Source organism: Coregonus lavaretus (genome assembly GCF_964263955.1).
Source record: "Coregonus lavaretus genome assembly, chromosome: 11".
NCBI lineage: Eukaryota > Metazoa > Chordata > Actinopteri > Salmoniformes > Salmonidae > Coregonus > Coregonus lavaretus.
This window is the reverse complement of record NC_139998.1, coordinates 8387818-8459906: the sequence shown is the minus strand read 5'-3', so window position 1 is coordinate 8459906 and position 72089 is coordinate 8387818. Positions and strand designations below refer to the sequence as shown.

General features: G+C 41.7%; 2 protein-coding genes across 3 annotated transcripts; one reads left to right on the top strand and one right to left on the bottom strand.

Moving 5' to 3' along the window:
- Positions 1-18583: 18583 nt before the first annotated feature.
- On the top strand, positions 18584-19876 carry LOC311137089 (carbohydrate sulfotransferase 1-like; the record flags this gene model as incomplete). Its single annotated transcript, XM_084171422.1, has 1 exon — positions 18584-19876. The coding sequence occupies one exon, from the start codon at positions 18584-18586 to the stop codon at positions 19874-19876; it is 1293 nt and encodes a 430-aa protein (XP_084027548.1).
- Positions 19877-26972: 7096 nt separating this feature from the next.
- Positions 26973-71137, bottom strand: LOC311137453 (transmembrane protein 263-B-like). Of its 2 annotated transcripts, XM_084171965.1 has the most exons (4): positions 70416-70555; positions 70129-70186; positions 69789-69900; positions 26973-30649 (listed from the first exon to the last, which is right to left on the bottom strand). In XM_084171965.1, the coding sequence occupies exons 2-4, from the start codon at positions 70147-70149 to the stop codon at positions 30369-30371; spliced, it is 414 nt and encodes a 137-aa protein (XP_084028091.1). In that variant the 5' UTR covers positions 70150-70186; positions 70416-70555; the 3' UTR covers positions 26973-30368. The 2 variants fall into 2 exon arrangements, with proteins under 2 accessions (XP_084028091.1, XP_084028092.1); XM_084171966.1 differs by lacking the exons at positions 70129-70186; positions 70416-70555 and adding an exon at positions 70945-71137.
- Between the last annotated feature and the right edge of the window lie 952 nt (positions 71138-72089).

The window sequence follows — 72089 nt, the reverse complement described above, 5'->3', positions numbered from 1 at the left end:
ACAGGGGGAAATTGCAAGCTGAAGACCACCATCCCAACCGTGAAGCACGGGGGTGGCAGCATCATGCTGTGGGGGTGCTTTGCTGCAGGATAGATGGCATCATGAGGAAGGAAAATTATGTGGATATATTGAAGCAACATCTCAAGACATCAGTCAGGAAGTTAAAGCTTGGTCGCAAATGTGTCTTCCAAATGGACAATGACCCCAAGCATACTTCCAAGGTTGTGGCAAAATGGCTTAAGGACAACAAAGTCAAGGTATTGGAGTGGCCATCACAAATCCCTGACCTCAATCCTATAGAACATTTGTGGGCAGAACTGAAAAAGCGTGTGCGAGCAAGGAGGCCTACAAACCTGACTCAGTTACACCAGCTCTGTCAGGAGGAATGGGCCAAAATTCACCCAAGCTTGTGGAAGGCTACCCGAAACGTTTGACCCAAGTTAAACAATTTAAAGGCAATGCTAACAAATACTAATTGAGTGTATGTAAACTTCTGACCCACTGGGAATGTGATGAAAGAAATAAAAGCTGAAAGAAATAATTATCTCTAGTATTATTCTGACATTTCACATTCTCAAAATAAAGTGGTGATCCTAACTGACCTAATACAGGGAACTTTTACTAGGATTAAAAGTCAGGAATTGTGAAAAACTGAGTTTAAATGTATTTGGCTAAGGTGTATGTAAACTTCAGACTTCAACTGTAGATCATTTGTAGTCAGAAATGAGTGAGTGATTGCTTTCTACAAGAGCACAAAACGTATACATTTTTAGAAAATAAAAAAGTATTTGATCCCCTGCTGATTTTGTACGTTTGCCCACTGACAAATAAATTATCAGTCTATAATTTTAATGGTAGGTTTATTTGAACAGTGAGAGACAGAATAACAACAAAAAAATCCAGAAAAACGCATGTTAAAAATGTTATAAATTGATTAAAGGGAGTGCTCCTAATCTCAGCTTGTTACCTGTATATACGACACCTGTCCACAGAAGCAATCAATCAATCAGATTCCAAACCCTCCACCATGGCCAAGACCAAAGAGCTCTCCAAGGATGTCAGGGACAAGATTGTAGACCTACACAAGGCTGGAATGGGCTACAAGACCATTGCCAAGGAGCTTGGTGAGAAGGTGACAACAGTTGAGCGATTATTCGCAAATGGAAGAAACACAAAATAACTGTCAATCTCCCTCGGCCTGGGGCTCCATGCAAGATCTCACCTCATGGAGTTGCAATGATCATGAGAACGGTGAGGAATCAGCCCAGAACTACACGGGAGGATCTTGTCAATGATCTCAAGGCAGCTGGGACCATAGTCACCAAGAAAACAATTGGTAACACACTATGCCGTGAAGGACTGAAATCCTGCAGCGCCCGCAAGGTCCCCCTGCTCAAGAAAGCACATATACATGCCCGTCTGAAGTTTGCCAATGAACATCTGAATGATTCAGAGGAGAACTGGGTGAAAGTGTTGTGGTCAGATGAGACCAAAATCGAGCTCTTTGGCATCAACTCAATTCGCCGTGTTTGGAGGAGGAGGAATGCTGCCTATGACCCCAAGAACACCATCTGCACCGTCAAACATGGAGGTGGAAACATTATGCCTTGGGGGTGTTTTTCTGCTAAGCGGACAGGACAACTTCATCGCATCAAAGGGACGATGGACCGGGCCATGTACCGTCAAATCTTGGGTGAGAACCTCCTTCCTCAGCCAGGGCATTGAAAATGGGTCGTGGATGGGTATTCCAGCATGACAATGACCCAAAAAACACGGCCAAGGCAACAAAGGAGTGGCTCAAGAAGAAGCACATTAAGGTCCTGGAGTGGCCTAGCCAGTCTCCAGACCTTAATCCCATAGAAAATCTGTGGAGGGAGCTGAAGGTTCGAGTTGCCAAACGTCAGCCTCGAAACCTTAATGACTTGGAGAAGATCTGCAAAGAGGAGTGGGACAAAATCCCTCCTGAGATGTGTGCAAATCTGGTGGCCAACTACAAGAAACGTCAGACCTCTGTGATTTGCCAACAAGGGTTTTGCCACCAAGTACTAAGTCATGTTTTGCAGAGGGGTCAAATACTTATTTCCCTCATTAAAATGCAAATCAATTTATAACATTTTTGACATGCATTTTTCTGGATTTTTTTGTTGTTATTCTGTCTCTCACTGTTCAAATTAACACATCATTAAAATAATAGACTGATCATTTCTTTGTCAGTGTGCAAACGTACAAAATCAGCAGGGGATCAAATACCTTTTTCCCTCACTGTAGATAATAGACAGTAGCAGCAGCGTATGTGATGAGTGTGGAAGTCTGTAAGTGTGTGTGTGGCGAATGTGTGCCTGTGAGTACATGTTATGTGTGAATGAGTGTGTGTGTATTTGTTGGAGTGTCAGTGTAAGTATGTGTGAGTGTGTGGGTAGAGTCCAGTGTGTGTGCATACAGTCAAAAAGAGTTAGTGCAAAAAGAGTCATTGCAGATAGTCTGGGTATCTATTTGGTTAACTATTTAGTCTTATGGCTTGGGGGTAGACACCTTTTGGTCCCAGACTTAGTGCTCCGGTACCGTTTGCCGTGCGGTAGCAGATATAACAGTTTATGACTTGGGTGGCTGGAGTCTTTGACAATTTTTAGGGGCCGTCATCTGACACCGCCTGGTATAGAGGTCCTGGATGGCAGGGAGCTCGGCCCCAGTGGTGTACTGGGCTGTACACACTACCCTCTGTAGCGCCTTGCGGTCAGATGCCAAGCAGTTGCCATACCAGGTGGTGATGCAGCCAGTCAAGATGCTCTCAGTGGTGCAGCTGTAGAACTTTTGGGGATCTGAGGGCCCATTCCAAATCTTTTCAGCCTCTTGAGGGGGAAGAGGCATTGTAGTGCCCTCTTCACAACTGTGTTAATGTTTGGACCATGATAGGTCCTTAGCGATGTGGACACAGAGGAACTTGAAGCTCTCGACCCGCTCCACTACAGCCCCGTCGATGTGAATGGGGGCGTGTTCGGCCCTCCGTTTCCTGTAGTCCACGATAAGCTCCTTTATCTTGTCCACGTTGAGGGAGATGTTGTTGTCCTGGCACCACACTGCCAGGTCTCTGACCTCCTCCCTATAGGCTTTCTCATCGTCGTTGGTGATCAGGTATGTTGGTATACTGTATGTTGGTATACTGTATGTTGAGCGCAGCTCATACAGTAGCAGCAGGTCTGTCAGGGTTTAGGCTACATTGGGGAATTTCTGTCATCCATCATTAGTTTAACTAAGCAGCTGTTCATGGTAGTGTACCTGGGTATGTGAAACACTTTGGGTGAAGAGTACTGTGTGAACAGATCTGGGATAACAAGAGATGTCCCCGTCTATTCAGTTTAGGTGATTAGAGACAAGAGTTAGGCTAGGCCTCAGCCATATACTGTTCATCTGTTGGAAAACTTTTAAAATGATGTGCGTTCTTTAATACTTCAGAAAACGTTTAAAAGGCATATTTTCCTTTCTAGAGAGACTGTAGACTTATTGTCCAGCTTGACTGATCTACAATATTCATATTCAAACTGTCTGCTCATTACATTTTTTACATAACATTTTGGTAATTATTATCCAGACCAACTTACAGTCAAGCCTCATGTTACAATAGGCCTTAGTGCATGCACCAAAAACATATCCTAGTTCCACTCAACATAAAAGACGCCATAAAGATGAAGGTCTATTATGTTCATTGGTCTATTATTTGAGGCAATAACAATGATGTAATATTTCTAAAGGCCCCCCTTTCAATTAGAAAAAGCACTACAGCAGTGAACTATGAAGGCATTTAGCTCTCACTAGAAAGAGATTTGAGCAGCATACATCACTGTTAGTGGCCATTAAAAGCCCTCCCTCAGACATCACTAGCCCTGGTCACGTTTGGGTTTAAATAATATTTCCCTCTGTAATTTACAGTGAGGAGTGAGTGGCTCAGTGGTTCGGCAAGGTTAATTAGCAACAGGAATGAATTCTCATTTGAATTCCACCGAGATTATAATTGTACTTCTCCACAAAGCGCTAATGTCAATGTAATCTCCTTACAATATATTTTTATTGTTTTATTTCCCCACACAAGTTGAGGTGTTACTGCTTGTGTATCAAGTAATCATCCTCCTCCAACCAACCCTCATATAAAGTGTGAGAAATTCTTAAATCTTAAATCTACTGTGTATAAAGGAGAGATTAATTATACGGAATCCAATTATTAATTCACACCTCTACTACATATTAGATGGGTGCTGCATGTAAGTTTAATCAAAGACTGGGGAAGTATCAGTTATTTATAAAGAGCAATATACTTCATACTACAAATTGGATTCATACAGCTTTCCTTCATACAGCAGAACAATTATAATAATCCATCTCTAAATGTCAAACAGAAAGTATATTACTGTGTAATAACAACACAAAATGGGTCCCCACACAAAATATATTACTAAGGTATAATTACTATGGTCAAGGTGTTTATAATGTATAGAACAGTTAAAAAAGTCAAGTAAAATCCTTATAAATTCATAGCTAGTGAAAACATGAGTACATGTTGGACAAAAAATTGGAGTCAGTGGTCTCTTTGCAAGGGCCTCTGCACTGTCAAAAAAAAGAAGACGATTCAACGTACAATTGTAAGGCAACCAGCTGCAATAGGATTGTGAGTTTGCTCAACAACAATTTTATTGAGCAAACTCACAACAAAAAGTTTGTGTGTGAACATTTTGTTGAGTATGTTTAATCAACATCTTCTTTTTTTGTGTGTTTGTTTAAGACTTTCACAGATCACAAGAAAAGCCATACAATTGTAGGCAATGGGCCTCTATCTATAGTTTAACCGCAACGAAAAGAAGGTAACAGAATTTGCCAAAAAGCATATAGTACATGTCATAGCTGTACTGTGCACAAATATATGTTACATTTCCACACTGCATAGCAAAATGTAGCCTTACTCTCTGACTCTAGAGCGTTTTGATTAACCTACTATGGAGTGCCACGACACTATCAGTAAAACTCTGAGCTGTTCCCTGAAACTAAAAGCTGGTGCCATAAAGCTAATTCCCTCCCTAGCTAATCTAATAGAGGTGGCCTCTGTCAACATACAGCTTCTCTGAATAATGGAAAACACACAGACTGAGTCCCAAATGATACTCTAATCCCTATATAGTGCGGTACTTTTGACCAGAGGCCTACGTGCCCTGGTCAAAAGTAGTGCACTAGGGAATAGGATGCCATTTGAGACGTAACCCCAGACTGCCGTGCCCTGTGCATGTCTTAATTAGAGTTGAACCTGACAGCAGACGGTTTTCCAAGCACTTCTCTCTTCTCTACCAAATAATTTCAATTATTCCAAATCAAGTCAGCTGTCCCATCTGGAGGGAGGGACCCAGAAACGGACTGGCCATAGGGCAGTTAGGGCAAATGCCAGATGGGCTGGTCCATCTTTAGCCCAGCAGGCCTGTCTAAATGTGGGTGTTTGTACAGAATGATAATTTCTTTGGCTAATAATGGGAGCCTTAAGAAAAAAATGGGCCAATGTGGGGGCCTTGAGAAGAATAAATAGCCAGTGTGTTAAAAATGCCCAGGCTAATTTCTGGTCCCAGTTCGTCCCTGGAAGCATCCGCAGACGGCGGGGGAACAACCTTGACCAACTGTGGCATGTTCTTGGCTCCTGTTTCATTCAAATGATCAGCTATGGAAGGCACACACACACACACAGTACACACACAAGGTGGGCTATTCATGTCTCACTTATTCATATCTCACTCTCACAATGTCTGTGGGAGGTGTGGAGCCGTAGAGGTGTAAGCTATTTGCAAGGTTGATTATTACAGCATATCACAGTAATTCACAGTAATTTCCCCCTTAATCTTATTCCAACGGTATACTTTCTCTAGCCTGTGCGACTTAACGACTATGCAAACACAGATGTTGATGTTTTTCCCTCCATATTGTAGCTAGAGATTGTGTTTAGATCAAATTATAAATAGATACAGGGAATGTGCTCAGGGACACTGCTTACTGCTTAGGCCTCCGTTTAACGATTCAGTTCTTAATTGGCGTGCTAGCACAGATGGGAAATGTTTATTCTTATAGTTAATGTCATATCTCGGGCTATCAGCGAGTCTCCCCTCTCAACCTGGCTGGAGTTATTATGGACCTTTAGCCTTGGGATGCGTCCCAAATGGCACCCTATTCCCTATATAGCACACTACTATGGGCCCTGGTCAAAAGTGGTGCACACTATAGGGAATAGGGTGCCATTTGGGATGCACCCTTTGTGTTTTTGTATGTGTCTTTTCTTAATGATTAGTAGTCTTTGCATGCACTACACCAAGGCACTACTCAGGTTCTAAGACTTAGCTAGTCATTTTCATAAATAGTTATTTGTGGAGTCGCTCTGCTTTACTGAATATAAAGAGTGGTGTAGCATGGAGCAGACTGGCAGGCCTGTATGTGAGCCTGCTTGACGCATATGGAAAGCCTATTACAAACGCTCACCAAGGTGGAGCACAGGCCCATCTCCGCTCCACCACACACCTCTCACCCTGCTGTGCCACACCGCGCTGCGCCACACTGAGCCTGCCCAATATGCAGGCAGACATTTTCCAATGCCTGAGCACACATGCTGATTGAAATTGAAGTTGTGTTGAACACACAAAGATAAAAGTGATTTAGCTAAAGCCAACCATAATCTCACTTTTGGCAGTCTGGGGGTTAGGTTGAAATTGCTTGGAGGGGGTGGGTGAGAGAAAATCCTATTTCAAATGCAGAAGGCTGGCTTCAAGCAATGGAGCAGGAGGAGAGGAAAAACAGAAGCGTTGAGGCCGGGGACTGCAGATGAGAGGTGGATGAGGGGAGAGGAGAGAGAAGAGGGGGATAAGAGGAGAGAAGAGAGGGGCGAGGGGGAGGAGAGATGAGAGGGGGATGAGAGGAGAGAGGAGGGAGTGGAGAGGTAGAGGTAGAGAGGCCATGAGAGACCATGTGTGAAGGTTCTCTCTCTTTGTTTTCAGACGTAATGCTTAAAAGTCAGAAGAATAGGAAGCTACTAGAAAATGTACATTTTCTAAAGAAAATATGTGTGCTTGCTTCAGCTATTAGTCGTCTTAGATCTACAGCCAAGTTAGATGTGCAGTTAGTATTGGTCTAGATCTACAATCTAGTTGGTCTTGATCTATAGTCTTATAGTTGGTCACAATCTTAAGTGTCGATCTATAGTCCTGTATGTAAAGGCCATGTTGGGCACGTATGTGGCTCCAAAGCAGAGCTCTTTATTATGGCAAGACCTTGACCTGCTAGATACCTTGTCTTCAGCAAGCAACCAAATAATTAGTATGTTGGATTACAGTGGTGTTCCTGCTTTCAGCAAGCACACTTATTAGCTATTGGCACCATTAAATGCTATTCATGTTCTCTCCAACAACCGACTTTGTGTTCTGCACTGTCTGTCTGTCTGTCTGTTTTGGCCTGCAGCCATCACATCTCCAGCTGCACTAAGGGACTGGGTCTGCATCCCAAATGGCACCCTATTCCCTATGTAGTGCACTACTTTTGACCAGGGTCAATAAGACTCTGGTCAAAATTAGTGCACTATATAGGGAATAGGATGCCATTTGGGACGTCGTTGAGCTCTGAGATCAGATCCAACCTGAAGTGTTGGGACAAATTTAGACTTTTCTCCTTTTTTTAAATGCAGCTAGACTGACGGAGTGGTGCTGAGAATATCTCTTCTCATTCAAGCTGCATTAGCTCAATGATGTTGCCAGCCAAACCATGCTAGTCTTACTCAATACTTACTTATTAAGTCTTTTATTTGTGACTCTCTGGAGATTTGATATGATTTAATACATTTTCAGTTTAAAACTTTTTGGGGCAGTTTTCCACAGAGCAACCGCACCTATAAAACAACTTCTCATTTTAAAAATGTGGCATTGATTTGAGTCAGAAACATTTATTATACTGTCAAAATGTACTAAAAAGTGTAAATAGGGTAATTTTGGTCATAAAGTCTAGACTTGTAGTCGTGACTGCATCACAATGTAAATGAAGGTTGAGTTTGTTTCAATCCTGCCCACATGCCCACAGCTGGCAGCACACAAGTAATCTTCGTCCAGCTGCATGCAACCCAATCGTAATGCCCGTGGTAAATTTGGGTTGACTTTGGATATCGCTATGGGGCTAGTTAGGGACCATTTATTTAACTTGTATTTATTCAAGGGAGCCCAATTGAGACCAGGGTCTCATTCACAATGGTGCCCTGAGTACAAACATGTTCACAATCAAGAAAATTAACATTCCGAATAAAGAAATAAGAATAAAAAACACTACAAGGTACAATTACAACACTACAATTTCAACAAATAACCATTACAATCAATTAAAACAACTGCAATCCTCAATGAATTATTTGAACACCAGAGTCCTAAACTGCGGTAGTGGCACCAGGGAATCATGATGCAAGGAATTTTGCAGGTTATTTCAACAAACTAAAGGGGGATTTCCCTAAATTGGTCGAGAGCAGAGGGACCTCCAGAGTTAACCAACCCTGCGGGTTTGGTAGCTCATTCTTTTATACTTTAGCAAAGAAGTTAGGTAAGTTGGAAGTGTGTGTAGTAAAACAAAAAGGGAATAATGAAGTGATCTACATTACTTGAATGAGGACCAGCCAACCATTTGTTACAGGATGCAGTGGTGAGTATTAAAACTGTCACCTGTGATAAAGCGAAGGGTGCTATTTTAGACGGTATCCAAAAGTTTAAGAGTAGTGGCTGCTGCAATCTGGTAAATGATGTCACCATAGTCAAGAACTGGCAGGAAAGTTGACTGTACAATCTGCTTCCTGCTATTTAGGGAGAGGAAAGATCTATTTCTAAAAACGAAGCCCAGTTTAAATTGTAGCTATTTTAACTAGCTAATCCGTATGTTTTTTAAACATTACATCTTTGTCAATCCAAATAGTTATAGGCGTGAACCCGATCGATGGGAAAACCATCAAATGTATAAATATGTAGTTCATCTGAAACATTTTTGTGCGAATTAGAGAACAACATGTTTTAAACCAACCAAGGCATTCTGTAAGGCAAAAGGTCAGATTGCAGCTCTAACATGGCCAGCTCTAACATGGCTAACATAAAGTTTCTCAATACTTTGTTATATACCCTTTGTTGGCAATGACACAGGTCAAACGTTTTCTGTAAGTCTTCACAAGGTTTTCACACACTGTTGCTGGTATTTTGGCCCATTCCTCCATGCAGATCTCCTCTAGAGCAGTGATGTTTTGGGGCTGTCGCTGGGCAACACGGACTTTCAACTCCCTCCAAAGATTTTCTATGGGGTTGAGATCTGGAGACTGGCTAGGCCACTCCAGGACCTTGAAATGCTTCTTACGAAGCCACTCCTTCGTTGCCCGGGCGGTGTGTTTGGGATCATTGTCATGCTGAAAGACCCAGCCACATTTCATCTTCAATGCCCTTGCTGATGGAAGGAGGTTTTCACTCAAAATCTCGCGATACATGGCCCCATTCATTCTTTCCTTTACACGGATCAGTCGTCCTGGTCCCTTTGCAGAAAAACAGCCCCAAAGCATGATGTTTCCACCCCCATGCTTCACAGTAGGTATGGTGTTCTTTGGATGCAACTCAGCATTCTTTGTCCTCCAAACACGACGAGTTGAGTTTTTACCAAAAAGTTCTATTTTGGTTTCATCTGACCATATGACATTCTCCCAATCCTCTTCTGGATCATCCAAATGCACTCTAGCAAACTTCAGACGGGCCTGGACATGTACTGGCTTAAGCAGGGGGACACGTCTGGCACTGCAGGATTTGAGTCCCTGGCGGCGTAGTGTGTTACTGATGGTAGGCTTTGTTACTTTGGTCCCAGCTCTCTGCAGGTCATTCACTAGGTCCCCCCGTGTGGTTCTGGGATTTTTGCTCACCGTTCTTGTGATCATTTTGACCCCACGGGGTGAGATCTTGCGTGGAGCCCCAGATCGAGGGAGATTATCAGTGGTCTTGTATGTCTTCCATTTCCTAATAATTGCTCCCACAGTTGATTTCTTCAAACCAAGCTGCTTACCTATTGCAGATTCAGTATTCCCAGCCTGGTGCAGGTCTACAATTTTGTTTCTGGTGTCCTTTGACAGCTCTTTGGTCTTGGCCATAGTGGAGTTTGGAGTGTGACTGTTTGAGGTTGTGGACAGGTGTCTTTTATACTGATAACAAGTTCAAACAGGTGCCATTAATACAGGTAACGAGTGGAGGACAGAGGAGCCTCTTAAAGAAGAAGTTACAGGTCTGCGAGAGCCAGGAATCTTGCTTGTTTGTAGGTGACCAAATACTTATTTTCCACCATAATTTGCAAAGAAATTCATTAAAAATCCTACAATGTGATTTTCTGGAAAAAAAATTCTCAATTTGTCTGTCATAGTTGACGTGTACCTATGATGAAAATTACAGGCCTCTCTCATCTTTTTAAGTGGGAGAACTTGCACAATTGGTGGCTGACTAAATACTTTTTTCCCCCACTGTACATAAGAGTATCGTCTGCATACAGATTAATATTACAAGTTTTAACAGATATAACAATATTATTTATATAAATAGTAAAGAGGACAGGTCCCAATACCAACCCCTGCGGTACACCTTTTGTAATATCCCGGAAACTAGACTTAACACCATCAGAAATCACATATTGTCACGTTCGTTGAAGGACGGGTCAGACCAAGGCGCAGCGTAATATGCGTACATGTTTATTGAACTTAATAAACAACACAACAAAACAACAAACGAAACGTGAAGTCCAAGGTAGTACAGAACAACAAACCTTACACGGAACAAGATCCCACAACTAGACTGTGCCAATAGGCTGCTTAAGTATGGTCCCCAATCAGAGACAACGAGCGACAGCTGCCTCTGATTGGGAACCACACCGGCCAACATAGATCCACACATGCTAGATATACAACATAGAATATATACAAACAAAGAATACATACACCCTGACTCAACATATAAGAGTCTCCTGAGTCAGGGCGTGACACATATTGTGTCCTGTCTGACGAATAATTCTCAAACCACTTGCAAGAAGCCTGATCCAGGCCTATTTCAGTCAACCTTTGAATGAGAATGTGATGGTCAACAGTGTCAAAGGCCTTTGAAAGGTCTATAATTAAGGCAGCACAATGATTTTATGAACTAAGCAATCTAACACATTATCTAAAACAGGGCTGCCCAACCCTCTTCCTGGAGATCTACCGTCCTGTGGGTTTTCAGTCCAACCCTAATTTAACACACCTGATTCTAGTTATTAGCTGCTCAACAAGACCTTAACTAGCTGAATCAGATATGCTAAATTAGGGTTGGACTGAAAACCTACAGGACAGTAGATCTCCAGGAAGAGGGTTGGGCAGCCCTGATATAAAACAAGCATAGCAGCTGAAATGGTGCTATGTCCAGGTCTAAAACTGGATTGGTGCACATTAAGAATGGAGTGAGAAGTTAAAAAAAGAGCCAGTTTGCACTGTTCTGTGAAGGGAGTAGTACACAGCGTTGTACGGGATCTTCAGTTTCTTGGCAATTTCTCGCATGGAATAGCCTTCATTTCTCAGAACAAGAATAGACTGACGAGTTTCAGAAGAAAGTTATTTGTTTCTGGCCATTTTGAGCCTGTAATCGAACCCACAATTGCTGATGCTCCAGATACTCAACTAGTCTCAAGAAGGCCAGTTTTATTGCTTCTTTAATCAGCACAACAATTTTCAGCTGTGCTAACATAATTGCAAAAGGGTTTGCTAATGATCAATTAGCCTTTTAAAATGATAAACTTGGATTAGCAAACACAACGTGCCATTGGAACACAGGACTGATGGTTGCTGATGATGGGCCTCTGTACGCCTATGTAGATATTCCATTAAAAATCAGCCGTTTCCAGCAACAATAGCCATTTACAACATTAACAATGTCTACACTGTATTTCTGATCAATTTGATGTTATTTTAATGGACAAACTAATTTATTTTTCTTTCGAAAACAAGGACATTTCTAAGTGACCCCAAACTTTTGAACGGTAGTGTATACATAACTTTTTTTTCCAAATATATTTTCTTTATTACTTTCTAACCCTACCACCCCTCCCCTAATTGGAGTAAACTAGGGAACAACAACGCTTAGGCCTCTACTTCCAGCATATATATTTTATGGACACAGTCTATTTTACAATAGTTCTATGTTGTTTGTGTTTACTCCTGTCCTTCCTCTACCCTCAACCTCTCCCTTCTATTTCTCATTTCTATTTGCCATATCTTTCAAACTGTGCTCTTTCACAACAGTTCTTAACCTATCACCTATTTACGTTTTACGGACACAGTATGTTTTACATTATTTATCTTGTTGTTATTAGTTGTTGTTAGTGCCAACCTTCAGCTCCATTCAACCCCTCCCATCTATATCTTAACACCATCCATATTGGATTTCTATTTGCATTATATGTTTCAACTTTGCTGTGATGTTTCACAAAAGTTCTGAACCTTTCTATTCTCATGGTTTCTACAGATTGTAAATTGAAAATAAATGTTTTTGCTAAAAGTATTATTATATTATTGATCAATTGACTATGACTTTTTAGATCACCCAGTAATGCTATCTGCAGGGTTAGTTCCAGGTAAATATTTCAATTCTTCAGCCATTCCTGGACCTGTGACCAAAAACAAGCAGTACCAAAACAAATGATCTAACGATTCTGTCTCTTCACAGCAAAATCTGCAGAGCTGGGAAGGTTGTATCCCCCATATAAATAACATTACATTGGTTGCAAGAATTTTGTATAATAATTGTAATCGAAAAATTTGATTCGTTTTGCGTATCAGTTCATAAACCATGTGCCATGGAATCGGTACGTCAAAAATCTCTTCCCAACTATTTTGTAATCTATATGGCACGGCTGTCAATTTTTTGGTCCTTAAATGAAACTGGTATACTTTTTTATTTATCGCAATTTTCTTTAACCAATTATGGTCTTTAATGCAGGGCCAACAGACAAGTTCCTTACTTTTTCCCCCTTCCACTTTCCTCTTCCATTTTTGCGGTAATGCTGCAATTAGTTGGTTGTAATTTTGGGAAGAGCAGATATTTCCATATGTTTTTGTTAGCTGCATGTGCGACATAACTCCACCAGTCCTACCTATGATATCACTTACGAAGATTATACCTTTTTAAAACATTTTTTCAAAAAATAACATTTTTTTAATCAATTAGTATATTTGAGTTTAACCACAATATTTGCTGTATTATTTGTTCTGTCTTTTCTGGTGGATGAAATTGAAATTGCAACCAACTTTCTATGGCTTGTTTTAGAAATAGTGATATTTGGGAGATTATTTCCTTTTAAAATAACTGAAAGTGAGAGGTTGTAATCTGAATAAAGGGAAAAAGGCCATTCTTGAACATAGGGTGAGACATTCTTACTGATTTGCTAGAGAACCAGTTCGGATTTATGTATAACTTTTGTATGACTGAAGCCTGTAGTGAGAGGTCTAATGCTTTAATATTAAATAATTTCTGCCCTCCGAATTCATATTCATTATATAAATAGGTCTGTTTAATTTTGTCTGGCTTGCCTTTCCAAATAAAATTGAATCTTTTTTTCTCATATAATTTAAAAAACTGTAGGCAAGATGTAGGCAAGACCATAAACAAATAGGTAAACTGGGATATTACTAAAGAGTTAATCAGGGTGATTTTTCCACAAGTAGACAGGTATTTACCTTTCCATGGTAGCATGCAAACTTTCTATTAAAATGTATTGGAGTGAGATCATTTCTTTCTTTCGGGATATGTATACCGAGTATATCCACATCACCATCAGACCATTTAATTGGTAAACTACACGGTAATGTAAAAGTTGTATTTTTTAGTGATCCAATATGTAATACAGTACACTTATCATAATTTTGCTGTAATCCAGAGAGGTTAGAAAATGTATCTAGATCCTCTGAGGCTGTGGAGGGATCCAAGTTGTGGATTTAAGAGAAAACATAAATAATCAGCGTACAATGACACCTTTGTTTTTAAGCCCTGGATTTTTAATCCCTTGATATTATTGTTGGATCTGATTTTAATAGCTAACATTTCGATGGCCATGATAAATAGATACGCCGATAGTGGACAACCTTGTTTTTCTCCTCTTGACAATTTAAAACTTTCTGAGAAATAGCCATTATTTACTATTTTACACCTAGGGTTACTGTGTTGTTGGCTAGCTTCTCTGAACAACAGTGTCCTGACGAGTGCGTACATTCTCCATGCCAGGTGAAATCGCACCTTATTAGCTCATTGTTATGGATGTATCCAAATTAATGTCACTAGAAAACAGCTTAAACAAATATAAATCCATCTACTTTGCTGTTATTCTGGCTGCATTTTTTGACGTGACTGTAAGTTAGCCGTGGTTGGCTAGATAGCAAGCAAGGGATAAGAATGTTGCCAGCCAGTATGGCAATGAAACATATAGAACGTATCTGTCCATAGATACAGAACAAAAAGACTGAACGACTGGGTCGCGTCTCTGGCAAACGAACCAATAGATGAAATAGTTGTATTCTAAAATTGATTACAATTAGTTTTTTCCATCAATCTACACACAATACCCCATAATGACAAAGCGAAAACATGTTTTTAGAAGAAATGTTTGCAAATGCATTAAACATAAGAACAGAAATACCTTATTTACATAATTATTCAGACTCTTTGCTATGAGACTCGAAATGGAGCTCAGGTGCATCCTGTTTCCATTGATCATCCTTGAGAGGTTTCTACAACTTGATTGGAGTCCACCTGTGGTAAATTCAATTTGATTGGACATGATTTGGAAAGGCACACACCTGCCTATATAAGGTCCCACAGCTGACAGTGCTTGTCAGAGCAAAAACCAAGCCATGAGCTCGAAGGAATTGTCAGTAGAGCTCCGAGACAGGATTGTGTCGAGGCACAGATCTGGGGAAGGATACCAAAAAATGTCTGCAGCACTGAAGGGCCACAAGAACACAGTGGCCTCCATCATTCTTAAATGGAAGAAGTTTGGAACCACCAAGAATCTTCTTAGAGCTGGCCACCCGGCGAAACTGAGCAATCGGGGGAGAAGGGCCTTGGTCAGGGAGGTGACCAAGAATCCGATGGTTACTCTGAGAGAGCTCCAGAGTTCCTCTGTGGAGATTGGAGAACCTTCCAGAAGGACAACCATCTCTGCAGCACTCCACCAATCAGGCTTTTATGGTAGAGTGGTCAGACGGAAGCCACTTTTCAGTAAAAGGCACATGACAGCCTACTTGGAGTTTGCTAAAAGGCACCTAATGGACTCTCGGACCATGAGAAACAAGATTCTCTTATCTGATGAAACCAAGATTGAACTCTTTGGCCTGAATGCCAAGCGTCATGTCTGAAGGAAACCTGGCACCATCCCTACGGTGTAGCATGGTGGTGGCAGCATCATGCTGTGGGGATGTTTTTCAGCGGCAGGGCCTGGGAGACTAGTCAGGATCGAGGGAAAGATGAATGGAGCAAAGTACAGAGAGATCCTTGATGAAAACCTGTTCCAGAGCGCTCAGGACCTCAGACTGGGGCGAAGGTTCACCTTCCAACAGGACAACGACCCAAAGTACACAGCCAAGACAATGCAGGAGTGGCTTCGGAACAAGTCTCTGAATGTCCTTGAGTGGCCCAGCCAGAGCCCGGACTTGAACCCGATCGAACATCTCTGGAGAGACCTGAAAATAGCTGTGCAGCGACCCTCCCCATCCAACCTGACAGAGCTTGAGAGGATCTGCAGAGAAGAATGGGAGAATCTCCCCAAATACAGGTGTGCCAAGCTTGTAGCGTCATACCCAAGAAGACACGAGGCTGTAATCGCTGCCAAAGGTGCTTCAACAAAGTACTGAGTGAAGGGTCTGAATACTTATGTAAATGTTATATTTCAGTTTTGTTTTATTATACATTTGCTAAAATTTATTAAAAGCTGTTGTTGCTTTGTCATAATAGGGTAGTGTGTAGATTGATGAAGGAGAAAAAATAATTTAATCAATTTTAGAATAAGGCTGTAACATAACAAAATGTGGAAAAAATCTAGGTGTCTGAATACTTTCTGAATGCACTGTATACCTTGAGATTGTCATTTAGTTGCACTGAAGCAAAGGCCATTGTTTGCAGAGCTAATATCAGAGCAGCATGCTACATAATCAGATGTTCATATTTTGTAAAACACCACGGCAACTAGAATAACAGAATATTCATTAAAATCCAGCTTACTTGCGATTTAGACGGAAATTGGATTCTTCTTCTGTCCCTTTCATACTGCTGCGTCATCCCCAGAATCCCCAGAGTGACAATGGACATTGAAAATGTAATATTCAGTCCCTGCTATATAAGACTTCATTTAATTTCTCTCTTTCTCTCTCTCTCTCTCTCTCTCTCTCTTTCTCTCTCACGCGTTCTCCCTCTCTCTCTTTTATACTAGACCCAATCGATGCCTTGCATATGCTCTGTCTTCATACTGATTGTAAATCTCAGTTTTTAACAAATAAATTAGAAAATAGTTTCAAATAGCCTAGTATTTATAGGACATTATTTAAAAAGAACTTTAAAATACTTCAAATAGAAGTATTTGAAAATAGTAATCAAATGAATAGAAAATAAGTATTTAAAATACAAATATGTATGCATTTGAAGCCAGATCTGCTGACCTCCAACTCCTCCATGTGTATGTGTCTAAATCATAATTTAGGCTATATTCTGTCTTGTTTTAAAATATTATTCCTGACCACGTCGTGTGCTTTGCCAGGGGCTGTGGGTGGGAGGGGGAATGTAGGGGAGATTTGGGGTGGTCCATAACGGGCTCTGGTTGGCACACCTCACACAAAGCCACACCACCAACCCACAGCCTAGGTTACAACACGCGCATTTGTCAAGGCAATCTGGAATATACCGGGGCTGGTTTTGCGAAGACTGCGGTTGCAGCATCCTTCTCTGATCTGTTCTACCCTGTTGGAGTTTCATTTTCTTATTCTGCCTGGCGCTTCGACTTATTTCTCTTATTATGATATTTTCCTTATATAACACGGACTGGTTGTGATTATTCTATGTGTGAGAACAGTTCCTCTCGATTTGCTATTCAGATGCACGGGGAAAGAAGACAGGGCAGCTGCCCTTCAAGAATGTTTAGTCCTAAAATACCCGATTTTTGTGACGACATTTGAAACGGTTGCGTTGCTTTTCTATGGTGTTTTTCACGAGCACCTGCCTTTTACCCACTATGAATTTATGAGGTAAGAAAGTAGCTTATTGGATGCTTTGAGGTTGATCTCTTTTATTTATGTTTAAAATGTGTTTTGTGTGTAGGCTCTTAAGAATAATAAAATGACCGTTATTTGATCATTTAAAAACATAAAAAGTATTATTGAGGCCATACCTAGACGTCTAGCCCATTTTGTAGGCTAATCATCTTCGAATGAAAGCGTATTCTGTTGCACTGCGGTAAATCACATCTCGGCGCGCTGTCGTCGATTGTTCGCTGTCACATCTATCCTGTGACTTGGCGTTGCGCGAGAAATTACTTTTCCACAGGTGCCGCCAGCCTTTTATCACAGTGTTTTGCATTAGACTGCATTAGATCACTGAATTCCTACACCTACATAATAGGGAAATAGCTTTTTATTCAAAGGGAAAATAAAACACTAAACATTTACAGAGTAAAAATAAATGTTTATTATTGACACATTTTGGGATTTAAACTTATGGGTTGTGTGCCACCAGTATTGACGAACAACTTCTTAGCTACGTTAATTTGTATTTTGGATCAATTCATTTTTAAACTGAAAACCATCGTTCTTATCTGTGAAGTATAGAGATTATAGATATTAGTCGACTAGAGAAGACCTTACAGTATAAATAGCACATGAAAGAGAAATTAATAAATATTGGCAAAAATGTATCCTCGAGGCTACATGAACAATTGATGGTATTTAAATCAATTATGTTCTGTTGATTGTAATAGGCCTACTGCGGATGGAGATCTGAAGATGGTGGAGTTCTTTTAGATGGAATCTACATCAAATATGACCATTATGGAAATTAGAATCTTCATTATGGAATCTTAGATCCTAGGAATCCTAGTCTTTGACGTTGTATGCTATCTCATTGCATAAGCTGTATTTTGTGGTTGCCTGCTGCTCAAAGTACAGAAAGGCTATGGAACATAACAGCAATAACAACAAAACATCAAACTTGGGTTTGATTGATGTATTTGACAGTATTATACGAAGGTCATGCCTTTATTACAGTTCTATAAAACAACAATTATAATTCGTTTTGTAAGGTCACAACAGTAACTGTCTAGGAAGAACATGTATGGGATTCAAAACACTAACATTTTATATCGTGGTGAGACTGTATAATGTAAGCCGTTTTGCTGCTCCTACTGTCTCTGTGTGGGGATTCTATACAGCATGAATAATTGTTCTAAAAGTGTTATCCTATTTTTTTTATTTTTTTTGCCCCGCCAGGATCTGAACAGACTGCATCATCTATCTAAATGAATGAATTCAGCCATGCAATGTTCCTGGAAGGCTGTGATTCTGCTAGCCTTAGCGTCCATAGCGATCCAGTACACAGCCATCAGGACGTTCACAGCCAAGCCATTCCAGATGTGTCCAGTGACAGTCTCAAACCCTCTGAACTGTGGCATGCTGGGGCAGGATGCGGTGGACTCATCCTTTGACCAGCGGATCTGTGACGACTTCCTTTACTTCACCTCCAACGTCTCCAGGAAGACCCACGTTCTCATCCTGGCCACGACCCGCAGCGGCAGCTCCTTCGTGGGTCAGCTGTTCAACCAGCACCAGGATGTGTTTTATCTGTTTGAGCCCCTCTACCACGTCCAGACCACCTTGCTCCCCCGCCTGTCCCACAGCAGGACGGCAGGCGACACTAGGGTGATGCTGGGGGCCAGCAGGGACTTGCTCCGGAGCCTCTACGACTGTGACCTTTACTTCCTGGAGAGCTACATCAAACCCCAGCCGGCCAATCACAGCACAGATAAGCTGTTTCGGAGGGGAGCAAGTAAGGCTCTGTGCTCCCTGCCTGTCTGCGACGCCTTCAGTCCTGGAGAGTCGAACATCGATGAAGGAGAGTGCATCAGGAGGTGTGGAGGTCTCAACATGACGCTGGCGTCGGACGCCTGCCGTGAGCGGCGCCATGTGGCCATCAAGACAGTGAGGATACCGGAGGTGAGCGACCTCAGGGCTCTGGTGGAGGACCCTAGGCTCAACCTCAAGGTGATTCAGCTGGTCAGGGACCCCCGAGGGATCCTGGCCTCCCGCATCGAGACCTTCAGGGACACCTATAGACTCTGGAGGATCTGGAGGGCCACTGGGAGGAGGCCCTACAACCTGGACCTCACCCAGCTCACCATGGTCTGTGAGGACTTCCTGGGCTCTGTGACCACTGGCCTCAGCAGGCCCCCCTGGCTCAAAGGGCGGTACATGTTGGTCAGGTATGAGGACCTGGCCAGGAACCCTCTCCAGAAGACCAAGGAGATCTATGAATACCTGGGTCTGATCATGGACAAGAACGTAGGCGACTGGATCCAGAACAACACCAGGGGAAGCAACGATCTGTCCGCCAAGCATAAATACGGCACTGTTCGGGACTCAGCTGCCAATGCGGAAAGCTGGAGGCTCAAATTGTCTTATGAAATGGTTGATTACACACAGACTGTGTGTCAGCAAGTTCTACAGGAGCTGGGTTATAAGACTGTCAGTTCCCCTGAGGACCTGAAAAATCTGTCTCTGACTCTCATCGAGGACAAAACTTTTTTACCTTTTTTGTAGTAAAGCAAGGTCTATCACAACAACTATTTTTGATATATTTATATTGTTGCCTTAATTTCTTCTCAGATTTGCACTAAACCTCAGAAACCTTGAAGACTCCTGTGGTAAGATTCAAGTCAAGACATTCAAAAGAGCACAAGAAACATAATTTAGGAATGCTCTTTGAAGATATCAGTATCAATGTTTTAACGATATCGAAGAGACAGTAAGTAATGTTAGTTTAATTGACATGAACAAACTTACAGTAAAGCACCATCCTACTTAAGATCCCTGAATGCTGGCTGTTGCATTGACAAAAGTGAATGTTGATATTTGTACATCAAGTAAACTGGACCTACTGTAAAACATTGTTAGGGAATGTACCTAATCATACCTTACTGATAAATGCTGATGTGTGTGTAGGCCTATGACAACAACCATGCAATAAAAATGTGAATGTTGCAGTCAACCTTAATCGTGTTGTTTAAGTTTTATTGAGGGTTAGGGTAATAATTAGGGAGTGGCCTTTTTATCATGTTAATATAGTTTAACTGAGGGTTGTCAAAACCACCATCACCAAATAGTAATGAGTGCAGGACAACAGTGATTTGACAGTGAATGCATTCCACATGGCACCCTATTCCCTATATAGTGCACCATTTTTGACTGGGGCCCATTGCAGGTCTCGAATTTCCCACCGGCATCACCGGCAATGCCCCCTTGTGTGGCCCTAATGCTCCCCCCAAAAAACATCCATGCCTTGCGGCCAAAGTGGTCTTTGTGCCCTTGGGCTGAATATAATAATTAATTCCCTTCTCCCGTGATTGCCGTGCTCTTAAGCACCTCTCACTCACATGCAATGTTCCCTCTAAACTGCGTGGGTGCGCAGTAGCCCCGAGACTGCTGCGCAGCTCGCCCCAGGACTGCCCCACAGAAGAAATATCAGCCCACAGAGAGAAGCACGAGATTGAACTTCACTCAACTTTCTAGAGCAGTGGTCAGCAACCGGTTGATCGCGATCGACTGGTCGATCTCCAAGGCATTCCTAGTCGATTGCCAAACATTTCTGTAAAAAACCCAAAGATAAAGCCTTGTGTTCCTATTTTTTTTATTAGTCTCAGGCTGTTGGCGATAGGTGCACCTGATTCAGCTGCCCTGCCATTGTGAACCAACATATAAAGTCCAAAGAAGAAGAAGAAGCCTGAAGGAAGCCTGAACTTGGTTTACCATTTTATCTGTGGATTAATTGTTGGAGTAGAGGACCTTGTGCATTTCAGGTAAAATAACAACCCAATGTTTATATCCCAGGACAAATTAGCTAGCTAGCTAAATTGCCATGAATGTTTAATGCTTTTCGACCTGTCCCCAAGTTAATATAGTTGGTTCAGAGTTCGTTTTGATATTTCAACATGCGTGTCCTGGTCGTGTCTAGTGTGAAAGGAAAAAATATACATGCTGGCGATGGCGCACACTGAGTGCGGTCTGGTCAGTATGTAATCAACTTGCGCGCGATGGCTGATGTGCGCGTGCGTCCACATGCGCTATTGCGCGCAAGGTGATTTTGTCCCCCCCACACCAGACCCGATCAGGACATGCAGGTTAAATATCAAAATAAACTCTGAACCAATTATATTAATTTGGGGACAGGTCGAAAAGCATTAAACATTTATGGCAATTTAGCTAGCTAGCTTGCTGTTGCTAGCTAATTTGTCCTGGGATATAGACATTGGGTTGTTATTTTACCTGAAATGCAAAAGGTCCTCTTCTCTGACAATTAATCCTTCTCTGACAATTAACTGCCTCCGCTCAGATTTCAAGGTGGGTGATGTTGCAGTGCGCAACATGCACGGGTCTTTCTCTCCTATTGGAATTAACAGTGAATCAAGCCTTTAGATATTAATAACGATCCTACATTACATTTATCAAACATGACTGGTTTTAGCCTATATAAATGTAATTAAAAGTCTCATTAAGGTTTGGTTACAGTTGCCTCCCTCCTGTAAGCATCGGTCTGGACATGACAGGCAGTAGCCAATACTCATAGGCTATCACCTACACTTATGTACATTTATGTATATTTACATATACTTATGTTTTTCTTAACAGAATAGCTACTGTTTTTCGGTTTTCAAATCAATTTAATAGGCTATTTAATTAATTAATTAACATTTAGGTCATTTAGCAGACACTCTTATCCAGAGCGACTTACAAATTGGTGCATTCAACTTATGATAAGCCATTGGGGCAGGGTGGGTGGGGTTGAAGGTCAAAAGTAGTGCACTATGTAGGGAATAGGTTCCATTAAGGACAGAGACAGAGTTTGCCTGGATTGACCAAATGTCAGCTAGGTGTTGGAATTGTTTAATTAGACTTCCAGGCCATCTATTGGCGATGTGGAGCAGGCAGGCAATAGGAGACAGCTGCTGTTGCTGATTAGTCCTATAAAGCATTAAGTAAGAAATAAACTAGCTGCTGTCTTCACAACATTGTCAGGCTAGTGGGGTTTATGGTCTCTGGAAGGAATATAATAGAAATAGAATATATATTTTATGTTACATTTTTTCTACAGAAATTGATAATTTTGCTGCCACAATAATGTGAGGAAGGCCCTTGTTATTGCTTTGCATAAAACCGTGACAGTGATAAGTACAGGTGGGGAACTGACCTTTCCCAACCTCCTTTGAATATTCTCTGAAATATTAAGGGGGTGTCATTCATAAAGTTGAGTTCTTGACTCCTCAAAGACACTGTTTATAAGGTTGCTGGTCTGGGAAAAGATGATGTCTGTCCACAGTGTCTCAATCCGAAAGACTCCATCTACTTTGAAATGAACACCCATCACTATCAGACCACGCCAACATGTATTGCTTTTTCATCTATAAACAAGTGTGCTGAGGCAGCAATCCACAGCCCTGTGGTCACTCAATCATTATATCAAGACAATATACTGTATGGCCCAAGTTCAGATACATTTATGTTGGCTATTTACTCATCAGTTGGGTGCAGCACAACAGACAGAGGTAATTTTTTCTACTTAGAATGCAATGCAAATATACTGCCTCATTCTCATTAGTATGCTTTTGTGGGTGTAAAGCATTGATTGAGAAGGATTATTTGAACAAATCGTAGCTATTGATTGGTGATAGTGACTCAATTCCTTTCAATTTTGCTGTAATAATTCAGAATTGTCAACATCCCAATCTTGCCAATACTAAAGTAACTACTTCGGGACTGTCGTGATGAGCACGCATATGGCAAATCAGATTACCATTCTGCCACAGTGAAAAGGCCTCAGGATCCCATCCATCCATTCTCTCTAACCTTTTTTCTTTATGTCTCTAATGATCTGTGCATATTCCTGCCAAAATACCAAAACCCTCCTACTGATGGCTAAGAGGCAGAGAGAGAGAAAGAGAGAGAGGGAGAAACAGAGTGAGAGAGAGAGGGACGGAGAGAGACAAAGAGACAGAGAGAGAGAGAGGTTGAGAAAGAGAGAGAAAAAGCAAGAGAGAGGGTGAGAAAGGGAAAGAGAGAGAGAAAGAGAGGGTGAGAGAGAGCGAGAGGGAGAGAGAGAGAGGAAGAGAGAGGAAGAGAGAGAGCTGTACTACAGTATGAATGGAGGAGAACAATCTGTTCTCACAATGATTTCATTACAGTTATTTTCAGGTTGGCAGAGGTACAGTTCTGTTCTCCTCTTAGTTTTGTACCTCTGTTCAACTCTGCAAGTAAATGAGATGCCCAAAAGGAGCAGAGCCTACCCTAGCTGGCTGGTACAGTAGTCATGGGCAAGGATTGCTGATACTTTAACAAAAGCTTCTGTATAAAGTAACACTGGTCTTTTATACTTTGAAAAATGCAAAGGGATTTACTTACACTTCCCTAATCTGTAAAGGGATCTCAAACCAAGGTTTACCTACACTTCCCTAAACTGTAAAGGCAGAGTGCGAATTACACTGTCACATTGTAATTCGTGGGTACTCCACTACATTCCTAAAGAAAATCATGTACTTTTTACTCCATACATTTTCCCTGACACCCAAAAGCAATTGTTACATTTTGAATGCTTAGCAGGACAGGATAATTGTCAAATTCACACACTTTCAAGAGAACATCCTTGGTCATCCATACTGCCTCTGATCTGGCAAGCTCACTAAACACATGCTTCATTTGTAAATAATGCCTGCGTGTTGCTGTGTGCCCCTGGCTATCCGTAAAATAAAAAAATCTGTAAAATAAAAAAACAAGAAAATGGTGCTGTGTGATTTGCTTAATATAAGGAATTACTTGTACTTTTGATACTTAAGTATATTTTAGCAATTACATTTATTTTTGATACTTAAGTATATTTTAAACCAAATACTTTTAGACTTTTACTCAAGTAATATTTTACTGGGTGACTTTCACGTTTACTGAAGTAATTGTTTATTAAGGTATCTTTACTTTTACTCAAGTTCGCCAATTGGGTACTTTTTCCACCACTGGGGGGGAGTGGGGAGTGGTTAATAATAACTACATAATTTAACGGTAAAAACAGTGGACCTTTTAATGTGGCATGAACACAACCATTCGTGATGCTTTTATTTGATTGTCAAACAAATCACTTCAAAAAGTAGGCTACCTGTGCATGTTGTCCACTCTAAAATAATCCAAACAGTGCAATGCATGTACACTCACGCCATTTGATTTACAAAACACCAAAATGTGTGCCTAATGACATTCGACGATTGCCATTGATGTGCCTTACTGACAAACTGATCTCGGAAAATGCACTGTAAGTGTAGCTATGCCTACGTAACATTTAATAATGTTTTGCCGTGAAAACAGTTCTCATGGGCACACAAATCCAAAATAATGTAAGCCTATGCCATTGCAAAATCAAATCCTTCTAACTGAAAGAGTCAAATATAGGCCTACTTTCATTAATGTTGGATGGATTGGTTGTGCATTGGTGTCTAGCTATAGGCTAGTTGTCTTGTGATATTGGCAACCATCATCAGTTGATCCAGGAAATAAAAAAAAATATGAATAGAAAATAATAAAGCTAAATAAATGGTCTACTTCTTCTGTCCATATAGGGCACAGAGAACACCAATACCCTAGCGCACCTGAAAAACAAAGCAATGAGCGCTCAACAATGATAAATCAATGGATAAATCTAATGCATTGGTAATAAAGGCAAATTTTTTTTATCAAGGGCGTATGGCAAACCAATGGGTGGAAATGAGCAAGTACAAAGGAAAATGTATGTGTTTAAAGGAGCTCAGCTGAGGCTGAAATTCAGCAGGACTGAGTGGACAGCGCCGTGGACAGGGGGACTGTTTGTGCAGCCACGTAGAAATAAATGGTTTAAACCAGGGATCATCAGCTAGATTCAGCTGCAGGTTTTATTTCTTGAGTGGATGGTCAATTTTTTCTTGAGCGGATGGTCAGGTGGCCGGAACATAATTACAAATAATTTGTAGACTGCAAATTGACCATAAGAAGGCCAAACAGATATGTTTGACTAAAACATAGTCATTTCATACCTTGCTTACAGTTCTATATGATCTATTATATGTGAGGATACTTGGGAACAGATTTCTTAAGTTAAAATCACTTGGAGCTGATTTCCTGGTGTTTTTACAGTCTATTATGTCCAAGATCGAAATAAATGTATTTATTTATTTTTTGCTCAGAAAACTTGGGGGACCAAATAAAACCACCCGAGTGCCAAATTCAGCCAGAGGACCGCCAGTTGGGGAACCCTGGTTTAAACCATGAGAGGTTGGGGTGTTTGTTTAATTTGGAAGCTCTTATTTTCATTTATACAACGGGTGGGTCTAATCCTGAATGCTGATTGGTTAAAACCGCATTCCAGCCGGTGTCTATTCCACAAGTTACCACCTGCTAAATCTATGACGTTAAAATGCCTATTTACACTGTTCCATCTGACTGCGCAATCCACTGTCTCATCAACCGAGTCAGGCACTTTATAAACTTGATCTCCACTATAAAAAGCATCTAGACATTATATCACATTTCTTTTAGACTAACATTTAGTTTTCAACAATGGAGATTTGTATAAACCTTGCTGTCGGTCTCTCTGACATTTGCAACATTGTTTCAATATTCAAATTTGATCTCCAGCTGTCCCATAGTTAGGACGAGACAGACAGGCAGGCAGCGTTTCTCAGCCGGTCAAAATCATGAATAAGCTGGCATCATTTTTATGGATATATACAAAAAAAATGTCAATTGAATAAAGGTAAAACAAAACTAATTTGCAGTCTTTGCAGTTTGAAGTGATTGTGTTACTGTAGCTGTGTTGCTGGGTAGCTCCTCTGAACAACAGTGTCCTGACGAGTGAGCACATTCTCTTTGCCAGGCGAAATCACGCCTCATTAGCTCATTGTTATGGATGTATCCCCCTGGACAGGAGCAGAGACCATGTCAGTAAGAGACAGCTGCTAGATGAAGGCTGACAGTAACATCAGAGATAGATCCAACACCTCCCCTCGCCTAGGTGATTTGGTACAGTTTACAGCACAGGGGAGAGATGATGGAGCACAGCTTGAGCCACTTCCCATATGCTCAGTCCCAAATGACACCCTATTCCCTTTATAGTGCCCTACTTTTGACCAGGGCCCATAGGTGTAATATGTGTGGTGCTGACTGTGTTGCCATGTGTCACTGAACAGATTATAGAGGCATGACCGCAGCTAAAATGAACCGCACATCCACATACAGATGGAATAGAAACCTGAAAGTACATTATTTCACAGCTTTGGAGTGGTTGAAAACAACCCAACCTGAACGTCTATCCTCATCTCCTCTCCTATCACTGCATAGCCACCACAGTATAACGGAGGCGAGTAGAGGGAGAGAATAGTCAAGAATGCAACAACACCAGCAGAAGCAGAAAAGTAATACTGAATGATGAGTCAAGGTTACTGAGATTTGAGTCAAGGAAATGTATACTATGTAATACAAAAGCAGACTTTGGAATATTCTGACAAATTTCTCTGCTTTTCCAATACATGATATTGATTTCCTTCCTATCAGCTGGACCTATAACTAGACCCATAACATCCTCTGAGGGTGAGGGTGGGGTAGAGTGACCGAATAAAATGCAACAATCTGAATTAAAATACAGAGTAGCTTTATTTATAGAATACAGCATCAGTTTTTGCAAAAATAGTTATATCAAAGACAGCAATCTACTTGGTCTTAAAAGTCCAGAGATGTGTCCCAAATTGCACCCTGTTCCCTATACAGTGCACTACTTTTGACCAAAGCCCCTATGGGCCCTGGTCAAAAGTGGTGCACTAAATAGAGAATAGGGTGTCATTTGGAACACACATCAGTTTATAGTAAGTCTCCAATACATACAGTACCAGTCAAAAGTTTGGACTCACCTACTCATTCAAGGGTTTTTCTTTTTTAAACTATTTTCTACATTGTAGAATAATAGTGAAGACATCAAAACTATGAAATAACACTTATGGAATCATGTAGTAACCCAAAAAGTGTTAAACAAATCAAAATATATTTTATATTTGAGATTCTTCAAAGTAGCCACCCTTTGCCTTGATGACAGCTTTGCACACTCTTGGCATTCTCTCAACCAGCTTCATGAGGAATGCTTTTCCAACAGTCTTGAAGGAGTTCCCACATATGCTGAGCAATTGTTGGCTGCTTTTCCTTCACTCTGCGGTCCAACTCATCCCAAACCATCTCAATTGGGTTGAGGTCGGGTGATTGTGGAGGCCAGGTCATCTGATGCAGCACTCCATCACTCTCCATCACTGGCGTATCGCTGCAGAATGCTGTGGTAGCCATGCTGGTTAAGTGTGCCTTGAATTCTAAATAAATCACTGACAGTGTCACCAGCAAAGCACCCCCACACCATCACACCTCCTCATCCATGCTTGATGGTGGGAACCACACATGCGGAAATCATCCATTCACCTACTCTGCGTCTCACAAAGACACAGCGGTTGGAACCAAAAATCTCAAATTTGGACTCATCAGACCAAAGGACAGATTTCCACCAGTCTAATGTCCATTGCTCGTGTTTCTTGGCCCAATAAAGTCTCTTCTTCTTATTGGTGTCCTTTAGTAGTGGTTTCTTTGCAGCAATTCGACCATGAAGGCCTGATTCAAGCAGTCTCCTCTGAACAGTTGATGTTGAGATGTGTCTGTTACTTGAACTCTGTGAAGCATTTATTTGGGCTGCAATCTGAGATGCAGTTAACTCTAATGAACTTATCCTCTGCAGCAGAGGTAACTTTGGGTCTTCCTTTCCTGTGGCAGTCCTCATGAGAGCCAGTTTCAGCATAGCGCTTGATGGTTCTTGCGACTGCACTTGAAGAAACTTTCAAAGTTCTTGAAATGTTCCGGATTGATTGACCTTCATGTCTTAAAGTAATGATGGACTGTTGTTTCGCTTTGCTTATTTGAGCTGTTCTTGCCATAATATGGACTGGGTCTTTTACCAAATACGGCTATCTTCTGTATACCACCCCTACCTTGTCACAACACAACTGATTGGCTCAAACGCATTAAGAAGGAAAGAAATTCCACAAATTAACTTTTAACAAGGCACACCTGTTAATTGAAATGCATTCCAGGTGACTACCTCATGAAGCTGGTTAAGAGAATGCCAAGAGTGTGCAAAGCTGTCATCAAGGTAAAGGGTGGCTACTTTGAAGAATCTAAAATCTAAAATATATTTGTTTAACATTTTCTAGTTACTACATGATTCCATATGTGTTATTTCATAGTTTTGATGTCTTCACTATTATTCTACAAATGTAGAAAATAGTAAAAAATCAAGAAAAACTCTGGAATGAGTAGGTGTGTCCAAACTTTTTACTGGTAGTGTATATTAACTAGCAGAAGTAAGTGCAGAGGAAAACAGTAAAAAAAACAGGACAAGAGGAAAAAACATTCAAATGAAATAGGCGAAAGTTGTCATAACAATAAACAGCATATTGTGTACAGGAAGAAGGGAAAAACAACCAGTTGAAGCATGCGATGCATAACGTAAGGCCGTGGACATACCATGCCAAGTGTGTTCTCTTTCTATAGACTTCAAATAAAAATGTACTCAGTGAATATTCAAATATAATCAAAAAGAAAAAGGAGATTGGTGTACATTTCATGTTTCATCAGAATGGACAGTAATTCAGTACTATGGTAATAATGTAAACAATGTGGAAATGAATTAGCCTGGTTCCAGATCTGTTTGTGGCATCTTGCCAACTCATTTTCATGCCAAACAGATTGGCACCCATGCTACAAGTGGGATTCATGGAAAGAAAAAGCAGGTTTGTTTTCAACTGTCCCTCCTACTCCAGGAATGTCAGTGTCAACTATCAACTATCAATACTTATCTATCTAATGTATGTACATTGTACAGGTAGGCACATAAATACAGATTTGAGTAAAGTCCATACAAGTGAATGTCATAGGATGAGTCCCACATGGCACCCTATTCCCTATATAATGCACTACGTTTGACAAGAGAGCCCTGGTCAAAAGTAGTGCACTATAAAGGGAATAGGGTGACATTTGCCATGCAGGCATGAACTATGACCCTTGACCTTACATACGTGTGTTTCCTTGGTGGTGAAATGGTGCTTCATTTATTTAAACAGCTCAGAACCTCTGCTGATATATGTAACATTAATGCGAAAAGGTCATTTTCAGGATTTTTTAGATCAGTTTTTATGTAATAACACGCTTTATTTAACACGTCTCCAACTCATGAAGCAAAATAAAAATCCCCTCACCTGCAGTACAATAAAACATCCAAGCTGCAACAGAGTTTCAAGGCTGCAAGGTCCCTCTCCTACCTTCTCTATCTGGATCAATAGGATTCACGTACCTATTATTCACATATCTATTATAACACATACATATTCACATACACACATTGTTTGGTGTGTATTCCCCAATCACCGATGTCAAACTGATGAAATTAAGTTGTGTAAAGTACCTTTCACTTTGTTTTAATACTGATGTAAAGATGCTGTTTCATAATAAAACCGGAAGAATGTAAATCACCTTAAGTCTTTGAGAAATGTAGATGTGTCCTTACTGAATCGCTACCAAATTGTACTTGTGCATGACAAACATCGTGCGTGGTCATCATATTATTATGCCCTACCCTTCCCACACCCAGATCAATCAAAAAGACATGAGATCCCTCTCAAAAGTACATAGGCAGTAAGTTCAACATTCTTGTCAATTCCATATCCAATTCCAATTCCAATCATAACAAATCCCATCAAATTCCCTCTGTAATGCTCCCTCAAGGTAGTATTCTGACTTGAGATCCGCAAGCTTAATTTGGCTTTTCGCGCAAGTCTCCCATTGATGTCATTGAATGATTTATGTGGAAATCCAAGTTACTTGCGCTTATCTCAACTCTGAATCGTTACCATTAGTAACCAGATGGATCCTATACACAGCAGACAGATAAGGAAGGACACATATGTAAACTAGATTGGGGTGGTAGTTGGGTCTAGGCCTAATCAGACTTATCCTTTTTCTTTGGTGTAACTTTACTGGCTACTGCGGACCCTACCGCCCCAACTCCTCCCGTCACCACGGAAACGCCGCCTTTGACTAATCCTATGCCGGCGGCCGGCACGCTGGTCACCACCGTCTTGGTGATGTCATAGCTCTTACAGCCCACCCAGGCCACGCCTCCCCATGTCGCGCCGACCGCCCCTCTGGTCATGTTGAAGAGACCGCCGGTCACCCTCCAGATGACCCCCGCCTCTTTCTTAGGGTGGTCCTTCTCTCCATCTGCAGGGAGAGGGTTGGGAGAGAGGGGGAGAAGGAGGGGGAAATGAGGGAGAGAGAAAGAGAAAGAGAAAAAATACATGATTTATAGATTCATAGTTTGTGTCTAGGTGCCTGACAGAAAGTACCAGGTGAAACCTTTCCATTAGTCTTCTTCAGGGGTGTTCTATGGCTGTAGATGTTAGACAGAGGAAACAAAGCAGGTGACTTTCCCAGTCCCTCACAGGAACAACAAGGACCACAATACGGCAATCCATCATTATACATGTCCAACGTCTCTCTGCGTCATCCTATATTTCCAATGTCACCCTATTCTACATAGTGGACTACTTTTGACCAGGGCCCAATCAGGATATGGTCAAAAGGAATGCACTATAAAGGGAATAGGGTTCCTTTTGAGAAACAGACCCTCTCTTTAATAATGGTCCTACCTAGAATACAACATCTCACTTCAAAGATTAATGTCACATATCTGCTATTTACTTATTTAAGGAGAATGTTGAATTGGTGATTGACTGTATCACTCAATATTGTAAATAGTTATTGTCTGACCTAAAGCCTCAGGTCCACAAATAAGGTCTATTACATGGCTTTACTGATAATAAGCTGATGACAGGGACTTAGAGCTCACGCTCATATTGAACTATTCAGACCCCTTGACTTTTTCCACATTTTGTTATGTTACAGCCTTATTTTAAAATTGATTACATCGTTTTTTCCCCCTCATACACAATACCCCATAATGACAAAGCAAAAACAGGTTTTTAGACAACACTCCTGCGTTGTCTTGGCTGTGTGCTTAGGGTCGTTGTCCTGTTGGAAGGTGAACCTTCGCCCCAGTCTGAGGTCCTGAGCGCTCTGGAGCAGGTTTTCATCAAGGACCTCTCTGTACTATACTCCGTTCATCTTTCCCTCGATCCTGACTAGTCTCCCAGTCCCTGCCGCTGAAAAACAACCCCACAGCATGATGCTGCCACCACCACGCTTCACCATAGGGATGGTGCCAGGTTTCCTCCAGATGTGATGCTTGGCATTCAGGCCAAAGAGTTCAATCTTGGTTTCATCAGACCAGAGAATCTTGTTTCTCATAGTCAGAGTCCTTTAGGTGCCTTTTGGCAAACTCCAAGCGGGCTGTCATGTGCCTTTTACTGAGGAGTGGTTTCCGTCAGGCCACTCTACCATAATGACCTGATTGGTGGAGTGCTGCAGAGATGGTTGTCCTTCTGGAAGGTTCTCACATCTCCGCAGAGGAACTCTGGAGCTCTGTCAGAGTGACCATCGGGTTCTTGATCACCTCCCTGACCAAGGCCCTTCTGCCCCAATTGCTCAGTTTGGTCAGGCGGCCAGCTCTAGGAAGGGTCTTCGTGGTTCCAAACTTCTTCCGTTTAAGAATGATGGAGGCCACTGTGTTCTTGGGGACCTTCAATATAGACAGCTATGTGCCTTTCCAAATCATGTCCAATCAATTTAATTTACCACAGGTGGACTCCAATCAAGTTGTAGAAACATCTCAAGGATGATCAATGGAAACAGGATGCACCTGAGCTCAATTTTGAGTCTCATAGCAAAGGGTCTGAATACTTATATAAATAAGGTAGTCTAAAAACCTGTCTTCGCATTGTCATTATGGGGTATTGTCTGTAGATTGATGAGGAAATAATTTAATTTAATCAATTTTAGAATAAGGCTGTAACATAACAAAATGTGGAATGCACTGTATATACAAAAGTATGTGGACACCCCTTCAAATTAGTGGATTCAGCTATTTCAGCCACACCCGTTGCTGACCCGTGTATAAAATCGAGCACACAGCCATGCAATCTCCAAAGACAAACATTGGCAGTAAAATGGCCTTACTGAGTCAGTTCGTCAAATTTCTGCCCTGCCAGAGCTGCCCCGGTCAACTTTAAGTGCTGTTATTGTAAAGTGGAAACGTTTAGGAGCAACAACGGCTCAGCCGCGGAGCGGTAGGCCACACAAGGTCACAGAACGGGACCGCGAGTGCTGAAACTGCCTCTGGTAGCAACGTCAGCACAACAACTGTTCGCCGGAAGCTTCCTGAAATGGGTTTCCATGCCCAAGCAGCCACAGATTACCATGCGCAATGCCAAGAGTTGGCTGGAGTGGTGTAAAGCTTGCCGCCATTGGACTCTGGAGCAGTGGAAACACGTTCTCTGGAGTGATGAATCACGCTTCACCATCTGGCAGTCCGACGGATAAATCTAGGATTGGCGGATGCCAGGAGAACGCTACCTGCCCCAATGCATAGTGCCAACTGTAAAGTTTGGTGGAGGAGGAATAATGGTCTGGGGCTGTTTTTCATGGTACGGGCTAGGTCCCTTAGTTCCAGTGAAGTTCCAGTGAAGACCATACAGAAATGGTTGTCGAGATTGGTGTGGAAGAACTTGATTGGCCTGCACAAAGCCTTGACCTCAACCCCACCGAACACCTTTGGTATGAATTGGAACGCCGACTGCGAGCCAGGCCTAATCGCCCAACATCAGTGCCCGACCTCACAAATGCTCTTGCGGCTGAATGGAAGCAAGTCCCAGCAGCAATGTTCCAACATCTAGTGGAAAGCCTTCCCAGATTAGAGAAGGCAGTTATAGCAGCAAAGGGGGGACCAACTCCATATTTATGCCCATGATTTTGGAATGAGACGTTCGACAAGCTTTTGGTAATGTAATGTACATTACAATATACAGGTAACAGCCAAAATAAAGGAAACACCAACATAAAGTGTCTTAATAGGGCGTTGGGCCACCACGAGCTGCCAGAACAGCTTCAATGTGCCTTGGCACAGATTCTACAAGTGTCTGGAGGGATGTGACACCATTTTTTCATGAGAAATTCCATAATTTGGTGTTTTGTTGATGGTGGTGGAAAACGATGTCTCAGGCGCCACTCCAGAATATCCCATAACTGTTAAATGGGTTAAGATCTGGTGATACACACACAAACACACACACACTGAACAAAAACATAAACACAATATGTAAAGTGTTGGTGCCATCTTTCATGAGCTGAAATAAAAGATCCCAGAAATGTTCCATATGCACAAAAAGCTTACTTCTCTCCAATTCTGTACACAAATTAGTTAACATCCCTGTTAGTGAGCATTTCTCCTTCGCCAAGATAATCCATCCACCTGAACGGTGTGGCATGTCAAGAAGCTGATTAAACAGCATGATCATTACACAGGTGCCCCTTGTGCTGGGTACAATAAAAGGCCACTCTAAAATGTGCAGTTTTGTCACACAACACAATGCCACAGATGTCCCAAGTTTTGAGGGAGCATGTAATTGGCATGCTGACTGCAGCAATGTCCACCTTTCGGTTACTGGCACAACGGTCTTAACCACTAAGCTACCTGCCGCCCTACTTTATTGAAGAAAGGTGTACTTACTATGCCTGTGATATGAGGTCGTCCCACCTAGCTATCTTAATATGAACTGTAGTCATTCTGGATAAGAGCATCTGCTAACTAAAATGTAAAAAATGTAAGTACAGTGGCTTGCAAAAGTATTCACCCCCCTTGGCATTTTTCCTAATTTGTTGCCTTACAACCTGGAAATAAAATGGATTTTTTGGGGGTTTGTATCATTTGATTTACACAACATGCCTACCACTTTGAAGATGCAAAATATTTTTTATTGTGAAACAAACAAGAAATAAGACAAAAAAACAGAAAACTTGAGCATGCATAACTATTCACCTCCCCAAAGTCAATACCTTGTAGAGCAACCCTTTGCAGCAATTACAGCTGCAAGTCTCTTGGGGTATGTCTCTATAAGCTTGGCACATCTAGCCACTGGATTTTTGTCCATTCTTCAAGGCAAAACTGCTCCAGCTCCTTCAAGTTGGATGGGTTCCGCTGGTGTACAGCAATCTTTAAGTCATACCACAGATTCTCAATTGGATTGAGGTCTGGGCTTTGACTAGGCCATTCCAAGACATGTAAATGTTTCCCCTTAAACCATTCGAGTGTTGCTTTAGCAGTATGCTTAGGGTCATTGTCCTGCTGGAAGGTGAACCTCCGTCCCAGTCTCAAATCTCTGGAAGACTGAAACAGGTTTCCCTCAAGAATTTCCTTGTATTTAGTGCCATCCATCATTCCTTCAATTCTGACCAGTTTCCCAGTCCCTGCCGATGAAAAACATCCCCACAGCATGATGCTGCCACCACCATGCTTCACTGTGGGGATGGTGTTCTCGGGGTGATGAGAGGTGTTGGGTTTGCGTCAGACATAGCGTTTTCCTTGATGGCCAAAAAGCTCAATTTTAGTCTCATCTGACCAGAGTACCTTCTTCCATATGTTTGGGGAGTCTCCCACATGCCTTTTGGAGAACATCAAATGTGTTTGCTTATTTTTTTCTTTAAGCAATGGCTTTTTTCTGGCCACTCTTCCGTAAAGCCCAGCTCTGTGGAGTGTATGGCTTAAAGTGGTCCTATGGACAGATACTCCAATCTCCGCTGTGGAGCTTTGCAGCTCCTTCAGGGTTATCTTTGGTCTCTTTGTTGCCTCTCTGATTAATGCCCTCCTTGCCTGATCCGTGAGTTTTGGTGTGTGGCCCTCTCTTGGCAGGTTTGTTGTGGTGCCATATTCGTTCCATTGTTTAATAATGGATTTAATGGTGCTCCGTGGGAAGTTCAAAGTTTCAGATATTTTTCTATAACCCAACCCTGATCCGTACTTCTCCACAACTTTGTCCCTGACCTGTTTGGAGAGCTCCTTGGTCTTCATGGTACCGCTTGCTTGGTGGTACCCCTTGCTTAGTGGTGTTGCAGACTCTGGGGCCTTTCAGAACAGGTGTATATATACTGAGATCATGTGACAGATCATGTGACACTTAGATTGCATACAGGTGGACTTTATTTAACTAATTATGTGACTTCTGAAGGAAATTGGTTGCACCAGATCTTATTTAGGGGCTTCATAGCAAAGAGGGTGAATACATATTCACGCACCACTTTTCCGTTATTGATTAGTTATAATTTTTAGAAACAACAACAACATTTTTTTCATTTCACTTCACCAATGTGGACTATTTTGTGTATGTCCATTACATGAAATACAAATAAAAATCAATTTAAATTACAGATATGTAATGCAACAAAATAGGAAAAACGACAAGGGGGACGAATACTTTTGCAAGGCACTGTATCATGATAATATCATATTGTGAGGTCCCTGGCAATTCCCAGCCCTATATGTGACTATATAAACTTTATTGAAACTGTCACCCACACAAGCCTGTTGGTATAAATAGCTTATTAGTGGAAACAAGGCTTTACAGCTTGGGGAAAATAAAGGCACCTATAAAATGGGTAATGGTGTTTATGGTCTATGTAAGGTATGTGGCTGTAGTGAATCACAATGCATGTTCATGGTTGTTGCCACTGCTAACAGCTGACTGAGTCATAGGCTAAGGCTTTAAAATGTGGCATAAAATATGGACAGAAAAAGCTTTTAAAAGTAACTTCATGAGCGAGAGAGAGCGAGAGAGAGCTTAGGCAATATGTACATGCAATTAAGCAATTTAAATTGGGGGGAAAAAAGTAATTGAGAGAGAGAGAAAGCGAGAGGTCCTTGAACTTGTAATGGCTCTCCCCAAAGTGTACCATGCTAATTAATGTCTCTAGCGTTTAGTGAAGTCACATTCATTACCTGATTAATGCATCTCCATTTTGGGGTGAATCCAGCCCATTGACTTCATTGTACAGTAAATAGGCCTTTGCAGCCCCATCACCTACTGTCCCTAGCACAGATATCATGTACCACTTCACCCACGGTGATAAAGTACCCCCTATCATGTCCTTGCATGATTTGGCACAGTGATGTATATTCTCCCCTCTCAATCCAAGCATAACATTTAGGTGACAGCACTGTATGTCTTTCAGCCCCCTTTCCCCTCCCACACCCTTTGGCTTGACAAACATGAATTCACTAATGTAGTAGCTAGCGAAGGGTGAGTGGGAGAGAGACACTCAGGCAGAGTGAGCTTCTCATGTCATCCTTTTTACACTGACAACATGTCTTTATAGAAACCATTAAGATTAGCCATCCTTCTCCTCATACTCCTCCACCACTGGGCTATCAGACCCACCACTGGGCTATCAGACCCACCACTGGGCTATCAGACCCACCACTGGGCTATCAGACCCACCACTGGGCTATCAGACCCACCACTGGGCTATCAGACCCACCACTGGGCTATCAGACCCACCATTATCTGACTGAGAACTGAACAACTGACTGAGAACATGAACATTATACACGTAGGCTACTTCACCTTTCTGCTAAAAATCTGTATAGGACAAACAGGCCCCTGTTTAACTGTTGTAACAGTAAAATAAAGAAAGTGAAGTAGCCAAATATGAATCTTCAATAGGCCTACTGTTCAATAACTACCTGGAATAGTCTACTATTCAATAGCTAATTAACCACATTTCCAGTAGCTTCGTATCTGCATGAGGTACAGATATAAAATCAACTGCGTATTAATATGTAGGCACGCCAACAAATTCTGTCTCTTTCCCAGGCTGTGCCAAGTGTGTTGGCAGAGCCGTTACCATATGCTATTTACAGACATCTTCATCTGTGGCTGAAATAAACACATCCATGCACCACCTCTTATACACACTGTCATTTTCTTCGCCACTTCAACCTGCAGCTCTGAATGGTGGTAGGTCTGTAATAGCCCTTTATTCACATGGCCCTAGTCAAAAGTTGTGCACTACTATATAGGGAATAGGGTGCCATTTGGGACATGTGCCCTAGATCTCGTTCTGCTGTCAAGCCTCAATCATAGATGCTTCTCATTAACAATAATGGAGGCCAAGACACACTAACACCAAATGTCACTAACGCTCGGTGTCACATCCCTGAGGGGTGAGCTATAGTAGAATGTTACAACCTTACACCTCCTAAGCAACACCATAACGTTCTACATCATTAAGAGTAGGCCTGCCAGGAATTCTGCCTGGGTATGAATTCTCTGGAGATGTACATCATGTTGGACAAGCACCAGGGCTCCATACTAACATTTCCCCTGGTGGCACTGGTGCCAATAACTTTTACACAGAATTTTCCCATTTCTAAAGTAAATCTCTATTTTTTATGTAAATTGGCTGTTATAGAAGGGTCCAGACACTTTTTGTGTGATTTGGCTTGTTTTTGAGAAACTTACCCCAGCTGCGATTCACTTCCTCATTGCTCGTTGTGTAGTATCAGGGCCCATTATTGTGGAAGCACCTCCTCTAAGAGTATGAAGTAGGCTGTTTGAGAAGGTTTGAATCATAAGCAACCTGCCTACACATAGTTTAAAGTACAATACCAACATAGCTACTGTAGTAGGTCAAAGCTGTGTGCTGGAAAACCTTGGTAGAGCATGGGTGGAGAAGGCATTGTGGTGCTTGTGAATTTCCTTTATTTTTCGGCTTCAGACCAATGCCTAGTCTCACTTAACACAGTTCTTTTTTTTTCTTCTAATAATAGAGTATACATTTTTACTGAAGTATCTCAAATCTAATTAGAGGTCATTACAATAAGCTTATCCTTTCCCAGAAGTCACTTTAAGCAGGCCCACACACAAGTCAAAATTCACATATGAAATAATTATTGTCCAATACTGTACAGTAAACCCCTAAATCAGACAAAAAAGTCAAAAGCAGTTTTGATTTTTTATTCCAAACTTGAAGTTGTGAAAGTATTGTGGACTGCATACTGTGACTTTTAAGAAATCCTCTAAGGCACAGAGACACGTTAGAACTAAGAATATCCATTCCTTTGAACCTCTGAGCTTTTGAAGAACAGTTGTGGTACTGCTCCCTGAGGAACCCAATAAGCCACATCCTTGTGTTAACCTGGGAAGAAGGCAAGTGAACACAAGGAACTTTAAAGCAGCTGTGTCTGAAATGACACCCTATTCTTGTGTATGCTTGGATGAATGGCGGATGGATCCTCAATGGAGGATCAAGCCAGTGAGGGTTTGAAGGTCTTTCTATGAGGCGACTGAGGCAGTGCTCTGGCCCCTATGGATAGCCTCGTCCAATACAACCTGATCATGCACCACAGCAATAGGCTGTCTCTTCTTATTTACTTTTATTTATTCAGTGGAGCCCAATTGAGACCAGTGTCTTATTTGCAATGGTGCCCTGAGGGAAAAAAATCAATCAACACAACAAAAAAGATAAAAACTACAAGACAGCTATAAATACATTACATCAGGCTATTACAATAAGTTACAGTATAATAGTCAATTGAAACAATTGCACAAACTCATTTTACAACAGAGTTTTAAACTACCTGATCAGCACCAGGGAATTTGTAATTTGTTTAGTAAGGTATTCCATTACTGAGGTGCATTAAAACTAAAAGGTGGATTTACCAAACTTTGTGGAGACAAGCGGGAACTCAAGAGTTAACCAACCCTGCGAACTGGTTTGGTATCTCATATTTTTATATTTCAACAGGGAAGTGAGGTATGTTGGAAGCTTGTGGAGCAGAGCTTTGTAAACAAGAAGCGAGTAATGAAGTGATCTATGGGACTTTAGTGAGGTCCAGCCAACCTTCTGATACAGGATGCAGTGATGAGTATTAAAACTGTCACCTGTAATAAAGCGAAGGGCGCTGTGGTAGACGGTATCCAATGATTTAAGAGTAGTGGGTACTATATAATCTATACAGTGTTTCAGCTCGGAACCAACCCACTAATTCTACACAGCAGCCTTTCCATCCTCTGCAGTAAGAATGTGAGATACATCAAATCTAGGCCTATATACCATCCATAGTACCTCATTTCACTGACCGATAATAAACCGAGCTGCTGATGGAGCCAAATATTCCCTCACCGCCTGTGTGCTGGAACAACCTCTAAAACCATATTTTGCATGCGTCCTAAATGGCACTCTATTCCCTGCATAGTGCACTACTTTTGAACAGAGCCCTATGGTAGTGTAGTGTACTATATAGGGCAGGGGTATTCAACTCTTACCATATGAGGTCTGGTTTTCTATTCTGCCTGATACAGTGGGGAAAAAAGTATTTAGTCAGCCACCAATTGTGCAAGTTCTCCCACTTAAAAAGATGAGAGAGGCCTGTAAATTTTCATCATAGGTACACGTCACTATGACAGACAAAATGAAGAAAAAAAATCCTGAAAATCACATTGTAGGATTTTTTATGAATTTATTTGCAAATTATGGTGGAAAATAAGTATTTGGTCAATAACAAAAGTTTCTCAATACTTTGTTATATACACTTTGTTGGCAATGACACAGGTCAAACGTTTTCTGTAAGTCTTCACAAGGTTTTCACACACTGTTTCTGTTTTTTTGGCCCATTCCTCCATGCAGATCTCCTCTAGAGCAGTGATGTGTTGGGGCTGTCGCTGGGCAACACAGACTTTCAACTCCCTCCAAAGATTTTCTATGGGGTTGAGATCTGGAGACTGGCTAGGCCAATCCAGGACCTTGAAATGCTTCGTACGAAGCCACTCCTTCGTTGCCGGGCGGTGTGTTTGGGATCATTGTCATGCTGAAAGACCCAGCCACGTTTCATCTTCAATGCCCTTGCTGATGGAAGGAGGTTTTCACTCAAAATCTCACGATACATGGCCCCATTCATTCTTTCCTTTACACGGATCAGTCATCCTGGTCCCTTTGCAGAAAAACAGCCCCAAAGCATGATGTTTCCACCCCCATGCTTCACAGTAGGTATGGTGTTCTTGGGATGCAACTCAGCATTCTTTGTCCTCCAAACACAACGAGTTGAGTTTTTACCAAAAGGTTCTATTTTGGTTTCATCTGACCATATGACATTCTCCCAATCCTCTTCTGGATCATCCAAATGCACTCTAGCAAACTTCAGATGGGCCTGGACATGTACTGGCTTAAGCAGGGGGACACGTCTGGCACTGCAGGATTTGAGTCCCTGGCGGCGTAGTGTGTTACTGATGGTAGGCTTTGTTACTTTGGTCCCAGCTCTCTGCAGGTCATTCACTAGGTCCCCCCGTGTGGTTCTGGGATTTTTGCTCACCGTTCTTGTGATCATTTTGACCCCACGGGGTGAGATCTTGCGTGGAGCCCCAGATCGTGGGAGATTATCAGTGGTCTTGTATGTCTTCCATTTCCTAATAATTGCTCCCACAGTTGATTTCTTCAAACCAAGCTGCTTACCTATTGCAGATTCAGTCTTCCCAGCCTGGTGCAGGTCTACAATTTTGTTTCTGGTGTCCTTTGACAGCTCTTTGGTCTTGGCCATAGTGGAGTTTGGAGTGTGACTGTTTGAGGTTGTGGACAGGTGTCTTTTATACTGATAACAAGTTCAAACAGGTGCCATTAATACAGGTAATGAGTGGAGGACAGAGGAGCCTCTTAAAGAAGAAGTTACAGGTCTGTGAGAGCCAGAAATCTTGCTTGTTTGTAGGTGACCAAATACTTATTTTCCACCATAATTTGCAAATAAATTCATAAAAAATCCTACAATGTGATTTTCTGGAAAAACAATTCTCAATTTGTCTGTCATAGTTGACGTGTACCTATGATGAAAATTACAGGCCTTTCTCATCTTTTTAAGTGGGAGAACTTTCACAATTGGTGGCTGACTAAATACTTTTTTTCCCCACTGTAATTAATTGCACCCACCTGGTGTCCCAGGTCTAAATCAGTCCCTGGTTAGAGAGGAACAATTTAACAAAGCAGTGGAACTGGCTTTGAGGTCCAGAGTTAAATTTGAGGGATATAGGGAATAGGGCGCCATTTAAAAGGAAAGGGGGATACCTAGTCAGTTCTACAACTGAATGCACATTTAGGACACATCCTTGTCTCTTCTTAGTGAGGAGCTCCTCTCAGGTGGCCAGTATATTGCAGAGGTAAGGTATGCCTGCCATAATGCTTGCCATAAATTATAATCCCATAAAACTAAAACACAATGGCTCCCTCCCAAATTGCACCCTCTTCCCTATGTATTGGACTTCTTTTGACCAGGGCTCTAGTCAAAAGTAATGCACTATATAGGGTATAGGGTGCTATTTAGGACACAGACAATAAACCCGTTGAGGGTATCATATCTGCTTGGTAGTTAAACTCTAACAGAGGTGGGAGTTATAGCAGCCTGTGGGCTAATTCAGCCTCTGCTAAGTCTCAGGGAATAGGGCTGCATGCCAAACTGCACCCTATAATAGCATTCCCTATACAGCTCTATTGTTTCTGGTCAAAACTAGTGCGCTATATAAACAATATGGTGCCATTTGGGATGAACTCTATGAGGAAGAGGATCTAGACTGCAGCATGTAGATACTGCAGTGTGGAGACTACCAAGTCTCAGATGGACCATTAGAGACACACACACACACTCACACTCACACTCACACTCACACTCACACTCACACTCACACTCACACTCACACTCACACACTCACAAGACCATTAGAGACTAGCTTTAATGTGCACTGATAAACATACAGGGAGCTGGGAGCTGCTGCTGGTGGCATGGCATCATCTCTCTCCTTTGTGTGTGTGTGTGTGTGTGTGTGTGTGAGAGAGAGTGTTACATGGGACCCTGGTGGATAAGAAGCCCAGGAGACCTCTACTGTACAGTATATAGATCCTCACTCAGCCCCTACCTTTGCCTCCTGCATAGTAAACATCTTAATGGGAATCCCAGGCCTGCTCCTAAGTGATTGCACAACCAAGAGCTCCATGCATGCTGCTATAACAGACATCTACCTGGTCCCAGATATTTTGGGGCTGTTTTGCCAACAGTGTTTGGGGTGACAATGACAATAGGAGACAAGGTTATATACTGAGAGTAGGGCGGGGAACTCACGATACGATATTATCACGATACTTAGGTGCTGATATGATATGTATTGCGATTTCCACGATTCTATATGTATTGTGATTTGATATTGTAATTTTATTGCGAATTGATGTCCCAAACATATTGATCACCATATGTCTGCTGCAGAGGGACAAGAGAGAGCCATGAGAACGAGTTTTGATCAGTCATGGAAATAAAAGTGCTGAAAACAAATTGGCTCCCTATTTAAAAACAAGATAGCTATGAAGGAAAAATACTGGAGTTTTGTTACAGGTACAGCCAACTAGTACAAAGATAATATTGCGATATTGTCAAAACGATACGGTATATCGTCAAAAGTAATATCCCTATTGATTCTTTCCCCCATCACTAACAGAACAGATGCCATTCGTCCTAGGCCAGCATTGCAGCTTAAAAAGCTAACCAGGACTTTTCTGTGTTTATTTATTTGAAAGCTTTGTGCGAAATACCGCTAGCCTCTCTGATCCTTTAATATCCTTATGTGTTTAAGTAAGTATGACTTCACACTTGACTGGTCCATAATAAAATCACCAACATAATTCCTCTGCATGCACGCAGACACACACACAGACACACTCGCTCTCTACTCTCAGATAAGGTTATAGTGTTTAGCTTTCACAACAAACACAGCTTTGCTTTTAGTGTGTGCCTGGACCTTGAATTCGTCAAACCATTTCACAATCACAGTTTTTTGTTGTATTAGATTTGTCCTATTTCTCGAACCCGGCTTAGTGCTCAAACAATGCTATACACAAGGATGTGAAATAGAGAATGATATCAATAGCATACTGCTCTCTCAATCGATAGATAGCTCAGAGTATTTGGGACAAGGTGCAAAGAGGGAAGGCAGGAAGCCTCGAGGTAAATACAAACACTGGTCTGTGAACAAGGAGAGCAGTCGGAACTCAGGAGATCTACAGTGGAGACTACCACCACACCTGTGTCTCATTGAGTGAGATTACAGGAGACACAGAGAAACATGCCATCTGGTATAGGCTGTTAGTGTCCACAACAACCTGGAAATAGTTGGTAAGTACACAACAAACACAATAATTTAGATAACAGTTTTCCAGATTGAATGCCTTGTAATATAATACATGTTATGTCTACTTAAAGGAATAATAGACTGGCTCTGTGTCTAAGGCTGAGTTTACACAGGCAGCCCAATTCTGATATTTTTGACCTATCAGATCAGCTCTGAAAAAGATCTGATGTGAAAATATATAATGTGAATGGTCAAAAGATCAATTAGTGGAAAAAATGTCAGAATTGGGCTTCCTGTGTAAACACAGCCTAATTGGTTTGACTATTGACCTAATCTAAAAGGCAATGGGGGTAGAAATTGACAATAAATAGACCTGTTATTTAAATCTAAGACCGAGTTTGGACATTTTAGAACCAAAATAGACCCCAAATCACACATTTGCTCACAATTTGTAGACTAATTCCACAGAGTTTCTAAACCCAGAGGCCCAACATCGCCATACTTCCGGGAACACTTTGCGAAGCAGACTCGACAGACCAGACAGGGGTTTGGGGAGTCAATGGGAGAATTGAAAAATTCTTCCTTAGTTGTTAATTTTCTCCAAATCTAAAGCCAAAACCTAGATTCGAGCCAATGTCTTGCGTAGCTAAACATGTTATTATTCCAACCTTGTGAATGTGACAAACTGACACATTTTCATTTCCGTCAAAAACAACTTTATATCGAAGGAGTGCCTTTGATTGGACGGCCTGCACATGCGCAGTTCGGCGCGAGACGACCGTTAGACTCGATGACGTGTTTCTGCATATTAGCATAGCTAGCCAACGTCGCAATGACATCGCCTACAAGCGTGATCGAGGATTTCTATTTGGAGAGGGCAGTTTCTGGATATCTTAGTTTGTAGTATCTTTGCTAATTCCACACTGTTTCTCAATTACCTGAAAATAAAATGTATGTTCACCGTCTGTTCATTTTAGTATAAGAAAAGATTTCACCCTAACAGCTAGTCAGTCTCAGTCTCTCTCGCAATGCTTCTTAATTAGTGGTGTCTCCAGGAAGACAAGGCAATGCGGAGCTGAGCAGTGCTGACTGAGGTGATGACTCTAGTCTCGGTGAACTCAAACCTTCTCCACGGCACAGCACACCTCATATACGCAATGCAATTAAAAGTTAGCTGCAAGCATCTCGACCTAGCAACTGGTAATTATGTGTTTCTCACTCAATTGCCTTGGAGCGGTGCTACACTAACACTTTAAGTGTTGACCAGAGCAAAAGTAGTGCACTATAAAGGGAATAGGGTGCCAGTTGGGACGCAGCCTAACACTTTAAAAACTCACTCTGTTTTGCTTAGCTTCAAGATCCTCGGCGTACACATCGCGGTGTATCCATCACGGCGTACACATGTGTGTATACTGTATTCTAGTCAATGCCATTCCGACATTGCTCATCCTAATATTTATATATTTCTTAATTCCATTCTTTTACTATGAGATTTGTGTGCATTGTTGTGAATTGTTAGATACTACTGCACTGTTGGAGCTATGAACACAAGCATTTCGCTACACCCGCAATAACATCTGCTAGATTTGTGTATGTGACCAATACAATTTGATTTGACCTTCCTAAGGAGGCTTCAAATAGGACACTTACTCGGCTCGACTCTCTTGTTCGCAGCAAGGCCAGATCCTGTATTTGTTTTGCTTCCGTTCTAGAACTGGCAGGGTTTATACCGGATTGCATTCTTTATAAAAATGTGACTTGCTACCTGCACACTCAGTATTATTAAAACAAACTCTAAACATCGGCTGAGCAATAGGTTTGAGTTCGTAAGCTCCTTATATTATAGGATACTGAAATAGCATGGATAGGGCTAAATTGAAATGTTTCTTACAGAAGAAATTAAAATGCATAACCATGGTAGCAATTGAAAGGGAACGGTTTGGAGATAATGGGAAAATGTGAGTACACAACCAAAAGGTGAGTACACAACAGTTCACCTGACACAAGACTGAATCCAAACATTACACTGTTGATTTTATGTGCATTTTACATTTACTGTACTTTTCGTGGCATTTGTTGATAACGAAATCTGAAAATACTCTGGATCAGAGCATATGAGCGGAGTGGAGCGGGAGCGAGCGTGGAGCGTGAGCGGACGGATTTTGAACAGAGCGCAGAGCGGCATTTTTAAAAGGACGGAGCGTCACCCTATGTCCCGCTCCAATTTCGCTCGCTCACACCACGAGTCTGAAGCATGCTCAAGCCTGACCCAGAATCCATCTGTTTAATTTAATTTGTGTCGTCCATGAATTTGTATTTTATAGAGCGAGAGGAGCAGCAGCAGCAACAAGAGAAAAGGGTTGAGGAATTCAAAAGTGTATTCACTGCACGCAAAGGCCCAACCATAACAAGGGAGAGAAAAAGAGAGCTGGATGTAGCATTTTTTGAAATTATTTTCATGGACTATGAACCGCTGAGTAAAGGAGAACGCGAAGAGATGCAACACTTCGCCAGCGCAGCTCAACCGGGCTACACCCCCCAAGAAAAATTTACATCTGAGATGCCCCATTCACATGCTTCAGCTGGCGATCAAAAACGCCTTTAACGAGCACGACAACATTAATAGGCTGTTAGTGAAAGTCGGGCACCTGGTGAAAAGTGTACGCAAAGAGCACAGAGGAAACCGACCAATTAGGTGTCCGCCCCACAAATGCCTGCGCCATTCGATGGAGCAGCCAGCTGCGGATGATTCAGTCGTTCATCCGGTTGTTCCAAAAATACCCGTTATGGCAAAACAAACTCAAGTCTAATGTTGCTAACATCACCCTGAATCAAGTACGGCAGCTGACGCACCGTGTCAGTGTGCTGACACCACTAGCAGATCTCACAGACAAAATGCAGAAGGAGCTGGGGAACCTGGGGATGATCCTCCCTGCTGTCACAAAAATCAAATCCCTGCTCACCGATTACACTCACGCTGCACTTCCAATGGGCATCGCTGCTTTTGCAGAAACATTGGCAAACAACGTGTCAATTCGCTATGGAATATACTATACTGATTAACATCTCATTTTAGCGTCAGTGTTAGATCCCCGTTTCAAGACAGAATGGATAATCCGAGATGAGTCTGTATGCAACAAATTCGGGGAGATAAAGTAAGGCTGTGGTTTAAGCTAAAAGTGAAATACATGCAGATTTTGTTCCTTTTTTGGAGTGAGCGGGGGGCGATTTGAGTGGAGCGCGATGCAAACTGCGTTGAGCGCTGAGCGATAATGAGCGGACTGGCCTGATGTGGCTTTGAGCGGGGGAGCGGAGGGGTGAACAGCTCCGTGAGCGAGGAGCTGAGATTCTCACCGCTCCACTCCGCTCATATGCTCTGCTCTGGATACATTAAATAACATGATAAGACTATTCCTGGAAAATGTGGGGTAGGTGCAACATGAGACAAAAATAAATGACAAGGGTTTGAGTGAGAGAACTAACTGGTGTCTCCAAGTGGCCACACACCTCTCCAAAGTATGCACAGTTCCTAAGCAATTCCAATGCACATTTATGACTCAAAGAAGAGGCTTCAACTATAAGGTACTTTTTTGAGGAATTAGAGCAAGCACACTTGTAGTTGTTTCGTTTTGGAACACAACCCTGCAATCACACAATCCAAAAACAGTCCATTATTAATCACAATCTGGGTCAAGTGGGAATGATTTGAAAGCTTGTTCTATTGCCAACATGACTAGCTAAGTTATAAAATACGATCTTACAGTGTTACCTTTCAAAAGGCAATAGAATGGAGCATTGGGTGCATTCAGGTGTGTGTGCGGCAGCTAATTTTCTTCAAAATAACAAACATAGGCTTATTCTGTTCAGAACAACCCAGGGTATGACGCCATGTCATCTTGTAACTGTACATCAAACACAGTGATCATAAACGTTGACACTGTATGAGATGTATGATTTGGAGATGTGAAGTGCACATTTGGACGGGTGTTTGTCTTGCTTGTATGACATCAAAGAGGTATTTATTATAATCCTCAACGTCTCATCTTTCAAAACACATAGAGGCATCTTAATTTACAGCATTTCCCTCACTCAGACAACCAAAAATTGCTAAAGTTGCCCAATTACCGGAAGGGATAGGGGCATCTTCTCATTGCGCGTGTTGCTCAAGTTCAGAACGGTTGTCAGTCAAAACCCATACAGCGCTGTGAAGCGCAGAGCTCTGACGTCATGTATAGCATGTTACTGTACAGCCATTACGTTCTAATTTAGGCGCTTATTAGTGCCCAAATCTGCCATTTTCAACCCACATACAGGTATGTTGTGGTCCTCTGTAGCTCAGCTGGTAGAGCACGGCGCTTGTAACGCCAAGGTAGTGGGTTCGATCCCCGGGACCACCCATACACAAAAATGTATGCACGCATGACTGTAAGTCGCTTTGGATAAAAGCGTCTGCTAAATGGCATATTATTATGTTACCAACACCCTCCAGCCCCCACCCCTCCCAATTTGCCAGTTACCTACTGATATGTATAAAAGGGGTATACCTGCAAGACAGTTGTAAGTAGGGGGTGATATAAACATTGCCTTTGTTTTTTTTTAACATCTTCTGTCTGAAATGGGTAATACAGTCAGTCACACAGACACATGCACAGGCTTTGCTGACAGCCAGTGTCCGTGCCAAGCTTGCTAACTGAACATGGTCCCCACAGACAGCAGGGCTAGTCAGGGCCAGACAGCCCTAAGGATAACCAGGGCAGGGTGATGGAGACGTGTACAAGCATCAGAGAAGCCAATCGTGTCACCTTGTATTTGCCCTCATGACTCTGCATACGACCCCACACTCCTCTCCTCAAGGCTGCATAACTCAACGTAACTCCCAACAACACAGCTTTCTAGGGCTGGGAATTGCCAGGGACGATATTATCACGATACTTAGGCGCCGATACGATATGTATAGCGATTCTCACGATTCTATATGTATTGCAATTCAATAATGTGATTTTATTGCGAGCCATGAAAAAATGAGTCCCTCCCTGCCTCCCACCCCACTCTCCCTCTTTCCCTCCCACCTCCCACCTGTCAGACTGTCTGTGATGATATGTTCCTTCTAGTAAACTACCGTTACACTGTTAATGACTGTTGTTGAATAGAAGTAGATAAGTGTCTAGGACGGATCACTGTTCAACAATTAGCAGCCTTCAGCAGTGAGGATACCAAGAAGGCATTCAAATAATAGATCAGTCTGTCACAGAATGGAGTGCCTGTGGTAAATTACCTCATGAATCTGGGTAGGAGTTTGTGTGTGTGTGTTATTAGTGTTCCAGCCAGCAGCACTCACAGAATTTCAATAAATGTTTTAGAAGATGCTAGAATTAAAGATGCACTCTCAATCTTTTGTACAATTTCAGACAGTCGTTTTGAAAGTGGTGCTCACGAGCCAAAACGGGTCCCCGTTTTTTGTGTACTACGTCATCCAATTGTGTACTACGTCATTCATTTCATGTGATATATCATATTAATTGTGCAATTCGTGTGATATCTTACAAATCCAATTTGTGCAATATGTTACCAATTTGTTGTGCTTATGATCCTGGACTGCATCTTTAAAACTCTGTGGTCTTTCCCTAAAAACGTAAAGACCTAAAGTTACTCCTCACAGAGCTTCTAAATAATTTATTCTCTTCAGCTCAAACCTCAAATAATCCTCTTGTTTGAAGCAAGCCACAAAAGAATAACACTTTCCCTTTCTCCAGACTCCTTCTGGGGAAATAGCACTTTGCTCTTTCCAACAAAAGTGTTAAAGATCAAGCCAATTCCACAGTCATGAATAAAATGTCACTTTGTCTTTTGATATATGCCACAGAACTATGACATTGCAATGGTTTGATGAAAAGGTTAAGATATTTTAAAAGATGTTGCTCTTTCTATAGGGACTTAACCAGGAGGGAGGGAGGTTCTTCCAATGAGGTGTAAGCAGCTCTCACTGTAACGAAGTTCTGCTCACATTTTCTCTCTGCACCTTAGCAGCCTGGTTGAGTGTAGAGTTGAGTCCCACAAATCTACAGCAGGTCTCACCCCACCCAAGAGGGGCTGAGGAAACATCATGCAGCCTAATGACTGGTGAAATTTCAAAAGCCTGAACGAGAAAGTAAGCTACAGTATATTATCAATATCCGTAGATATTAAGCTGTGCTGTACCTACTAAGTCTAACTATTTTCCTGTGGGCATCCAACATTCACACAGAAAAACATCCCATATCATCAGTGTCCCCAAAGTAAAATTCTGAAAATTATTTTCAGTTTAAATATTTTCCAATAACTGGGAACCAATTGCTCCCTCCCTCAGTCTGTGTATTGTTAGGCTATATTTTCTCTCAGTTCTCCTTAGAAAAGTAAAGTGACACCCCTGGCTGCATATCAAAAGGCCACTCACTACCTATGGTGATAAGTGGTTTGTGAAGTGTGTGCGATGCGTCCCAAATAGCACCCTATTCCTTATATCAGGTATGGGCAACTTTGATGGGGTGGGGGCCACAACACATCTGAACTCATCGTGAGAGGCCACAGTTGCTCGCGGGTTCAAAATTCTTCAAGCTCTGTCAAATTGGTTGTTGATCATTGCTAGACAACCATTTTCAGGTCTTGCCATGGATTTTCTTGTAGATTTAAGGAAAAACTGTAACTCGGCCACTGAGGAATATTCACTGTTTTCTTGGTAAGCAACTCCATTTGTTTTAGGTTTTTTTCCTTCATTTGTAAGTAATTTGTAAAAAAAATAAAAAATAAAAAATAAAAATAAATAAATACATACATAATTCCACTTTGATATTATGGGGTATTGTGTGTAGGCCAGTGACAAAAAATCTCAATTTAATCCATTTTAAATTCAGGCTGTAACACAACAAAATTTGGAAAAGGTCAAAGGGTGTGAATACTTTCTGAAGGCACTGTATATGGGCATACTTTACTTCCATCAGTAATACTCACAATTCTATATGTATTGTGATTCGATAACCAATTTTATTGCAATTTTACGTTCCAAACATATTGCTCACTATAGGTCTGCTGCAAAGAGACGAGACAGCATGAGAAAATGAGTTTTGATCAGTCGTGGGAATAAAATAAGATGGAGAACAAGCTATAGGATGAAAAATACAGGAGTTCTGGCGCAAGTACAGCCGACTAGCGTTAGCTAACGCTACTTATGGAATATATATTTTTTTAAACAAATTGATAATTGGGGTCAAAGAATCGATATAATATTGTCCAAAATAATATTTTATGTTATGTTTTACTTTATGTAACTGTATCGATTTTTCACCCCGTCACTACTCAGTAGATCGTAATAGAACGATTGAACATTGTGCATTTGTTCACCCTGATATTTCCTCATCATTCTTGCCAGACGCGCCAGCAGCTCTGACTCCGGGCTATATCATCAACAAAGCAGCGTAATCAAACAAAAAGGAGCATGTTCTGCAGTAAGTCAATAGGAATCATGTTCCTGATAGTGAATTGTTGTAGGCTACTGTAAAGAACAGCTTGACGAACAATCACCATATTCTGAGTCAGATAATAGTTAGATAAAACCTTTCCCATCCAAGCACGCAACTTCTAATTTAGAGGCTGAGACTGCTGTAAGGCTACAGTTTGCTGGTAAAATGATTCCTACAGTGGCTTCAGAAAATATTCACATGCCTTGACCTTTTCCACATTTTGTTGTGTTACAGCCTGAATTTAACAAGGATTAAATTGAGATTTGTCACTAGCCTACACATAATACCCCATAATGTCAAAGTGGAATTATGTTCACTTAAAATTACTTCAAAATTTAAAGCTGAAATCAATAAGTACTCAACACCTTTTTTAAGGCAAGCCTAAATAAATTCAGGAGTATACATTTGCTTAACAAGTCACATAATAATTTGCATGGACTCACTCTGTGTGCAATAATAGTGTTTAACATGATCTTTTAATGACTACCTCATCTCTGTACCCCACACATACAATTCTCTGTACACTCTTCGGTTGTCACTTTATTCCTAGTTATATGTACATACTGTACCTACCTAAATTACCTTGTATACCTGCACATCGACTCGAAACTGGTACCCCGTGTATATAGCCAAGTTATCGTTACTCATTGTGTATCTATTATTACGTGTTTAACTTTTCTATTATTTCTCTATTTTCTTTCTCTCTGCATTGTTGGGAAGGGCCCGTAATTAAGCATTTCACTGTTTGTCCATACCTGTTTACGAAGCATGTGACTAATACAATTTAATGTAATTTTATTTGATTCCTTTGTTTACATGGTTGAAACTAGAATCTAGCCTTCGAAAGCAAAACAATAGAGTACTCAGGGTAGATCAAATGTCTTGTCAACCAGCAACCTTCAACCACTATACAGTATCTTATTGATTCATCAACTGTGTGATTCATCCTGTTTCTTTTGTAATATCACTGGTAGGCTGTAATCACTTTGTGTGATTTCCTTTCCCCTGGCTCTTTGTCCACATAAAGCCTGGTTTAAAGCTATAGTCTGTGATTAAAAAAAAAAAAAAAAAAAAAAATCGGGTCCCCGCCACTTGTTTTGGTACATAATTGAGGAATGTGGCTATAGTAATGACACCTTGTCTTTTCGGTTATGATAAAGACAGAAAGTGGTACTCCAAAAGTATTGAAATTATACAATGAATATGAGGTTAAAATGCAGACTGTCAGCTTTAATTTGAGGGTATTTTCATCCATATCGGGTGGACTGTTGAGAAATTACAAAACATTTTGCACATAGTCCCCCCATTTTAGGGGTATTGGAACAAATTCACTTATACAGTATGTGTATTAAAGTAGTACAAAGTTAAAGGTGCAATTGCAGAAATCGCTCTACCATTTCCTGGTTGCTAAAATTCTAATAGTTCGCTAATTTAAGTTTATGTGACAAAACAAACAATGTAGAGAATCATTGTACCATCTAAACCGCTGTGAAATATATTTTTTCAAATAAACAAAAATATTGTATTTTCAGCTGTTTGAAGCTTGTGTACAAAACTGAAAGTAAAAGATCTAAAATTAAACTTAAGAACGGGAAGCATAGAAATAGCGCATATAGAACAGATCTACTGCTTCTTATACTTGCTTTCAATGTGAATGACAGATCTTTAACTCACATTTCTATGTGAATTTGGTCGCCTTGCCCAAAAAGTTACATATTACAGCTTTAAGTATTTGGTGACATATTCATAGCACGCAACGACTACATCAAGCTTGTGACTCTACAAATTTGTTGGACGCATTTGCTGTTTGTTTTGCTTGTGTTTCAGATTATTTTGTGCCCAATATAAATGAATGGTAAATAATGAGGCATAAATATCATACCCCCCAAAACATTCTAACCGGTTATTGTAATGGTGAAAGGTTAGCATGTCTTTGAGGTATGATATTTGTGCGTCTGTAACTTTCTCACTCATCATTATTTACGATTCATTCAGGACTATCCATAATCATCGTAGCATCCACATTAATGTAGACGTGTTTAGAAATCATATTCTGTTCTTATTTACAATAAAAGTGACTCCAAAATGACACAATACATTATTTACCATTCATTTCTATCGGGCACAAACTAATCTGAAACACAACCAAAACAAACAGCAAATGCATCCAACAAGTTTGTAGTCACAAGCTTGATGTAATCATTGCATGCTAGGAATATTGAACCAAATACTAAACTTTTGACTACTTTAATACACATATGTGAATTTGTACCAATACTTATGGTCCTCTAAAATGGGGGGACTATGTACAAAAACTTCTGTAATTTCTAAACGGTTCACCTGATATGGATGAATATACCCTCAAATTAACGCTGCACTTTAACCTCATAGTCACTGTATCATTTCAAATCCAAAGTGCTGGAGTACAGAGCCAAAACAATACTTTTGGAGCTTACTGTAGGTTATATTCTCCAAGAATCAATTGGTATACATCAATAATTGAAATATCCATTGAACAGCTTCCAGAATCCCAGACTGCCTGCTTTAAGTCCAGCTCTCTCCTCCCTGAGCTCCTCCCCTCAGTCCACTCTTGACACTGACTGACAGACAGGATGAGAAATAAGGCTGAATTTCTGCTGGCCCTGACAGGACCCAATCCCTCTTCCTCATCTGCTGGGATTTATGGAAGAAAATCAAAGTTGTTCAGCTCCTTCCTCCAGCCTGCATCACGCACGAACACGCACACACACACACAATCTTGTGTCAGTGTTTGTGCTTCGGGGAGATCTAATAGAGACATCCATCCATCCTCCGAGCCGTTTCCACGGTAGCCAGACAGGGTATTACTGCTTGCCTCTGGGATGTATGGCTACATTTGGATGGGTAGCGGGGTGCGTGTGTGTGTGTGTGTGTGTGTGTGTGTGTGTGTGAGTGAGACAGACAGACAGCGAGACAGACAGACAGACCGAGAGAGAGCGAGAGACAGACAGAGAGACAGACACAGAGAGAGAGCGAGAGAGAGCCAGAGAGCGAGCGTGACAGAGAGCGAGACAGAGAGCGAGACAGAGAGCGAGACAGAGAGGGAAAAATAAAACATGTAAGATTAGATCTGACAGAGTGGATGTGGATATGTTGATGGGCCAGCCTGCCAGTGTTCAGGAGGCAGCAGCATGCTCCAGCATGTTCTCTCACCAGGAGCAGACTAGTTGACTATCTGTCTGTCCATCTGGCTGACTGTCTGTGTGTCTGTCTGTCTGTAGCATCTAATAGCAGGCAGACCGTTTCCTTTGATCAAGTCAGAGTTGAAAGCTGACCTGGTAATTTAGATACTCAATATTTCATTTTCAGCAAAGATACACTATATATACAAAAGTATGTGGACACCAGTTGAGGCTGCTGAGAGGAGGACAGCTCATAATAATGGCTGGAATGGAGTTGAATGGTTGGAATGGAGTGAATGGAATGGTATCAAACACATGAAAACAAAACTAAAACGTGTTTGATACCATTCCATTCACTCCATCCCGGCCATTATTATGAGCTGTCCTCCCCTCAGCAGCCTCCACTGGTGGACACCCCTTCAAATTTGTGGATTCAGCTATTTCAGCCACAACCGTTGCTGACAGGTGTTTAAAATCGAGCACACAGCCATGCAATCTCCATAGACAACACTGGCTGTAGAATGGCCTTACTGAAGAGCTCAGTGACTTTCAACGTGGCACCGTCATAGGTTGCCACCTTTCCAAAAAGTCAGTTCATCAAATATCTGCCCTGCTAGAGCTGCCCCGGTCAACTGTAAGTTCTGTTATTGTGAAGTGAAAACGTCTAGGAGCAACAACGGCTCAGCCGTGAAGTGGTAGGCCACACAAGCTCACAGAACGGGACCACAGAGTGCTGAAGTGCGTAGCGCGTACAAATCGTCTGTCCTCGGTTGCAACACTCACTATCGAGTTCCAAACTGCCTCTGGAAGCAACGTCGGCACAATAACTGTTTGTCGGGAGCTTCATGAAATGAGTTTCCATGGCCGAGCAGCCGCACACAAGCCTAAGATCACCATGCACAATGCCAAGCGTCGGCTGGAGTGGTATAAAGCTCGCTGCCATTGGACTCTTGAGCAGTGGAAACTTGTTCTCTGGAGTGATGAATCACGCTTCACCATCTGACAGTCCGACGGACGAATCTGGGTTTGGCGGATGCCAGGAGAACGCTATCTGCACCAAAGTTTGTTAGAGGAGGAATAATGGTCTGGGGCTGTTTTTCATGGTTCAGGCTAGGTCCCTTAGTTCCAATGAAGGGAAATCTTAACGCTACAGCATACAATGACATTCTAGACGATTCTGTGCTTCCAACTTTGTGGCAACAGTTTGGGGAAGGCCCTTTCCTCTTTCAGCATGACAATGCCCCCGTGCACAAAGCGAGGTCCATACAAAAATAGTCTGTCGAGATCGGTGTGGAAGAACTTGATTGGCCTGCACAGAGCCCTGACCTCAACCCCATCCAACATCTAGTGGAAAGTCTTCCCAGAAGAGTGGATGCTGTTATAGCAGCAAAGGGGGGGTACCAACTCCATATTAATGCCCATGATTTTGGAATGAGATGTTCGTTGAGTAGGTGTCCACATACTTTTGGTAATGTTGTGTAGCTTGTTAAATGGGCTCATTTTATAAGAGCAAGAAAAAGGCGTCAGGTAGCCTAGTGGTTAAGAGCATTGGGCCAGTAACTAAAAGGTTGCTGGTTTGAATCCCCGAGCCGACAAGGTAAACAATCTGTCGATGTGCCCTTGAGCAAAGCACTTAACCCCTTGGACGCGCTGGATAAGAGTGTCTACAAAATGACTAAAATGCAAAGAAAATATATATATGTAAAAAAGGAAAGTACTACCGATCGACATCTAGTCTAGTTGACTGAAAATGAAGCCCACTGAATTGTTTTCAACAAATGCAGAAATATAAACTAGTCGACATGTTAAGATGTCGTTTCTTTTCTATTTTTACTATGTACAATATTATGTTTCTTGTCTAAGATCACTTTGTGCACTAAACTGCATAATGCATGAAGTTACACCTGGAGGTTTCAATAGAAAGGTGAGAGGTCAGAGGTTAAAAATCATTTTCAATAATTCCACACACAAAGGCATGTGGTGTTGGCTTGGAGATATGGAAACTTACCGTGTAAGCTATGCTCTCATCTGAGCCAAGGTTCTCTAACCTACTGTATCTACTTGTGGTACAGCCATATGGCAGAACAGAAGATACAGGCAGTGTTGAAAAGTGAAGGTTTTTTGACAGGCTAGTAGATTATCATGTTTGTAGCATGTCTCCCTGACCAATCCCTTGTGTCCCTGGAAACAAAAAAAAGGACCAAAGTGAAAGCAGTACTCTGCTCTCATCTCAGCCAAGGCTATCATCTCACCTACAACGGTTGTCCTTGTGATATGGAAGGAGATACAACAGCAGTATTTAAAAGTGAAGGCATTGTGAACTACAGAACAGTAACTTCTAACAGGTTGGTTGGTGGTAATGTTTGTACCACCTCTGATGGCTAGCATCCCCTTGTGTCCCTGAAAACCAAAGAGGGCCAAACATTTTCCTCTGAAACCATTTATTTATTTATTCGATATCCAGGCACCTGGGGCAGACAAGAAATGTGACTTACACTAGAAATATGAGTAGCTGAGCCAGTTTAGGACCAGACAGAGGAGCTTGGCTAAATACACACTCCCCATTTCTCTCTGCTGCCGTACACCTCCACATAACAACGCATGCTAAGTCACAGTGGCCTCTGTCCTCCTTTCCCACCACTGTGGGTACTAGACAGTATAGGCTATTTCTCCACCCAACACATGGGACACTCACAGCTGCTCGTAGCATGACCAAAAATGGTGGTAGAGCAGAAACAGAGGGAAATATGACCTCTAAATGTGGCTAGATTAACCCCTTCTCTTTCGGACATGATTCTTTATCATGCGCTCCCTGATTCCTTACACCACAAAAGGTAGGCTATATACTGTAGGTGTCAGGGAGAGAGAAAGAGACAGAAGAGACAGGAGAGAGAAAGAGACAGAAAGAGAGAGAGAGAGAGAGAGAGAGAGAGAGAGAGAGAGAGAGAGAGAGAGAGAGAGAGAGAGAGAGAGAGAAGGAAAGAGAGATGGGCCAATAAAGTAATGACGTGTCATAAATTGCCAGTACAGATGGCAGGCTTGGCGCCTTGCTGAATGTCGTTGTTCTTACAGAAAGTGTGCTATAGAGAGACTGTCAGTCAATGGAACACAGCAGCAGTGAGGAAGGAGAGTTCTTCTCACAACCTGTCAGCCCCACCACATTATCAATGTATGCCTTCTGACAGAAAGGAGCTGATAAGAGAATATAACACGGTGTGGAAAATAATTGGATGTGAACATCCACAACACAAACTTCAACACAAACAGCTTGCTTTTCTTAAAGGCCCAATGCAGTAGTTTTTATATCAATATCAAATCATTTCTCTGTAACAATTAAGTACTGTTATACTATAATAGATTTCCATTAACATTGGCAAAAATAGTTTTTTGCTAGGACTGTCTAGGAGTGGTCTGAGTGGGGAGGGGAAAACTGAAAACAAGCTGTTATTGGCAGAGAGGTTTGGAACTCTTTCTTATTGGTCTATTAACCAATTTGCTGCATGGTGATGTCACCATGGAAAGCCGAAACTATCGCCCATGCAAACCTGATGATTAGAAGGTCCTGTGTAGATTGTATTTTCAACCAACAACTATCAGGAAATAACACTGATCAAATGTTTTCACACTTTCATAGTGTTAGTTTCATCAGCTGTTGTACAATATGATATAAAACACAGAAAACAGATTTTTGACTGCACTGGGCCTTTAATCGAAATTGTAGACATTTCATCCTCTCTCCCTCTTTCTATCTCTATTTTTCTCTCTCCTAGAGCAAATGTTGTTTTCATCATTTTGTTCAAATGTCTCGCTTGCTCCTAAAAGCATGTAGCATCTGACAAGCCTCCCAGAGGAGGATTTAGTTAACAGCAACACAGAGATATGAAAAATCATTCAGGAAATGTCTTCAATAAAAATACCTCTTTGCAGCCAAATGGAATACAAATTAGGGCTGGGGGGTATCCAGATTTTTATACCGTAGCTCAGTTGGTAGAGCATGGCATTTGCAACGCCAGGGTTGTGGGTTCGATTCCAGTATAAAAAAAAAAAATGTATGCACTCACGAGCGTCTGCTAAATGACTCAAATGTAAATGTATTACTGGAAGTGCACACAAGAGGCACTATTTATTTTGATGCACAAAACAATTTAGGCAACAGGGATCTTGATCCAGGGAGGGGATTGATTATCTCTGCTGTAAAAAATAAGCTTGATCTTACCATCTAGCCACTTAGCTAGCAAGTTAGCAAACCAAATGCATAACTGGAGTCCTGAGCTGGACATAATTTATTTGGCACATCTTAGATCGTTAACTTATTGTTATAAGCAGTGGCGTAGCATGCACCCCCACAACACCCTCATGGGTATTTCTGGATGATAAACTATGATACAGTTGCGTTCTATTTGTTCCCTCCCTGGGATAATACTCAACTAGCTCTCGCAGTCTCATGTCAGAATTAGACATTCATCCATGTTTCTCAAACGTCAAATTTCTAAGTTGTTGCAAACATCACATTTCAAAAGTATTTACGCTTAAGTTGAGGCATTCATTCTGAATATTTAAGGTTAGGGTTAAGTTTAGGCATTAACTCCGGATGATTAAGGTAAGGGTTACGGTTTGGCATAGGCTTAAACCTAAAATCTCAAAAACAACTTTCTATCGCTGGATTCAAACTTGCAACCTTTGGAATCCGAGGCAGATGCTTACGCCCTTCCACCATCCCTGTCCACAACACCTGAGCAAAACAGAAACCTACTTGAAGGTAACAGCGATCACTGCTTCCCCGTCATCTCCCAATGTCCTCAGACATGGATGGACTTCAAATACTGACTTGTATCACGGGTGACCTGGCTGTAATACTGTCTATATTCACAAATGTTAATGTAAGCCACGCTTGTATGCCAATGGTGTGTTCCATACTTGAATGGGTGAGACAAGTGATATTGTTATAGGACAGATGTCCAAACAGAATGCTGACCACTGAGTGTGTGTGCGTGCGTGCATGCATGCCTTGGGTCCTCTTCCCTAAGCTTTGATATAGTGTTGTCACACGATACCAACATTTTACAAATGATATGATACCAGGCCAAGTGTCACAATACCGAGTAGTATCGTGATACCACAGTGGAAAGAAATCAGTGGCCTAGCATCCTGTCCGGCCCATCCCCCGGACGCTTGTTCACGTTTTTTCTAAACGTTCTCCAAAAACCTGTCACTGAAATTCACACTTCTACTCAATACAACACATTTAATATAACACTGTTCAGTGTATAATATAATACTGCATATAATGGCTGATTTGCTCATATTTGCAAAGGTATACCTGTGATTTGTCTGGAGGAATTGGGAGGAAGGAATATAAATGCATAATGTTCTGCATGTCATTGTGTCAGTAAGGGGAACACACTTAATGAATCCTTCTTTACTCTTCAGGTAACACAGACACACACACTCTCCTTCCCTTTCTCACACTCTCTCTCAGTCTCCTTCACTCTCGTAAACATACACACACACCACTCTCTATCTCCCACAAAGACACACACTGCTCCCAACTTTAAAACCGTTAGGCACCAAACAGAACGTAAGGAGCACCAGAATGAGATCGATTTTTGATATAGTTATGCCTATACGAATCCTACCTTTGAAGCACATCTAATTTGCCTAAACCTACTGTCAAGGTACCAGGTGGTTAGCTAGCTAGGTAACATGACTGAACAACGTTGTTTGTTATCAAACCAATAATTAGTGGGCCGGGATTAGTTTAAAACGGCCCACGACATGGTTTGTGAAATTATATCAAATGCGTGTGAATCCTGATAGAAAGAAAAAAAGGTATCTCTGGTAATATGGGTCATATTTATTTTTACCGTTTCGGCTAGAGACAAGCCGTTTTCTTTGCTGTAAAGCTGCAAGCATGCCATTTTCCCTCTCTGACACTCAGAGGCTGCATGACAGTGCATTTGAAAAGTCTACTCAGACTGGTCTGTGCTCTTGGTTATAACAGGCGATGAAATGAAACAATGTATCAACATTGCTCGCTTTGCACGCTGCTCCAACGTAACAAATGTACAAATCTAACAACCGAAGACTCATCTGGGTCTGCATCCCCGCTCGCCATCACTGCTAAATTATATATTTTTTTTAACTGACGGAGGAATAGATGCGCATGAAGAACAGACGGAGAGAAGCAGGTGAGTGAAAGGCGCTGCATGGTCAATCCGACCTCTGCAGAAGTCAGGGCATTAATACTTATTGCGCTTCCCAGAGCAGCGCAGAGCTGTTGAGTAGAGCTGTTGTGAAGGAAGTTGTCAAGGAAGTGAGTTTGTGTTTATACAAGACTTCCCGCCCCCACCTCACACCCTCCATACGGAGCCTCCAACCACATTTCCAGATCATGCATAAATTAGCTTTGAGGGCTAGGGGAAGCGGCTGGCTGATAACAGGCTGCCACACGTGATATGTGCATGAAAGTGAAGCGGATATTATTGGACCTACGCATACAAGACACTAGTGGCTGTTGCTGAAATTCAACTGAATTTATAAACAAAACTGACTTCATAAGTCATACGTTTTATAACAGGTGCTAGCAGGTTCTTTAGATCGGTAGGGCTGAAAAAGTCAGTAGTATCATATAAAACGGTACTACGGTATTCTAAAATGTTGGTACCGTGATATTCCCGTGGTTCAGGTATACAGTGCAACACTACTCAGGCCAGTCGGTAAATCCAACTACCAGTCAGACGAGAGATGTTGATCGTGAGTGATGGACTGTGATGGACTGAGGAACTTTCTCCTCATCCAACAGTATGACACTTCAGCATTTTATGGCCAGATAACCATTTCCAGTGAGCTGACAACACATCGAGGTGACACAAATTGGAAGTGAGGTCTTCCTGGGAGTAGGAAGACACGGGCAAATCTGAAATGGCAACCTATTCCCTATGTCGTGCATTGTATTTGACCAGAACCCTAGATACATGGACATCTATATACAGATCCACTGTAGCTCAGTTGGTAGAGCATGGCGCTTGCAACACCAGGGTTGTGGGTTCGTTTCCCACGGGAGGCCAGTATGAAAAATTTATGCACTCACTAACTGTAAGTCGCTCTGGATAAGAGCGTCTGCTAAATGACTAAAATGTAAATGTAAATACAGTCTAGTGTAGGGAATATGGGTGCCATTTTGGATCCAGCCACATTGTGGATGGAGACAGTTCCAGATGGCATCCACACAGAACTTTCACACAATCACAGGATTTGATAATAACAGACAGGGTCTATCTATGGAGTATAGCCTTAGGAACTGATATAATCTGTCTGTGCACTCTATGTTTGCTTTGAGTGTGTGAGTGTGTGTGTGTGTGAGTGTGAGTGTGTGTGTGTGTCCTGCTCATTAAACACAGAAGAGTCTTCCCCCTGACTCCTCCTGTGTTGGAGATGGATACGCTCACAGCAGCCTGAAGGCTGTAAAGTATGAACAACAACAACATAGCCCCTAGCCCCTAGCCCCTCCATTACAAGACAAAGTGATAACCTTCCGCTTGATTATATTATTATGAAAACTTTAATGGCTCAACAATAAAAACATACTGATGATAATCATAGCAAGCATCAAACCCTTATTTAAAGCACCCTGATTGTCACGGTATAACCTTCCAGAGCCGCATGAATATTGCCTATACCAGTGCTACAGTATTACTGAGATAAAATCAAGGCTGTGAATCAGTGATGCCTGGGAGTGAGGTGTGAGTCATACAGAAGGCTGGAGCTTGGAGGTGTTCTCCTACTAATCAGAAGCGAAGCAGAGACACAGGTGGACAGGCTGTTGGGATAGGACTTTGGGGGAGTAGTACACACACACACACACACACACACACACACACACACACAGTGTTGCTGAGAGCTCAGCTGTGTGACAGTCCATCCATCACAGTTACACAGCACATCACCATCCTCCCCTGATGTGCACTGGATCTGTCAGCATGATGGAGCAGCCTACACTGCACCAGCAAACAGGACAGGAGAAACAGGGTCAAAAAGTCGATAAAACTTAATTTGGGCCTATTAATAACTCGTAACAGATGGAATTCTAGCCGATACCCTTCAGGAGCAACTTTGGTAAAAGGTTATGACAAGAAACAAACAAGCACTGCGGTTTTGGCTGTTCTGATCTGCAGGTTGTGTTGTAGTGGTTTCTACTGAGAATGTGTGACTGTCAATCATGAGAATGACTGACTCAAGTTGCTTTGTAAATAATTGATGACTGATTTCCAATGAGTAGAGTACTCATACTGTAGAAAAACTTCAAATGTACATCTACTAACTTCACATTCCACAATATATTGAGCTGTAGTGAACTATATAAATTGGCCAATATGATTAATTTCATGCCTGACATAGTTATTGTTCACAAAAAAATAAATAAAAAAATAGGCCTATTCAATCTGGTATGCATTATAATGGCACCCACTGTAAATAATCAAGCCTAATGTATAGCCTAGGCCTGTCTATGACTGAAAATATATAATTGAAAGGAAGGTGGCACTATACCTAGTCAGTTGCACAACTGAATGCATTCAACCAAAATATTTATTCCGCATTTAACCCAACCCCTCTGAATCAGAGAGGTGCGGGGGGCTGCCTTAATCAACATCCACGTCATCGGCACCCGGGGAACAGTTGTTGTTGGGGTTTAACTGCCTTGCTCAAGGGCAGAACAGTAGATTTTTCCCATCTTGCCTGCTCAGGGATTCGAACCAGTGACTTTTTGGTTGCTGGCCTAATGCTCTTAACCGCTAGGCTACCTGCCGCCCCATACCACAGATGGGTTTTTAGGGCAGGCCTACTCTGTTTACACTGACTGCTTCTGATTGTGTTTTAACATGGCACAGCATATCCTGTTGGGCATTTTCTGTTTTAATCCTGTTTGTTTGGGTCCAGAGAATACAGATTTGTAACGGGTCTTAGACTGGCTCTCAACTGCAGCAGGGTAGAATGGAAAACTGGTAAAGTAGAAAATCACTTTAAGTCCCTTTCCTCCAAGAAAGACTTACATGTACCTCACAGGCTTTTTCTAAAATTACAGTGGAAAAGAACTTGAAATGAATATTAATTTAAACTCTTGCAGACTGAACGATGAGTGATACATGACTCCCTGCTGGGAGATTGTGAAGCACTGAAATTGATAGGATGTAGAAAACACTTAATAATATTCTGTTCTGTGAAGGGAGTAGTACACAGCATTGTACGAGATCTTCAGTTTCTTGGCAATTTCTCGCATGGAATAGCCTTAATTTCTCAGAACAATAATAGACTGACGAGTTTCAGAAGAAAGTTATTTGTTTCTGGCCATTTTGAGCCTGTAATCGAACCCACAATTGCCGATGCTCCAGATACTCAACTAGTCTCAAGAAGGCCAGTTTTATTGCTTCTTTAATCAGCACAACAGTTTTCAGCTGTGCTTACATAATTGCAAAAGGGTTTTCTAATGATTAATTAGCCTTTTAAAATGATAATCTTGGATTAGCAAACACAACGTGCCATTGGAACACAGGACTGATTGGTTGCTGATAATGGGCCTCTGTACGTCTATGTAGATATTCCATTAAAAATCAGCCGTTTCCAGCTACAATAGCCATTTACAACATTAACAATGTCTACACTGTATTTCTGATCAATTTGATGGTATTTTAATGGACAAAAAAAAAAAAAAACATTTCTAAGTGAAAACAAACTTTTGAACGGTAGTGTATATTTTATATTTGAGATTCTTCAAAGTAGCCACCCTTTGCCTTTATGATAGCTTTGATTCTATTGGCATTCTCTCAACCAGATTCATGAGGTAGTCACCTGGAATGCATCTCAATTAACAGGTGTGCCTTGTTAAAAGTTAATTTGTGGAATTTATTTCCTTCTTAATGCGTTTGAGCCAATCAGTTGTGTTGTGACAAGTTTGGGGGGGGGGGGGGGGGGGGTGCAGAAGATAGACCTATATGGTCAAAGACCAAGTCCATATTATGTCAAGAACAGCTCAAATAAGCAAAGAGAAACGACAGTCCATCATTACTTTAAGACATGAAGGTCAGTCAATCCGGAAGATGTGAAGAACCATCGCAAAAACCATCAAGCGCTATGATGAAACTGGCTCTCATGAGGACCGCCACAGGAAATGAAGACCCAGAGTTACCTCTGCTGCAGAGGATAAGTTCATTAGAGTTACCAGCCTCAGGGCCTCCCGAGTGGAGCAGTGGTCTAAGGCACTGCATCGCAGTGCTAGCTGTGCCACTAGAGATCCTGGTTTGAGTCCAGGCTCTGTTGCAGCCAGCCACGACCGGGAGACCCATGGGCGCCGCACAATTGGCCCAGCGTCGTCCAGGTTAGGGGAGGGTTTGGCCGGCAGGGATGTTCTTGTACCATCGCGCACTAGTGACTCCTGTGGCGGGCCGGGCACAGTGCACGCTGACACGGTCGCCAGTTGTACGGTGTTTCCTCCGACACATTGGTGCGGTTGCCTTCCGGGTTAAGCGGGCATTGTGTCAAGAAGCAGTGCGGCTCGGTTGGGTTGTGTTTCGGAGGACGCACGGCTCTCGACCTTCGCCTCTCCCGAGTTCGTACGGGCAGCGATGGGACAAGACTGTAACTACCATTTTTTTTTTTTTTACCAGCCTCAAAAATTGCAGCCCAAATAAGTCCTTTACAGAGTTCAAGTAACAGACACATTTCAAACATCAACTGTTCAGAGGAGACTACGTGAATCAGGCCTTCATGGTCGATTTGCTGAAATAAAAGCCACTACTAAAGGACACCAATAAGAAGAAGAGACTTGCTTGGGCCAAGAAACACGAGCAATGGACATTAGATTGGTGGAAATCTGTCCTTTGGTCTGGAGTCCAAATTGGAGATTTTTGGTTCCAACCACTGTGTCTTTGTGAGACGCAGTGTAGGTGAACGGATGATCTCCGCAGCACGGTGGAGGGGGTGTTTTGCTGGTGACACTGTCTGTGATTTATTTAGAATTCAATTCACACTTAACCAGCATGGCTACCACAGCATTCTGCAGCGATACGCCATCCCATCTGGTTTGCGCTTACTGGGACAATCATTTGTTTTTCAACAGGACAATGACCCAACACCCACCAGGCTGTGTAAGGGCTATTTGACCAAGAAGGAGAGTGATGGAGTGTTTTTCATAGTTTTGATGTCTTCACTATTATTATACAATGTAGAAAATTAAAACCCTTGAATGAGTAGGTGTGTCCAAAGCTTTGGCTGGTACTGTAAGTATTCAGACCCTTTACTCAGTACTTTGTTGAAGCACCTTTAGAAGCGATTACAGCCTCAAGTCTTCTTGGCTACAAGCTTGGCACACCTGTATTTGGGGAGATTCTCCCGTTCTTCTTTGCAGGTTGGATAGGGGTTGGATAGGGAGCGTCGCTGTACAGCTATTTTCAGGTCTCTCCATAGATGGCTGATCGGCTTCAAGTCCGGGCTCTGGCTGGGCCATTCATGGACATTCAGAGCCTTGTCCCGAAGACACTCCTGTGTTGTGTTGGCTGTGTGCTTAGGGTCGTTGTCCTGTGGGAAGGTGAACCTTCTCCCCAGTCTGAGGTTCTGAGCGCTCTGGAGCAGGTTTTCATTAAGGATCTCTCTGTACTTTGCTCCAGTCATCTTTCCCTCGATCATGACTATTCTCCCAGTCCCTGCCGCTGAAAAACATCCCCACAGCATGATGCTGCTGTCACCACCATGCTTCACCGTAGGGATGGTGCCAGGCTTCCTCCAGACATGACGCTTGGCATTCAGGCCAAAGAGTTCAATCTTGGTTTCATTAGAGCAGAGAATCTTGTTTCTCATGGTCTGAGAGTCTTTACGTGCCTTTTGGCAAACTCTAAGCGGTCTGACATGTGTCTTTTACTGAGGAGTGGCTTCCGTCTGGCCACTCTACCATAAAGGCCTGATTGGTGGAGTGCTGCAGAGATGGTTGTCCTTCTGTACGGTTCTCCCATCTCCACAGCGGAACTCTGGAAGTCTGTCAGAGTGACCATCAGGTTCTTGGTAACCTCCCTGACCAAGGCCCTTCTCCCCCGATTGCTCAGTTTGGCTGGGTGGCCAGCTCTAGGAAGAGTCTTGGTGGTTCCAAACTTCTTCCATTTAAGAATGATGGAGGCCACTGTGTTCTTGGGGACCTTCAATGCTGCAGAAATTTTTTGGTATCCTTCCCCAGATCTGTGCCTCGACACAATCTTGTCTCGGAGCTCTACAGACAATTCCTTTGTACATGCACTGTCAACTTTGGGACCTTATATAGACAGGTGTGTGCCTTCCCAAATCATGTCCAATCAATTGAATTTACCAATCAAGTTGTAGAAACATCTCAAGGATGATCAATGGAAACAGATTGCACCTGAGCTCAATTTTGAGTCTCGTAGCAAAGGTTCTGAATACTTATGTAAATAAGGTATTTCTGTTTTTATTTTTAATAAATGTGCACACATTTCTAAAACTCTGTTTTTACTTTGACATTATGGGGTATTGTGTGTAGATTGATAAGGGGAAAAAATTATTTGATCAATTTCAGAATAAGGCTATAATGTAACAAAATGTGGAAAAAGTCAAGGGGTCGGAATACTTTCCGAATGCACTGTATAATAGCCTCCCATTCTGGCAATGCCTCTGTAAATTATAGCAACATATTGTTCCAAATATGCCGTAGTAATTGCTTTGGTGAGTCAGATTGCAGCTATAATATAAATAATAAAATAATATGCCATTTAGCAGACGCTTTTATCCAAAGCGACTTACAGTCATGCGTGCATACATTTTTGTGTATGGGTGGTCCCGGGGATCGAACCCACTACCTTGGCGTTACAAACGCCGTGCTCTACCAGCTGAGCTACAGAGGATCAGCTATTTCCAGTCCATGGCCCAAAAATAGTGTTGTTTTCTTTACCAGGGAGAGAATTAACATAACCTAGTTGTTTTGTAGTGTCTATAAATTCCATAAAAAAGAGAGGCATAAAAATACTTTTCTCAAAAAGAAGATGAAGGCAGAGTTCATATTCATATTCCATTTTATGTTTCCTAAAATGTACTGACAGATACATGCTTTTTTTGCACATGGGACTAGGACCAATACACTTTTCACCTCTGAGGTGAATAAGGCCCACATTTCTTTCCATTGAAGTTTGATATTGATAGGCACATTTTGGCTAGATATGATGAATGCAATGTGTCAGGCTGAGCGTGTGGAAGGCATCAGTGTGAAAGCCAGATGTATGACTGTCTTCATCTTAACAGCAGACCTCGGTTTAAATACCCCATGCTGTGCACATTGGAATACATGATTCTAGTGCAGAAAAATTGGTTGAATTAGGGGGTAAATTTGAAATGTGAAGTAATGACTAGTAACCTTAAACTTGTAGCCTGTATAATAAGCACCACACATCACAGATAGAGCCTAGATCTTAGGATATGGTTTCACTGCCACCTATTGCTTTTATGTTGTCTTACATTAAATGATGATCAAAACCTTCTGTTGGCCTATATACCCCTCTACAGGCCACACTGCATTTTCAGATACTGTATGATCAGATCGATACCCATGACCACAGTTACAGGCTGAATGACAGAGCTGATGACTTGACTCTTTCCAACATACAGATGGACGCCCTCTCTGAGCAAATACAAACTGTTGTTACAACCGTTCAAGAGTGGAAATTCATTCATGTAAGCCAGGGCTCTCCAACCCTGTTCCTGGAAAGCTACCATACTGTAGGTTTTCGCTCCAACCCTAATCTTGCGCACCGGATTCTAACAATTAGCTAGTTGATAAGCTGAATCAGGTTAGTTACAACTGGGGTTGGAATGAAAACTTACAGGAGGGTAGCTTTCCAGGAACAGGGTTGGAGATGCCTAATGTAAGCTACAGTTGAAGTCGGAAGTTTACATACACCTTAGCCAAATACATTTAAACTCAGTTTTTCACAATTCCTGTCTTAGGTCAGTTAAGATCACCACTTTATTTTAAGAATGTGAAATGTCAGAATAATAGTAGAGAGAATGATTTATTTCAGCTTTTATTTATTTCACCACATTCCCAGTAGGTCAGAAGTTTACATACACTCAATTAGTATTTGGTAGAATTGCCTTTAAATTGTTTAACTTGGGTCAAACATTTCGGGTAGCCTTCCACAAGCTTCCCACAATAAGTTGGGTGAATTTTGGCCCATTCCTCCTGACAGAGTTGGTGTAACTGAGTCAGGTTTGTAGACCTCCTTGCTCACACATGCTTTTTCAGTTCTGCACACAGATTTTCTATGGGATTGAGGTCAGGGCTTTGTGATGGCCACTCCAATACCTTGACTTTGTTGTCCTTAAGCCATTTTGCCACAACTTTGGAAGTATGCTTGGGGTCATTGTCCATTTGGAAGACCCATTTGCGACCAAACTTCCTGTCTGAAGTCTTGAGATGTTGCTTCAATATAGCCACATCATTTTCTTTCCTCATGATGCCATCTATTTTGTGAAGTGCACCAGTCCCTCCTGCAGCAAAGCACCCCCACAGCATGATGCTGCCACCCCGTGCTTCACGGTTGGGATGGTGTTCTTCAGCTAGCAAGCATCCCCCTTTTTCCTCCAAACATAACGATGGTCATTATGCCAAACAGTTCTATTTGTGTTTCATCAGACCAGAGGACATTTTCCAAAAAGTACAATCTTTGTCCACATGTGCAGCTGCAAACCGTAGTCTGGCTATTTTTAAGGCGGTTTTGGAGCAGTTGCTTCTACCTTGCTGAGCGGCCTTTCAGGTTATGTTGATATAGGACTCGTTTTACTATGGATATAGATACTTTTGTACCTGTTTCCTCCAGCATCTTCACAAGGTCCTTTGCTGTTGTTCTGGGATTGATTTGCACTTTTTGCACCAAAGTATGTTCATCTCTAGGAGACAGAACACGTCTCCTTCCTGAGTGGTATGACGGCTGCGTGGTCTCATGGTGTTTATACTTGCGTACTATTGTTTGTACAGATGAACGTGGTACCTTCTGGCGTTTGGAAATTGCTCCCAAGGATGAACCAGATTTGTGGAGGTCTACAGTGTTTTTTCTGAGGTCTTGGCTGATTTCTTTAGATTTTCCCATGATGTCAAGCAAAGAGGCACTGAGTTTGTAGGTAGGCCTTGAAATACATCCACAGGTACACCTCCAATTGACTCAAATGATTTCAATTAGCCTATCAGAAACTTCTAAAGCCATGACATAATTTTCTGGAATTTCCCAAGCTGTTTAAAGGCACAGTCAACTTAGTGTATGTAAACGTCTGACCCACTGGAATTGTGATATAATTCACTGTAAGTGAAATAATATGTCTGTAAACAATTGTCCTAGATGTCCTAACCGACTTGCCAAAACTATAGTTTGTTAACAAGACATTTGTGGAGTGTTTGAAAAACGAGTTTTAATGATTCCAACCTAAGTGTATGTACATTTCCGACTTCAACTGTATATCTCTATAAGACATCAGTGTCAGAGATTGAATATAAATTATATCCCATTTTTCTAATGTTCACCAAGACAAAAACACACAATCATCTTTTTCAATATTTCAAAAGTAAACTGAAACTGAAACTTGGATATGAACAAGAAGACCATGATCCTACCTTCAGGAGGTTCTTCACGTAGATACGGTGGAATTTCCTCGTTGTTGGAGTTGTCTACTGGTGTTGAGCTGCTACTGCCTTCCTCCACCACCTCATTTTCATCGCTAGGGACCTACAGGACAAGACAAGACAGTGTGAGAATTGCATCCACATAGGCCTATTTATTTTTATTTTACCTTTATTTAACTAGACAAGTCAGTTAAGAACAAATTCTTATTTACAATGACGGCCTATACCGGCCAAACCCGGACGACGTTGGGCCAATTGTGCGCCGCCCTATGGGACTAAATGAATACAGAACATTATATTGGGCTGTTATATATCATATAGTTGTATTTACCAGTCCAGATGAGGACATCATTCATACAACATCCAAAAGATTATGCAGTATGTCTATGCTGATAGTACAGGGATTAAATAAATAAGAAAGTCAACAAAAATAAATGCTTAATATGAAGACTTTATGTTTGATATAAGAATAGAAAATAATAGAATAAATAATAGAATAGAGAATGATGAGGTGGCTCTATGCTAACGATAATCCTACACCAGGGTTCTTCAATTCCGGTCCTGGAGGGCCGAAACACTTCTGTTTTTTATTTCTACCTGGTAGTTAATTGCACTCACCTGGTGTCCCAGGTCTGAATTAGCCCCTGCATAGAAGGAGAGGATGAAAAACAGAGGTGTTTCGGCCCTCCAGGACCGGAATTGAAGAACCCTGTCCTACACTAACACACATAATTGGCCAGACAATTGAGGCAGCTGGAATCCTGTTGCAGCATCATGTCAAAGTGGCGACTGTGTATCATGTTTCTGTAACCAACATGAACACAAAGTAACCAGCAACATGTTCTGCAATAGTGAAGTCACTACATACGTGGCAAACAGGTTTTTGTTTTTCACTGAAAGAGCATCACTACTAGCACTGTAGTAGGCTATGCAGGGGGGAGGGACTCTAGTGATGTCGTAGCTACACGATGTGCATTTTCTTCAGTGTATGACACAATTATGTGATACGTCTGCAATAAAATTGCAATAAAATCATTGTTTTCTTGATCTTGAATACGAACAGTACAGATTGCTACCAAAGACTTGCATTTCAAAAGCATTAACGTTAGCTTACGATTTCAACAAAAACATAATCACCCCTACTCACCTTCATTTTTTGCTAGCTAGAACCAGAAGACTGATCTCTTTCCGAATATTGTAAATTCTGCCACACAAGTAAAATTAGCTAATAAATGTGAACCATAAAACACAAAAGGTGTTAAAGTACCCATATAACGGGGATCAGAGACTAGTATTGCAAAATTTTGCAGTGTTTTGCTGTCAAAATAATAACCGGAAGTGACGTTAGGGATGTTTACTGAATTATTCTTTAACCTGTAATGATGATTTTCAGTCGCAAGGGGGTAGCATCGAGTCAAATATTTCAACGAGCAGCATAATGGTCCAGCTTGAGGCACTATTAAATCAAATCAAAGTATATAAATACACGGTTTATATAAAGTGTGTAACCTGGTGATAAAAGCTGTTTCCAAGCCTGTTGGTCATGGCTCTGATGCACGTGTATCGGCAACCTTGCGAGAGTTAACATGCTTGAAAGTCTTACTGAAGTCGGCTACAGAGATCGAGATCCCCCAATCCTCCTGAGCAACGCTGCCGCTTTTCCCTTTATAAACGGTGATTGTCTGAAGTCCCTGCCACATGCGTCTCATGTCTGAGCCGTTGAATTATGACTCCACTTTGTCCCTGTACTGCCTTTTGCCTCTTTGATTGCCTTTCTGAGGTTTGTACTCGTCCATATTTCCGGTCACCTCACCTTTTAGGTGACTAGAAAAGAGAAAGGAACAGAAATAGCCTAGATGAGGGCCCGGCAGCCTGTTTAGTTGATCAGGTGCAAAATAGGTGGTATTTAATTACAGTGCAGGTGATAGAGAAGACTGGATCCAGACAAGTGGTGAGGAAGGCAAAATCCATCCTGTCTGACTGTGCCAACCCCCAGCTACTGTCCTGTAGGTTTTTGCTTCAACCCTAATCTAGCAAAACCTGATTCTAATAATTAGCTGGTTGATAAACTGAATCAGGTAAGTTACAACTGGGGTTGGATCGAAAACCTACAGGAGGTTAGCTCTCCAGGAACAGGGTTGGAGAGCCCTGCGGCCTACACCATGAGTTCCAGGTCCTACCCTCTGGCTCCCGGTTTAGATTCTCCACTGTGAAGATAACAGGTAGGCTACAACTACAAGCACCCCTTTACCCCTATGGCCATTCTCCTTTTGAATACAGTGAAGATGAGGA

Coding starts and splice junctions, on each gene's coding strand:
- LOC311137453 (XM_084171965.1), bottom strand. CDS start 70,149: ATGATGTCCTCATCTGGACTG. Junction 69,901..70,128: donor TGATGTCCTCATCTGGACTG/GTAAATACAACT, acceptor CTTGTCCTGTAG/GTCCCTAGCGATGAAAATGA. Junction 30,650..69,788: donor ACGTGAAGAACCTCCTGAAG/GTAGGATCATGG, acceptor CTCTCCCTGCAG/ATGGAGAGAAGGACCACCCT.